The 72089-nt window shown below is 37.0% G+C and overlaps 1 protein-coding gene and 2 long non-coding RNA genes across 16 annotated transcripts; 2 read left to right on the top strand and 1 right to left on the bottom strand.

Moving 5' to 3' along the window:
* Positions 1–31366: 31366 nt before the first annotated feature.
* LOC130988921 (uncharacterized) lies at positions 31367–34708 on the top strand. 4 transcript variants are annotated; one of them, XR_009090252.1, is made up of 6 exons: positions 31367–32128; positions 32539–32651; positions 32736–32905; positions 33478–33566; positions 34132–34235; positions 34490–34708. It is a non-coding gene; the product is annotated as an uncharacterized LOC130988921 (long non-coding RNA). The 4 variants fall into 4 exon arrangements; XR_009090251.1 differs by having other exon boundaries at positions 32532–32651; XR_009090250.1 differs by having other exon boundaries at positions 31373–32651.
* Positions 34709–56115: 21407 nt separating this feature from the next.
* LOC130988920 (geranylfarnesyl diphosphate synthase, chloroplastic-like) lies at positions 56116–57679 on the top strand. Its single transcript, XM_057912905.1, has 2 exons — positions 56116–56943; positions 57048–57679. The coding sequence occupies exons 1-2, from the start codon at positions 56468–56470 to the stop codon at positions 57598–57600; spliced, it is 1029 nt and encodes a 342-aa protein (XP_057768888.1). The 5' UTR covers positions 56116–56467; the 3' UTR covers positions 57601–57679.
* A 9399-nt stretch (positions 57680–67078) lies between these two features.
* On the bottom strand, positions 67079–71352 carry LOC130988919 (uncharacterized). Of its 11 annotated transcripts, none has more exons than XR_009090240.1 (8): positions 70790–71352; positions 70494–70610; positions 70154–70393; positions 69904–69984; positions 69727–69790; positions 68526–68636; positions 67735–68190; positions 67079–67595 (listed from the first exon to the last, which is right to left on the bottom strand). It is a non-coding gene; the product is annotated as an uncharacterized LOC130988919 (long non-coding RNA). The 11 variants fall into 11 exon arrangements; XR_009090241.1 differs by lacking the exon at positions 67079–67595 and adding an exon at positions 68333–68397 and having other exon boundaries at positions 67703–68190; positions 70790–71348; XR_009090247.1 differs by lacking the exon at positions 67079–67595 and having other exon boundaries at positions 67704–68190; positions 70154–70208; positions 70286–70393; positions 70499–70610; positions 70790–71345.
* Positions 71353–72089: the final 737 nt, after the last annotated feature.

Below are 72089 nucleotides of genomic sequence, written 5' to 3'. Positions count from 1 at the left end.
TTTTTGAGTCCTACTTGACCTAGGGCATATAAATACTCCCCAAGAACTTATTCTAAAAACCTTTATCATCTTTATCATATTTTTACTTTTCCTGAGAGCTGAGAGAGACGGAGAACGGAGCGAGAGCAAGAACTGAAGATTCTCAACTATACTACGGTTTTATTGTTGAATGATTATTTATATTTTTTAGAATTGTATTCTAGTTCATGTGTCTATGTGTGGCTAGAATTCCTTTTTCCCAGGGTTTAGGGAGTAGACATGATTTGAATTTCTGACTGTTTGATTCAATTAATTGAGATTGTTTTTCCTTTTTATGTTTTTGTTACAATTGTTTGCTTTATTGATTGGCCACCAATTTAGCATAATCATAGGTTTTAATTTGAGATCGGGAGATGATAATTATTACCTGAACTAAGAACATAGAACACATATATTTAATTCTAAAGGGAATTGATATTTGTGAGGGCGTTAATCCTAGGAACTTTTAGGAGTTGCATGTTAGAAGTGCGATCCGGGGACGGTAGCCTTGCATGTAATCAACGGTTTGTATGCCACGGGAGTGGGTATGAACTAGCTTTGAGATTGCCTTAGGAATCATCTTATTAATTGAATTGAACATGTTAGTTAGGAGAATCTGTTGAAACCTTTGCCTTGAGAAATCTTCTCTTATCTGTTTCTCTGTTTCACAGCTTGATTTATTTTGTTTCCAGTATTTATTTATTTTTTTAGTTTTAAAAACAAAACTCTTAATTTCGTTTGTCCAGATAGAGTAGAATAATTTAGGATAAGAATTGGTTAAATCAGTCTCTGTGGAATACGACCTTGCTTGCTACTGTACACAATTGCACCCGTACACTTGCGGCGTGTTAAATAAATTAGCGAACAGCTGACTATGCTTGGCAGAGCTGGATTTCATGCACCAAACTCAACAAAAACAACACTCATCATACTCTGCAACTCAAAAAAAAAAAAAAAACTACTCATGCTTGTATCTCGATCTAACACTCCTCAAAACCTTATACTTAACTTATCATGCTCAACCTCAACTTAGAACACAAAACTCAAGAAAACCCTAACATGCATTTCTAAGTTCACGCACAGTGCATTCATTCTACAACCTACTACTTAACATGCTTGGTAAAAACAAAGTTAAACAACAAAGAACAAACCTAGCATGCTCCTAAAACACAAACACAAGTTACATCGATTAACAAAAATCGAAGAACAAGTGACGACGACGAAGAACATAGCCGGGCTGCCCTCTTGGGTTCCCTTACTATGGTTCGAACCAACCTTAACTCCTTCATTAAACATGCTAATCATCTACCCAAGAACAACATACTAAAAACTCACGACGATCCGTCGTCGTTTCAAAATAAAGTCGAGAATCGACGTTTTTCGACGTCGACGAAAATCGAAAAGAAAACCATCAAAACGTAGGTTGAGATGTTACCTACGTAGATACGTGCTCGAAAAGATGATCGGCGCTCGTCTCGGTGCTCGAAACGGAGCTCAAAAGCTTGAAGCTAGAAGCTTCAATGGGGTGGTGTGTGTTCTTGGTGTTGTGTGTGTGTTTGGCGTGAAAGTGATGGTTGTGGGGCTGACCCACAGCCGCCTTTTATAGAAGGGGGAAAGCCTTTGGGCGGTTGGGGAGGGGGGGTGGTCTAGGTAGGGTAGTCCTAGATATTTAGGATATTAATCCCACTTAGTCGTTAAATATCTCGTTTTAACGACTAATTATTCGTACTCTTCGTTACTCGCCCTCTCGTCTCCCACTCACTTTCATCACACTCGTAATTCCATATAAATATAGAAAACGTATGTTCGTTCCCGAAATTCTGACAAACGAGCTCGGTTCGTTTATCGAGAAATTCTGGTTTACTATTCACTCGTCGTCCAAAAATAAAAACTTTCGTCGTTGGACTCGTATCGAAAAACTAAGATTATTTCTCGACGACGTGCACGTAAGATTTTTGAAAATCGACAAAAAGACGAAATAGCAGTATTTACTATTCATCGTCAAAAGTCTAAAATTTCAAAAACGTTTAAACGGACTCAGATTTAAATTTCGAGTTCATCGTTCTCATTCAAATAATTATCTCTAATTATTCAAACACTCGAACTCAATTACGGATATAAAATCCCACATCATTCTCACATCAATAAAAGAACATCTCAACATCACTTCATCAAAAACTAGAACTTTATATAACACATCGCATCATTACACGAAATAAATCAAACAAGGGATCGAATCCTTAAATACTCAAACTTAAGCAAATAAACATGTCATCGGAACCCTGAGTATCACAAGAGTGAAGCCGAGAGGAAAGCTTGAAGACATCTTTGTGAAGGTTGACAAGCTCGTCTTCCCTACGTATTTCTTGGTCCTCGATATTCCTGAAGATGCAAATCCGTCGTTGATTCTTGGTCGATCATTCTTAGCTACGGGACGAGCTATGATAGATGTGCCGAATGGAAGCGTTATCTTTCACGCAGCTGATGCGCATGAGTCCTCTGTCTATGTTCGTATTAGGTGGTCTGTCACGCCCGCTGCGTTTGATGTTCATTGAGGCCATGAGGTATCGTCGAGCTCTAGACGTTAAATTAAGCACTTGTTGGGAGGTAACCCAACTGTTTTTTTATTTGTTTTCCGTTCGTTTAGTTTCTTTTTGTTTCTTTGTTTTCTTCGTTTCAGGGTATTAGTGCAGCGTTGAACTTGAAAGATGCGGGAACTCGCGCCTTGTTCATACCACCACCATGGAGCATGTGTTTCTGTGAGTAGTGACACACATATCATCATCCTTCCAAACTTATTTTCGAACTTATGTTCTGTAATAAGTTTGGGGGAGGGGGGTGAGAGTAGATATGTGTCTCACTTTTATCTTTTTGTTGGGTTTATTGTTTTATCCTGCTTGGTTGGTGATGTGTGTTTGTTTTGTTTTTGAGTTGATTATTGCTCCATTAGATTTCTGGTGAGATGCCAATGATGATTTATGTGAAAAAAAAATGAATTTGATTTTCTTTGATGATTTGAGCATAATTGGAACTAATTTGCATAATTCTAGAGTGATTTTAACCTTGACTTTTGGACGTTGAATAAACCTGTGAGATTTTGAGCCATAACTGTTTATCATACATAGTTTATTTTTTTGTTGTGAGTTTTGTCATGCATGTCGTGATCTTCTAGAACTTGCCATGGTTTCTGTGTCGAGGTTGCTGTTGTTCCCAGGATTAGGAGATGATTTTAGGCCATCTTTTGTTAGCCACATTATTATCCCAAACACTATCCTTGACGAAAAAATTAACCTTTGTTCTCCACTTTGAGCTTATTTAGCTTTTATTCTCTAGCCGGATGATAGGGGGTGATGAAGTTTATGGGGGTCCTTGTGTGGTGATTTGTAGTGGGTTGATTGAAAAGAATGGATGCTATTGTGTTACTATTTATTCTTATAAGCTCTAGAAAAGTTGTGAAAAAAGAAAAGAAAAAAAAAGTATAAAGTCGAGTGTTTATTGAGAAATTTGTTAGAAAATCGACTTTGTGTGTTGGAAATAAATGGAGAGCATAAAAGAGTGTTTAGTTCTATTTTGTGATGATTAAATCCCTTGAGTTGTGTGATTATGGTGGCATAGTTGGGAGGAAGATGAAATTTATTCCATACTTAATTTGTGAAGTTATAAGGTTGGTGTTCTTAATCTATTTGAGTCACTTAGCCTATATTTTCCTACCTTAACCAATGTCCCTACATTATAACCCAAGAAAAAAGACTTTTTTGATCTTAGTCCTGACACACTTTTAGCGATGGAGATTGTAGACGATTGGCAAGCTTATGGTAAGTGATCTATATTGCATTAAATTCGATGAGAGCATACACGTCCTATATATTCCATCAAATTGAGAGTTGAGTGATACACATACCTTGTGAGATTCAATTGTTTGGAATGTCAAGGTTGATTTTGCTATAGGTTGTGTTTATTGGTGAATTTTGTGCTTAATTATTGAGGATTTGAGAATTATATCATTCTTTATCTTTCGGAGGCATCGATGAGCTAGATTTCTTACCCATTCGTGTTATTGATTGTGTTCTTCTCATTATTCGAGGATAAATAATGGCTTAAGTTTGGGGGAGTTGATAACACTCATGTTTCCATGGTTTTTAGTGTTCATATGATGTCAATTTTAAAGGGAATTGATTGTTGGATGATTGTTTTGTGCTTAATTTGCTTTAGCTTGTGAAACATGATTCTTACTCGAATTTTGAAGGAAATTGCAGGTTTATTGAGTTCGAATTTGGAAAACTTGTCTGAAATATAAGTTGTAGATCGTCTCGATACGAGTTCGTGAGCGCAAACGGATCATAAATTGGAGTTCAGACGAAAACGTTATGACCAAAATAAGAAAGTCGCGTGCAGTAGCGAAACGGTGGCGACCTCGCGGCAACCGCCGTCTGTAGAAGAAAATTTGTGAAGACGGCGGCGACCGGGCGGCGACCGCTGGGCAGCCCATCGAGTTTTCGGTGCTAGCGGCGACCGCGCGGTGAGCGCCGTCCGATCGCCGCCAGACCGCCGCGCCTCCGTATTTTTACGTTTTTATGCGTTTTTCAAGTTTTTTTCGAGCTCAAACTCTGTATTTTACCCTGGTACTATAAATAGGTCTTCTTTTGACTTATTTTGAGTTCCCAACTTTATTTTTCAGTTCTCAGACTTAATTTTTCAGTTTTATAGCTTTAAAATTTTATTGCTTTCCAGTTTTCAAGGCTTGGATCATAATTGAAGATTCAAGCCGCTACAATTGTTATTATTCGGTTTTTATATAATTCAGTTCTTCCAATTGCATTCTTATTAATTATGTTTATGTTTTATTTCATTATGTCTGGCTAGTTTCGTTTAGCTGATTCTAGGGTTTGTGAATAGTTGATTGAATTTATGTGATTTATTTGTTAATACCTTTGTGCCTTCCAGTTTATGATTCATAATTCTTGGTGCTTGTTTTCTTGTGAATTATCTAATCAATAGTTTGCCTGTGTAGCTATTCGGTTTGAGACCTAGCGGAGATAACTGTTTCGCGGATTCAGGAATATATGATATGATTTTAACCATGAGACCTAGCGGAGATAGGTGGATCATAGAGAGCTATTCTTAGGAGCTATTGGGAGTTAGTAGATTTTCTTGAGACCTAGCAGAGATAGAGAATATACTAATCTACGATCGTTGCTGCTCTAGCGAGAGTGATTGATTAATTAAGTGATCTCTCATCATAACTGGATTAAACTGGTACATAGGATTAATAGATTAATTGCGTAGATTTAGTTAATGAATTTACTGTTGGATTTGTATACTGAAAGCAAGAACGTTTTATGCTTGTATACAATTTTTCCTAAGTTTACTATTTTAATCTCCTATCTGATTGTGTTCATGATTGCATATGTATGTCCTTTGTCTCTATATAAGTAGATTATATGGTGTGTTGTAGATCACAGAAGACCATATAATTGGAATAACCTTAAGAGATATAAACTGATCACAGCCGAGATGACTCTAGGACGAGTCGTTGGTTTAGGCTGTAGTATAGATGGAAGGAGTTTGTCTTGACTACTTGTCTATACTTGTACGTCATAACGTATTGATAGGACTACAGTGAGATGTATTCTTCTCTCTGACTTAAGTGAAGAATCAAGATCTCGGTGACTTAATAGAATCTTAATACTAATAAGATTTCAAATATATATGTTGATTCAATAATAAAGTTTGAGTGGTACTGCTTAAGGATTACAAAGATATTAATTAATTTAAGCTGTCAGAGCTCTAATTAATTAATGGATGTCGGATATTTTAAATACGGAGATTTAATAAGTCTAAATACAAGCCCCGACTCATCACCGGCAATAAAGGGGTAAGTCAGTATTGATTCTCTAGTGGAATGAATTAATACTTATGAATTAATTATGATCTGGGCTGATCATAGAAATTAATTCATTGGAGGCCCATCTTTATCCTTGTATCTGGTCCCTGGACTGGCCCAAAGTCTCCTTGCCCTAGCTGGAGAGAATTCGCCCAACACAGAATTAGGGCCCAGCGCTGTATTTTTCTATTTAAATACAGCTGCCTGCTCTCAGGAAATACACATAAAAATTAGGGTTTTGAGAGCAGTAGAGCGGCACTAGCGTGAAAGGAAGAATTCTCTCTTGGGACTTTCATAGCTCGTTGTCCATCCAACGGTGAAAGCTGAGCGGGATACAGTTCAGAAGATCTGAGCTGGAGTCAGTTTTTCGCAGGAAATCAAGTTCTGGCAGTTTCCAAAGAACGTCCATAACTTCCTCTACAGAACTCGGATTTGGACGAAATAGGTGGCCATCAAAAGGTCTTTCGAAAAGGAAGAAGTCGTATTTCTGGATAAAATATGATTGGAGGACGTTTGAGGCTTCAAACGAAGGCTTGAAGTTGACTGACCTGTTCAACGACGAATTGATGAATTCTTAGGAATTCTTCAGGTATTTCTAACTCCAATGTGGAGCACTTAATTTCATAGGAGCATGTTAGGAATTAATCGTTGTATGGTGAATTAAGATATCCAAGAAACGATCCTATTGGGGCTATAATCCTTCAATTGGTATCAGAGCCTGGATTGCTTTTCTTGGCTCTGTCAGTTAATTTGCGTACGATTAATAATATGCGTTGTTTTTGTTTTTGTTGCTGCTGTTCTTCGTGGTCTGTTGATTCGTAGGATACGTCGTTTTGACGTTGTAATCATTTTTCCACCACGAGAAAATCCGTGGTTAGATTAGAATTTCAATTATTGTAATTGTTTTTCGGATGTAATCTGTAATTCTGGGTCAAACGAGACGCAAACGACGGCGATCAAACCTTGAACGAAGAACAGGTTTTGGAGTTGATGATCAGATTTCCGTCTGCACTGCATTTTGTTCTGGTCGCATTCCACTCTGGTAGGGTGAGCGTGCTCTGCTCTGGCGAGCAGGTTCTGGCGGGTGAGCGTGCTCTGCTCTGCTAGGCGAGCTCTGCTCTGCTAGACGAGCTCTGCTCTGCCTTGCGGGCTCTGCTCTGTTAGGCGAGCTCTGCTCTGCCAGGCGGGCTCTGCTCTGCTAGGCGAGCTCTGCTCTGCCAGGTGAGCTCTGCTCTGCCTTCGAGCTCTGCTCTGGCTTCGAGCTCTGCTCTGCCCTATGGGCTCTGCTCTGCTAGGCGGGTTCTGCTCTGCGGAGTGGTCTCTGCTCTGCGGGGCGGTCTCTGCTCTGCTGGGCGGTCTTTACTCTGGCTCCGGAAGCGGTCTCTGCTCTGGTGCCGAGTTGTTTTCTGGGCTGCGGAGCAGGCGGTGCAGTTTTCTCGAGGTAAACCTAAGGGGTTCCCAAACCCTAGTTTCAAAGACGAGCCTGATGGACCTGCTTCGGGCCGAGTTTGACGTTTTTGAGCTTTTCTTTTCCGTTTTAAATGTAATAGATTAGAATTGGGATTCCACGAATGGGTCACGAAGAACTTTATTTCTTTTATTCTGTTCTTTGTATGTCGTGGTGTTATTCCTTTATGCTCTTTGCATGCTGTTTTTGTCTTTGCTGGTTAATATGTGTTTATTAACTGCGCTTAGACAAGCATGCTAGGTTTATCGTTTTCTTAAGCATGTTTTAGAATTCTGCGAGTATGTTTTACGTGTTGCGTTCTAGAAAAGCATGTTTAGGATTATGTGTTTAAGCATAATCAAAACCTTTTGAAAGAAAAAGACTAAGCTGTATTAATAATTTTATAGATGATTAAAAATTATTTAGATTTCCACAAACGATCTCTAGACAAAGTGATTGGCGATGTGAGTAAACGTCCACCCTCGTGGCCTACTTCATGTTTGTTCTTTCATACGTTTGTCAGATGAGGTTTCTATATAAATATTTAACTCCATTAGAGTAGTGGGAGTTATGCAGTAAACGTCCACACGCGTGGCTTACTTGTATAATTTTTCACGAGTACTTTAGAGGATGGAATTAAATAAGATAACTAAAAAATTAAATTGAATGCGGCATGGTCCTAGTGAGTATGTCAAATGCGAGAATTTAATTTCAAAGTTAGATTGTGGTTATTACTTAATAATTTTTATTCTTAAAATTATGTAGACCTCCACAAGCGGTCTCTAGACAAAGTGATTGGCGATGTGAGTAAACGTCCACCCGCGTGGCTTACTTCATATTTGTTCTTTCATAAGTTTGTCAGATGAGATTTCTATAAAAAATATTTATATCCATTAAAGTAGTGGGAGTTATGCAGTAAACGTCCACCCGCGTGGCTTACTTGTATGATTTTCACGAGTACTTTGGAGAATGGAATTAAATAAGATAACCAAGAAATTAAATTGAAAGCGGCATGGTCCGAGTCAATTTCGAGAATTTAATTATCAAGGTTAAATTGTGGTCATTGCTTAGATATCATATCAAGTACAAAGTACAACTCCCCGCAGAGTCCCTTCTTGATTATGATATGGTCTAGTTAAGGTCCAACTATTAATTTCCTTTGTCAAAAGGCTAAGTTGACATGGATGGAAATTAAACAACTAGGTAAATAGTATGGTTGAGGAGTTTATGTGTAAACGTCCACACGCGTGGCTTGCATATAAGATTCTTTGGGCAGTTGGAGGTTTCAATCAATATTATTTTATCAAAAGGTTACAATATTATTGTTACGAATTATGTGTTTCATGTTCTTACATGTTTAATTGTTTACTTTCAGATATGTCTATGTCTCCTATCATCTTTATTCTTGTACAAAGTCTTTAACCGGTCTATATATATATATATATATGGAAACGCTTTTTGGAATTTATCTTCATCACAAACTAGCACAATTTTTTTGTTGCTTACTACTCCACATTCTATTAGTTCGAACGATGAGACAACTGATGGGAAAAATGAACTGCATAAAAGGTGGCATGTGACGAATAATGTGGCTAAATGCTATATTATGAGAATAATGTCACAAATCTTGCAACTCTAACATCAGGGCATGGACGATGCTCTTAGCATCATGCTGAATCTCAAGAAAATGTTCGGAGAGTTGGACTGGGCTACTCGTTTAAATTTGATGAGAGCAATCTTGTTATTTTTATGAGCGAGCATAGCTCAGTGCACGAGCATGTCATACACATGGCAAACGTGTTTGATGGACTTGACTTGCTCAGTGGGAGTATCGACAGTGAGGCAAAAGTCGATATTATCCTGAACTATCTTCCTGAGTCTTTTAATTAAGAACTTTCGCCTCAACGCTGTTATGAGCCAGAAGGATAATACTCTTTTTGAGTTATTGAATGCTCTAGTTACGGCTAAGGAAATTGTGGGAAAGAGATGTGCAAGCACTTGTTATTGCCAAAGAAGAGCCATCTTCTTCGTCGAAAGACAGGAAGAAGAAGGGTCCAAGGGGCAAGAAAGACAAGGGAAATAGTGGGAGTAGCGGTGTGATAAGATTGAGTATTGGAGAATTTTTTCTTTCAATACTCAAGGCAAGGGGTTAAGGTACTTCACTTGCTGCAGTAACTGAGACATGTCAGCTTGTTTTATACTCAGTTGTGAGTAGTAGATAACGAGAGAAACTGATAATGATTGTTACACCTTGCATGGCTTTTTATAAGCTGACAATGAAGCTGAGAAGTGATGAGATGATTGTCTTCATAGGCAACGTGACTAGAGTCGCAGTTGTTGCAATTGGAGACTTGTCTTCAAGTCCTAAAGACATAGTTTAGTTTTTTGAGAGTTCCTTATCATGTTCCAAAATTTTGAATAGATGGATCTTATGTCATTTTTGATAGTGGTGTTTCTATCATAAGAAATGATAAAGTTGTCTATTCTGCTATTTTGAACATCTCTCTTCATACTATAACTTGTCTACAAAATACCTTTATATTGCATTTAAATCATCGAACAAAAGAAAGAGAAAAGTTAAGGCTAATCTCTCATGAGGATCTTACACATATATTGATACCCTAGATTAGGTCACATCTATCTTAATAGGATCCAAAGGCTCGTGTCTAAATAGTACATTGGATTCAATCCAGGTTGTATCATTTGGAACCTGCGAATCTTGTATAGAGGAAAAGATGGAGACCGGGTCATTCATGGCAAAGGGGATAAAGGGCCAATAATGTGTTAGGAATGATATTTTCTGATTCATTGTCAGTGTTTGGGATTCCAACCCAGTTTACTACATCGTGTAATCCTTATATAAGATGGTGTGGTGGAGAGAAGAAATAGGTCACTCTTGGAAAAATATGTTCGATGATGAGTTATGCATCTTTGCAATTAGTCCTAAAGAATCAGAAGATGGTTATTAGCAATGATAAACGATTCTTAGAAGTGGACTATGTGAATAATAATTCATCCAAGTCAGATATTGTGCTTCAAGAAATTGAAGGCAATAGACAGACGATTCCATAACCCAAGCCAAGTGTGCAAGAGCTTGTACCACAAGACACTACACACACTGTTGACATATACGTGCCACCACAACTCCATCGTAGTGGGAGGGTTGTCGGACAACCCGATCGATTTATGTTCTTGGGAGAATCTTTAGATTCGATCCCTGGTAGTGAATATAAGAAAATCGACCCAGATATCTACTTCGAATTAGTGGGAGACGAGAATGTAAATTTCTGGCACACCTCAATGGAGCAATCCATTAATACTATGGGTTGTATACTAGAAAAATCTTGCTACCAAAATGCTGTAAAGTCATAGGTTGCAAGTGAGTATACAAGAGAATGGTAAGTCCGAATGAGCAAGGTCGTAGCTTTTAAAGTTAGACTGGTGGCGAAAGGTTATATCCAGTATGAGGGTATAGATTATGATGATGATCTTTCGCCAGTTTCTATGCTCAGGAATTCAGACCATTTTACTCATAGCAGCTCACTTAAACCATCAAGGTCTGGCAAATGGATGTCAAATTTGTTTTTCTAAAACTATTACCTTGGAGAAGGTAGGGCATCTATGTGCAGCAGCCTCAAGGTTACGTGGGGGAGGAAGAGAAGTATCTCGTGTCATCGGTGACGTGGTTTACCTTGCATTTTATGTAGATAGTACCCTCCGAATTGGCGCAATATGGAGTTATTATCAGACATAAAGTAGTGGTTATCCGAACAGTTTCAGATGAAAGACTAAGGAGGTATAGTATACATCTTTGTGATCAAGGTTATAAGGGATCACTAGAAAAGGATGTTGGGCTTATCTCGAGTGTCTTACATTGATACTGAGAATACTCGTTTTAGTATGCATACCGCCAAGAAAGGATTGCAACCTTTGAGCTATGGCGTTCGTTTATCTAAAGACATATGTCTTAAGATGCCTATTAAGGTTGAGGAAATGAAGGCAGTATTCTACGTTTACACAGTAGATAGCTTCATGTATGGATTGCTATGTACGAGATCTTATATTTGCTATGCAGTTAGCATGGTTGTAAGATATCTGTATAGTCCTAGTTAAGGATACTGAACTGTGGTAAATTATATTTTCAAGTCCCTGACTAGAGAATAAGGATAGTTTACCAGTTAGACAGTTTAGTTCATTTTTGGATTATACGATTTCGGATTTCCAAGCTGACCGGAACAAAGAATAATGACCTCGATCTATGTGTTTTCCTTGGGAGGTAAAACCTTTTGGTTTGACCACTACCTCCAAGATCTAAGAGTGATTTCTAGTTTGCGTGAGAGGATCACCTTCGTGATAACTCAAGTGCAGTTGCAAACTCTAAGGAATCCATGAACCACAAGGGGTCAAACACATGGAGAGTAAGTACCAAATTATACGATTATTCGTAAATCGAGGTTTTGTGCTCATAGAATAAATTCTCACATATTGGAGAAACCTACTAATCTTTTCACAAAAGGCTTATCGCAAATGGTCATTGAAAGATGGGAATGCGATTGATGCCACCCACTTAGGAAACTTTAAGTATAAGTGGGAGAAGTGTTAGGTGATTGGTAAATAGACGCATTGTATGCTAAAAGTTTGCTTTAGTATAAGTGGGAGATTGTTGGATTTGTATACTGAAAGCAAGAACGTTTTATGCTTGTATGCAATGTTTCCTAAGTTCACTAGTTTAATCTCCTATCTGATTGTGTTCATGATTGCATATGTATGTCCTTTGTCTTATATAAGTAGATTATATGGTGTGTTGTAGATCACAGAAGACCATATAATTGGAATAACCTTAAGAGATATAAACTGATCACAGTCGAGATGACTCTAGGACGAGTCGTTGGTTTAGGCTGCAGTATAGATGGAAGAAGTTTGTCTTGACTACTTGTCTATACTGGTACGTCATAACGTATTGATAGGACCACAGTGAGATGTATTCTTCTCTCTGACTTAAGTGAAGAATCAAGATCTCGGTGACTTAATAGAATCTTAATACTAATAAGATTTCAAATATATATGTTGATTCGTATATCACTTTGACTTACTATGGGTGAGAGTTATATAGTAACTTGAGTACTCTGTATCTTGGGTGATAGCGGTTAATATATGATATTTGATTATCTGTATTATTACCCGTATCCGGTATAGGATAATGACATCCCCTTAAGGAGCTCAATAAGGTTTATTGCGTTAAACCCTGCAGGTTGATTAAGTTCAGACGCAATAATAAAGTTTGAGTGGTACTGCTTAAGGATTACAAAGATATCAATTAATTTAAGCTGTCAGAGCTCTAATTAATTAATGGATGTCGGATATTTTAAATACGGAGATTTAATAAGTCTAAATACAAGCCCCGACTCATCACCGGCAATAAAGGGGTAAGTCAGTATTGATTCTCTAGTGGAATGAATTAATACTTATGAATTAATTATGATCTAGGCTGATCATAGAAATTAATTCATTGGAGGCCCATCTTTATTCCTTGTATCTGGTCTCTGGACTGGCCCAAAGTCTCCTTGCCCTAGCTGGAGAGAATTCGCCCAACACAGAATTAGGGCCCCAGCGCTGTATTTTTCTATTTAAATACAGCTGCCTGCTCTCAGAAAATACACACAAAAATTAGGGTTTTGAGAGCAGTAGAGCGGCGCTAGTGAAAGGCAGAATTCTCTCTTGGGACTTTCATAGCTCGTTGTCCATCCAACGGTGAAAGCTGAGCGGGATACAGTTCAGAAGATCTGAGCTGGAGTCAGTTTTTCGCAGGAAATCAAGTTCTGGCAGTTTCCAAAGAACGTCCATAACTTCCTCTACAGAACTCGGATTTGGACGAAATTGGTGGCCACGGAAAGGTCTTTTGAAAAGGAAGAAGTCGTATTTCTGGACAAAATACAATTGGAGGACGTTTGAGGCTTCAAATGAAGGCTTGAAGTTGACTGACCTGTTCAGCGACGAATTGATGAATTCTTAGGAATTCTTCATGTATTTCTAACTCCAATGTGCAGCACTTAATTTCATAGGAGCATGTTAGGAATTAATCGTTGTATGGTGAATTAAGATATCCAAGAAACGATCCTATTGGGGCTATAATCCTTCATTTACTACCCTAGGATCAGTTGTCTTTAATATTTGATTTTTCTACGTGCTTTTATTTGTTGCTATTTGAGTTTATTGTTAATCAAACCTTCTTTTTATTCGTTTGCCTGTCTACTGTTATAGTCTGGTTAGGGGATAGTGTTGGGAAACTTGTGGAATATCCTAACCCTTGTTTTGATGATACCAAAATTCATAGGACTTAATTGTAATAGACTAGAATTGCTTTGAACTCAAGTGTTAGAGTTCGGTTCTAGTTTAGCTTGCGGTGTCGAAGACTGAAGACTGAAGACTGAAGAACGAAGGACTGAAGACTGAAGACTGCAGATACCAACTGAAGTATCAGTTGAAGAATCAGTTGAAGACTGATTACTTAATGCGCGCAATGGACTGATACTAAAGTCAAGTATCAGTTGAACATTCCTCCTAGGACTGATCTTCCAACGTTCAGAGGAAGCCACGTACTCACAAAGTACAGCCGCATTAAATGCATAGATCTCAGGATATCTTTATCTCTGCAGAGGTCATTCCTATCTGGTGGTTACTTTTCAGAGACGTCACATCTCCTGTCCATCAAGAGAGTCGTTTCCACCCAGACAAGGAACCTCGAAGATTGAAGCCTCAGCCCAAATTCGAATTTCTCTCCAACGGAAGAAATCTTGATGACGTTCCACGCCAACGGATCTATTCAAGAGTTCTCCTACAAATAGCGCTCGAGGATCACTTCAACCTTCACCGATTCAACGACATAAGCTGAAGCTCTGCCGAAATTGCTACTCAGCCTAAAGCTTAATCTCCCAAAGCTTGAATCGAAGAAGAGAATTCCAAAGCCAAAATCAGTCACTGCTGATTACACATATTCTCTTAGACCTTAGGCAAATCTCTGTTTACCCAGAAGCCAAAGGTCAAACTTGCTTCAAAGAACTTGTTCTTTGTAGTGAAGTTGGCACTCGTTCAAACCTCCCCCCCAAAAGAGTGTTTGAGTGATTCGGAGTTCAGGAAGGTACTCTGACTCTGAGTGAGAAGTCTTAGCACGGGTTGTGCTGAGCAGAGAAATCCGACGCGAGTGAAGCGTGGGTCCTGAAGAAGGGTTTTCTTCAGTGGTACGGTAATTGATATCTCATCTCCACAATCATCTGACTCTGATGCCCCTGATTCACCTCCATCAAATCCTACTGCTCGCACGAATGTGCCCCGCCGATTCCGTTCCATCCTCCCTCAAAAACCCTCCAAAAGACCAAATGAGATGCCTTGGAAATCTTCTCCAAAATCCAAAGGCAAAGCAGTCTTGGAAGCTGTCCCAGAACCAGCTCCCATCTTTCTTTCAAAAGGAACTCAGGAAGCAGTTAAACTTCAGTCTGAAGCTCAACGAAATGCTACAAGTCACCTCCGTCGTTTACTTGGTGATTTCGATACGACATTAGAAGTCTACCGGAACCTTCAAAGACTTCTCACGTATACCTTCCTGAAGACGGCACCCTACCCACAAATCAAGAGTCTTCATAGCTCTGAAGCCGAAGACTCATTCGAGATGGAAGAGGCATCGCTGATCAGCCTCTTTCAAATTGAAAAAGTTTGGGATGTAATTCATAGCTTTGACAGTTTCGCCATGAATTATATGTATTCTTCCAAACAGTTCAGACATCTCATCTCACTCAACAACGATGCTGGAACTTCGAAGGCATCTGAAGAGCCCTTCATCTCCGAACAAGTAACTGATGTACTCAACTCTCCAGTATGCGACACTGCTCCACCGGCGGAATCCGTAGCTGATCCTGCCGCCTCTGAACAACCAATGACTGATCCAATCAGTCAGTTGAACTTGCCATCAACTCCTCCAACAATCTCTGCTGAAGTTGACCAGGCTAGCGTCACTGAAATTGATGCACCATTGCCAGACACAGAACAGAGATTAACTGACATTGCTGATCCCCCAGTTTCTGAAGGACGAGTCGAGGACATCGTCAAGTCTCCTCAGCCTTCATCTTCACCCCTCTTGAATACTGATGAGCCTACTCCTCTTGAAGGCGTCACCATTAGTCAAGAGCAGTCGATTTCTCAGCCTCCTGCTGAAGATAGAGCGGAATGTTCTGCTCCACCGAGCACAACAGAGGCATCCACTTCAAAAGCTCCATCTGCCGATCAGGAAATACCAATAGAACAAGTTGAGCTTTCTCGCCCAACGGGACCAGTTCTATTTGATTCAGATGCAGAAATTGACGAGCTTCTTACCATCTGGAAACACAATCGGCCGCACAAGAATCTATTACGGATTTCTGACGATGTAGAAGATCCGATGGCTGTACTACTTGAGCAGCTCTCCGATCAACAGCTTGAAATCGACTCACTCCATCATGAGCTCAAACGACAGAATATTTATGGAGAAAAGTTTGTGAAGAAACTCAAAGAAGTCCAGAAACAGGCAACGGCAGACATGATTTATCATTCCGAGTTGATCCATAAGCTTCAACAACAGTTGGGGGCAGAAGAAGTTGCTCTTCTCAAATTCAAGACGGAAATCCTTGATCTTAACAACGGAATTCCCAAAATCAAGAAGGATCACAATAACTTGTGCAATCTTTTTCTTGAAACAGAAATTCAAACGAAGACGTAACTTCTTGAGCTCTCAGAGAAGATCAGGAAAATGCATCTTGAATTCCTGAAGACGTTCATGCCTGAAACTGCAGTCAGACACCTCGTTGCAGAAACAGTGAAACCTATCCTAGAACGACTTGCGAACGTGGAACTGCAAATCCAACAACCTCAAGAGTCCCCTGACTCTGCTCTCCTTCAGAAGATGTTTAGTGATCTTCAAGAGCTAAAAAGCCGAATTCCTCCCGATGATGCCAAAAAGGGGGAAGAGGATATACTGAAGTGCATCCGAAGGGAAGAGGAAATCATCCCTTCATACTTCAACAGGGCTGAAGAGATTATCTCAAAGGTTGCTCCTACCATTTCCTCAGTCGAACTCAACAGGAAGAAAGACAGAGAAAGCTCTTCAAATGAGCCAGAGCTGAAGAAGACGAAACTCGATTTCGTATCAACTCTAAAGGAATGTCAAAAGCCCGAACACTACTTCAGTAAAGGACTGATAGTATCATATTTGGAAAAGTTTGAGCGACCAGACAAATGGATACCGTCTGAGTTGAACGACTGGTGGGAAAAAACTAATGAATGCTACACCAAATGGATGGTTTTTGCAAACATCCAAGGTGACAGGGATTACAGGAATGATGCCTGGAAGTATTTCCTGTTGCAGCTGCAAGAACGAGATTTGGTCTTACAAATGCAAGATGCTCAAAGAAAATTCGGAAAAAGTAATCCTGACCCTCAGAAGAAAATTGTGACTCCACCAAGGATTAAGAATGGAGTCAACAGAGACAGAATCAAGACAGAATTCAGAGTCATATGCAAGATTTGGAATTTGCATCCAGACTCCAGTGAAGCCAGAAAGATCTGGGAAGCAATCTTCAAGCTATACAATCAGAAACCGTGAGTCTCTTGGTTGTCTTCTGTATTGTTCTTTTCCGATGCCAAATTGTAATTTAGACTGATGGCTTATCAGTCTTTTATTAATGAAAAGAACTTCTTTTTGATCTCAACCTGAAGACAATGACTCTTTGTCCAGGCTCTGATTATGTTTTTCTGTCTTCTCCTTGTTCTATTTTTTAGAACTGTTTCGTTCTTAACTCTAAGTACAAGTTTTTAGGTTCTATTGTTAAGGGGGAACTGTTTTCACCCCAGGTTTAGAACTTGTACTGTGAGTTCAGTCTTTTAGTTGTCTAGAACTGCTGTGTGGTTTTGGCATCATCAAAAAGGGGGAAATTGTTGGGAACCTTGTGGAATATCCTAACCCTTGTTTTGATGATACCAAAATTCATAGGACTTAATTGTAATAGACTAGAATTGCTTTGAACTCAAGTGTTAGAGTTCGGTTCTAGTTTAGCTTGCGGTGTCGATGACTGAAGACTGAAGACTGAAGAACGAAGGACTGAAGACTGAAGACTGCAGATACCAACTGAAGTATCAGTTGAAGACTGATTACTTAATGCGCGCAATGGACTGATACTAAAGTCAAGTATCAGTTGAACATTCCTCCTATGACTGATCTTCCAACGTTCAGAGGAAGCCACGTACTCACAAAGTACAGCCGCATTAAATGCATAGATCTCAGGATATCTTTATCTCTACAGAGGTCATTCCTATCTGGTGGTTACTTTTCAGAGACGTCACATCTCCTGTCCATCAAGAGAGTCGTTTCCACCCAGACAAGGAACCTCGAAGATTGAAGCCTCAGCCCAAATTCGAATTGCTCTCCAACGGAAGAAATCTTGATGACGTTCCACGCCAACGGATCTATTCAAGAGTTCTCCTACAAATAGCGCTCGAGGATCACTTCAACCTTCACCGATTCAACGACATAAGCTGAAGCTCTGCCGAAATTGCTACTCAGCCTAAAGCTTAATCTCCCAAAGCTTGAATCGAAGAAGAGAATTCCAAAGCCAAAATCAGTCACTGCTGATTACACATATTCTCTTAGACCTTAGGCAAATCTCTGTTTACCCAGAAGCCAAAGGTCAAACTTGCTTCAAAGAACTTGTTCTTTGTAGTGAAGTTGGCACTCGTTCAAACCTCCCCCCTAAAAGAGTGTTTGAGTGATTCGGAGTTCAGGAAGGTACTCTGACTCTGAGTGAGAAGTCTTAGCACGGGTTGTGCTGAGCAGAGAAATCCAACGCGAGTGAAGCGTGGGTCCTGAAGAAGGGTTTTCTTCAGTGGTACGGTTGTGTGCACCCGGCAAGCACACGGTTTGGTTTGCAGTGCACCTGTTAAGCACTTGCGGAGTGGATTGTTGGTCTGATCAACCAACCGTGGATGTAGGAAAGGGTTTTTCCGAACCACGTAAAAGTCTCTGTGTTGTTTACAGCTTTCAGTTTTACATTCTTACTTGTGTTATTTCAATTGATAAACTGAACACTGATTAACTGCAAAGAGTAACCTAACAACCAACAACGTGCTCCACCAAGGCTATTGCGAAACTGAGTTTAATTTCCGCTGCGTATGATATCAGTCCGACTGATCTATCTTTTGATAGTCAAGAAGAGTGTTATCATCTCTGTCTTAGCAAACACGACTGAAGCCTTACGTGCATCAGTTAAGTTCCAACAACTTAACTGATAACTCTTTACTGAAGAGCTTTCAGTATCAGTCGTCAATCCTGTTTGGTCAAAACTGTTTTCAGTAAAACAGGAGTTTGTGTTTGCATGCAAAGTTTCGTTTCGATCTCTGACTGAGATCGCTCTGATTGAGGATTTGAAAAATAGCCCATAGGTTTATTCCCCCCCCCCCCCCCATACACCTATTCGAGACCCTCTGGACCTAACAGATAGCTAAAGTTATTTCATTTATCTGTCCCTGTGGATACGATACTCGGTTACCAATTTTTGCTACAATTGCACCGTGTTAGTTGCGGTATTTTGTTGCTAATAAATTAGTGATCAGAAGGAAAGCGAGATTTTTTTTGAACACTTAGACAACCCTCTTGTAGGATCTAGTTCAGTAAGAACTAGGTTAGAACAGTTTGTTCTTGCGAACAACCTGCTCTGATACCAATTGTTGGGGTCCCGGAGGGTTGACTGACAGGTGTATGGAGGAAGGGGGATACACATGTGGGCTATTTTTCGCAAACAAAACAAACATAGCCAAATTTCAATTCAAAATAGGTTGTAGACTAATACTGAAAATACTTCAGTAAATTGACATCAATCGAGCTGTTTAGTTTGCTGGTGCCAAGGGACCGAACTGTTTAGTTTGCTGGTACTAAACAACAACCACTTGGCTTAACTGGTGCCAAGGAACCATCTGTTTAGTTTCTTGGTACTAAACAACCACTCAAACACACTTTTCTCTTGTTTGAAAAGAGGTTTGGACTCTTCCAACTAAGACTACTGAGAACAGGCTCTCGCTCAAGATAAAACAAGAAGTTCCTAGTCTATTAAGAGAATTTAGGTAATAAGCTAGACTGATTTTACAACGATGATTACTCTTTTCTTCAATTTGAAATCTATCTATCTATGAAAATGTTGGCTCTTTAATTTGACAGAGCTTCAGTGTATGTCTTCGAATCGGTTCTCCCTAGATTGAAGGTTTTCCTCAAGCTCTATTTATAGGCGAAGTCTTGAATAGATCCGTTGGAGAGATGGTCTTCAGGATTTCTGCCATTGTGAGATATTCCGTGCTTTGGGTTGAGGCTTCAATCTGCTTGACTCCTGATTGGTTAAGAGTTTGAATCCTCTTTGTCCTAGGAGCATGGTGCGATAGTACTTTGGCACCAAAAAGGAAAGTTGGCGTACTGGAAAGGACGATCTTCAAATCTGACGCATTTAATGCCGTTGCAGGAGCATTTAATGCGAATATCTGAGCTTCAATCCGTAGAAGAAAGTTGACTAATAAAGCTTCAATAATCAGTTGTGTTTTTATCTTTTACTTGACCAGTCGTTGACTTCAGTAAAGTTGTCCTTTGTATCTCCAGTATCTTTCCTCAGTTGATCAGTCTTTAGTCGAGCTTTGATGTTCAAAGTCTTCAGTTTCTTCGGTCTTTGTCATCGAGAAACTACAACAATCAGTTACCTTCATTCTAGTCAAACGATTGGACTCTAACAGTTGAGTTCACGCAAGAAGTCTAGTATAAGGAAAATAAATCTAAGGGTTTTGGGATCATCAAAACTGGAATCGGATAATTCTTCTATTTTCCAACAATTTCCCTCTTTTGATGATGCCAAAACCTTACAAAAGTTATGAAGATAAAGAGACTGAAACAGGTTTCTAAGGAAGTTATATTAGTTCCCCCTGAACATTATAATCCTATAACCTATAGTCAAAGCAACCTAAGTGACTGAACAAATTACAACTCAAACAAACACACAACTCATCAACAAGCATCAGATCATATGTATGCAAATGATTAGGGAAAATAAAACTGGACAAGGAATTGTTGTCATCAGGTTGATGAAGCAATTCTTTTCTTATATAGTCTTTGATAAATTGACTAGATATCAATTTCAAAAGAGCGTACACTGCACAGAGCAGATACAAAAAAGCTAAAACATAAGGACAAACACAAACTAAGGTTTGTGCTCTTGCTCTCCATCAGCCTGATTGTTTGATGTTGTCATTCATCTTCATCTTCTTGTTCATGTGCTCGTTTCTTCCGTACTTTCTCTCCATTTACTCGAGGTTTTCCTGGTTTGTCTTTCTCCTGGTCTTCTGGTGATCCTATGGCTTCACCAGTTTCAGTCTCTAAAGGCTTTTTCTTTACCTTTTTCTATTTTCCCCTTTTTGTTATCATCAAAAGGGGATATGACTGGTGCTGGAAGCTGTGATCAATCGATACCCAACTCCGTTACTCTAGCTATCAGAAGCCCGTGAGAAGATTCGAGAGGAGGTTGAGCAGAGTAACTTTGACAGAGGGAGGAGGAAGAGGCTGAGGGAGATGATGAGGGATGTGGAAGTGGAAAAGAAAGAGCGAGAGATGAAGGGGGCATGTGGGAGTGAGTATGCAGAGCCTAAGGTGAAAAAAGTGTCGCAAATTGTGGCTCTGCATACGGACGTGAAGAAGTCTCAGGACCAGTTGCCTTCGACTTCTTTGCCCGTGGGAAGGGTGTGAGAAGGAAAGATCGAATCAGTGGTAGTCGTGAGGACTAACACTGTCGATTCGCGCATCAGGTCTATCTTGAGACGACCATGTACGGCGATGGGTCCTAGCGGACGACGAGGATGCACTCGCCGTAGCCGATGTTGGAGGTGGTGTGCAAGAAGTACGACGTGTATATGTGGACCGCTTAAAGCAACTTTTAGTTTTAGTTACTTCAAGTTCTCTTATCCAGAAGCATGTTAGCTTCTTAATGCCGTGCATTGCGATGGAAGACACCCGATTCTTTGGATGCAAGTGAGAGAAAAATTGAGCTTAACTTTTCTTCTCAGTTGGAGTTTGGAGGGAGGCGTCATTCCAGTTGAATGACCCTGTGTAGATCAGAGAGTCTATCATCATTTTCCTACTGCATAAAGTCTTTGTCATTGGTTTTCCCATAGCCGGAGCAAGATTTTTCTGTAAAGAGAATATTTTCTCATAGAGAAGTCTATGGAAGATGTTAAGTTGTGATAAAGAGAAATTGCAAGGCTAAGGCATTTAAATACAAGAAAATTAGGAGACGACGAGATGTTCGGTTCTTGTGACTTAAGACATTGTAAAGAAAAATTCACGTCCGCCGTCACTGCAGGAGTGACGTGTGCCACAAAAGTAGAAAGAATATAATCATTATTTCTAATCACATTAGTGAGATTTGCAAGATTTACTAGAGAGGCAAGTGATCTAAACAGGAATAAGAACTAGTTTGGCTAAGGAAATTCTTCTAATTTTACAATAATGCCAAAATAGGTGACTCGAGAATATAGAGCATTTAAAACAGTCGAAAGTTAAAAATCATGAGAAGAAACTGATAAAAGTGACTGATTCAACAGTTGATCAGATAACTTAGCAGACAATTTATAACAGTTGAGCGCGTAAAAACTTACTGGTCAACTTAACATCGCAGTCAGTCGATACCTCGTAGTGGTGAACTTAATACTATAATTCCCACTCAACTGTAGCTCAATTCTTAGGTGGATTCACCTTTTGAATTTGAAATAATGACAGAGAGTATATGAAAGAGGAACTGATGAGTTATCAGTCAGAGAGATCTTGAAAATAGAATATTCATTTCAAAGTTACTGATGAGATATCAGTTTTTGATACAGAGAGAATCTTGGTCAAAATAGGAGAAGAAAAATATATGATCCTAAGTGAGCTTTAGTAGGTAGATGCCATAAATTGCTTTCTTGATGGCTTCGTAATCCTTAGGATGTTTATTTTCCGTGAGTTCCCAGAATCTTCGCAGCGCTGCAACTTCTTTTCTGACCTTTTCTCTGTTGATGTTCCCCTTGTGTTTCGGAGGAGTCACATAAGCTTTTACAGGACATGGAATACCTGACATCCTTGCTCTTTCTTTTACTTCAAGCACTCTGTTCACCATCTTCTGCTCTGTCCAGTTTTCTAGAAAATATACCCAGGCTTGTCTTTGGGTTACCGAATCTTGATTAAGATTGGCAAAGACTACCCATTTGATATAGATTTCTTTCAGTCTTTCCCACCAGTCATTTATGTCTTCAGGTATCCAATTGTCTTTACGATCACACATCTCCAAATAGGATACTAGAAGTCCTACCTTGATATAATACTCCAGCGGTTATCGCTCTAGGAGTATGAAGTCGGGTGGAGGAGGTACTGGTTCAGCGAGCTGTAATGCCTTCTTTGCACGCGGCATATGTTCTCTGGTCTCTTGCTCTTCAGTTCTGGACCTCTTCATGTATTCCCTGGACATAGACGGAGCAGGTGGTAATTCTAGGTTGACACCGATAGATCCAATAGATTGCTCAGGACCCCAAAACTCTGCCTCCTTTCTATCGACATCATCCATGCGAAGCTTAAGATCTTGAATGTCATTGAACATCTGCTGGATGAGTGAGGAGTTGTAAGAGTCACGAACTGCACGAAGTTGTACTTCCAGTTGAGCAATCCGTGCATTGATGGGTCCGAGTTCCGTTGTGATTAGCATTTTTACATCCACTTCAGTTAGGAATTATCGCATGAGCTCAGTGTGAAGCTTGTTGAGATTGAATTGGGCATCCATCTGCATCTATTTGACTTGGAGATTCGCAAGTGTCAATTGATCTGTGATGACCTTAATTCTCTCCTGAATGTTGGGAACAAAAGCTGCCGTAGGTAGAGTTTGCTGACCATTTTCCATAACGGTACCCTTGAGAATGGTGATTTGGGTTTGTAGGTTGGATATCAGAAAATGATGGTTGATCATATCACCCATGAAAGTGTTCTCAACACTTTTGAGTTTTCGGATATGTTTGGGCTGCTAGGATATCTCTGCGCTCAAGTGCATGCTTGAGTTTCTCAATTTTATTTTGTTGGTCAGATACCAACGTCAGCAGCAACTTATTTTGCTCTTCAGGATCTTCTGGGAGATCGAAGGAGACTCTTTTAGGTGTACTGTATTTCCATGCGGTGAGGCGAGTATCTGTTTCTTCATCAGAATCATAGACAAATTATAGATGCCTTGGAATTTCAATTTCTTCTATTGGCAGCACAGGAGGAGTATGCACTCTCTTGCCTTTTGATGAAGGTGGTGCACTTGGATTGGAAGATGATGGAGTAGCTTTAGTTTTCTTTGACTGAATTGAAGGTTCAGTGGGAGCTTCAGTTGATTTCTCATCAATTAGATCAGCAGCCTTCTTCGGTGAGTCTTCTAGGGCAGAATTAGAAGACATTGATATAGGTGCAGCTTCACATGTTTCTTCTGATTGAACTGAGGTTTCAGAGGAGACACCTTCAGTAGGCTTCTTGGGAGAAGAATCAGGAGACATCACAGTGGTGTCATCCTTGGAAGATTTAGTTGAGGGTTGGCCAATTGTTCCATCAGTTGATTTAGATTGATCAACTGGAACATCAATAGTTGACTAAAAAATTGCCACTTTCACAGGCGGAGAGGAGATTTCTTTAGTTGTAGTTGTGACTACTGGTGCTTTAGAAATTTCTTGAGCACTGGCTTCTCCAGCTGGAACAACCTGTACATCATCAGTGGGAGAGACTTGGAGGTTTGTGTTTTATCCTTTTTTGTGATGATTAGATGGGTGTTTAGGTGAGCTATGATTTTATACTTTTGGTCTCGTTAACTCAGTAATTGATTGATTTGAGCTTATATGCTTATTTTGTTGTCTCATGATTGGATGCTCTAGTTGATTAATTAGTGGAAAAATATGCAGTTCGAATTTGGCTAATTGGTCTTCACAAGAATCATAGCTCGTCTTGATAGGAGTTTGTAGTCAAAAACGGATCCAAAATTGGGCTTGTAACAAGGGAGAACAGGCCAAAATAAAAATATTGCGCAGTGCAGTCCGCAAGTGAGCGACCCAGCGGGCGCTAGTCTTTTCCCATGACCGAACTGTGCGATTTTCAGCGCCCGATGGCCATTCCTCACCCGCTGGCTTCTCCCCCTCGCCCGCGCACATTCCCAGCGCCCGAGCGCCCCTTCTCCTCACCCGCGCAACTTCATTCTCTCACCCAATGGCGCAATCCCGCGCCCGAGGGGCCTCTTTACCCCATCGCCCGAGCGGCGCGCCTAGCGGCCGAGCTCCTCGCTCCTCGCCCGAGCTCCAGCATGCCCCAACGCCCGATGCCACAACTCCCTCGCCCGCTCACTCAAGCCGCGCTCGTGCTTTTAAGCTCCAATCCATTTATGCCACGTGTCCCAGTTTAGCCGTGGAGAGAAAAATCGTATTTCACATTCCGGAGTATAAAATGAGGAAATTCTCATTTGCTTGGGCACGCTGACACTTACATTTTCTTAGAGGCAGTTCTAGCCATCGTTCCAGACGCTGAATTCTTAGTTAGGGTTTATTCATTTTCTTATTTCATTCTTACTCCTAGAATAATTAGTAGTCAGAGATTCTTTTCCAGTGATCATCAATTACTGTAAGTTTCTATTTATTGTCTAGATAAACTTTGAGAATTATGCTTTCAGTACAGTTTCTATTATTTCTTTCTATATGCTCTTTAGTTTTATTCTAGTTAATAATTTGATTCCCTGTCTAGATAATTGTTATTTATATTGCGCAATAAGTTTAATGAATTATTGTTTTTCCTCAAGAACCCTAGCATAGATTTCCATGCTTTTTATTCCTGCGTATTATTTTAGTTCTTGCCTAGATAATTTTACTTGCTTTATTTCTTGCCTAGACAATTTACATGCTTTATTTTAATTACGCGTTAGATAAAGAGAGAGAGAGAGAGAGAGAGTAAGCCCCTAAAATCTTGATTAGAGTGTTTAGGTTTATTTTTTGTTATCTGTGTGCAACATGAGAGAACACCTTGTTTAGCCTTCCTTGAGAAAGGAATTGGGTTAGCTTATTCCACTGCAATTGACCTCGTACAATTGTGAGCCAATTCAATAGGTGTTTTGAGTTGAGTCAAATTTTGGCGCCGTTGCCGGGGAAGGCTTTAGGCGTTTAATTGTGTTGCTTTGTTTTATGTGTTTATTTTATTTCTTTCTTTTGATTCAGTTATTTTCTCCCTCCGATGCGTTTGATCCGTTTGTTAGTGTTGTGCACGTAGGGTAGCCGAAGTCTAAATAGGAAATTGGTGCTTCCCTTAGACAACATTAATCACACCCGTGGTGTGTTTAGAAATTGCAGCAAGGATTTATTTCCAAACCGTGGTGAAATAGAAGAAAACTTTTATTCAGATACTAATCTGGAGGATACTGCAGAATCTGACTCTGACCGTTCTGAAGAGTCTGTAGCAAAAGAAGAAGAAGAGATGGCTGCAGGAAATCTGCAGTACATGGGAGATTTTGCCCGGCCTGTCATTGAGGCCACAAGTTCAGCTATAGTTCTTCCTACTGCAGTTAGGAATTATAGCCTGAAACCCCAGGATTCAAACTTGTTGCCCCTCTTCTACGAGCTACCTAGTGAAGACGCCCTGAAGTTTATCCGAGATTTCTGTACCCAAGTGCAGACCTTCCCGCTGCTGGATATCATAGAAGATCAACTAAAGCTTAAATGCTTCCAGTATGCATTAAAGGATAGGACAAGGACCTGGCTGTTATCCCTGCCGCCAAATTCCATCAAAACTTGGGGAGAGGCATGCGATAAATTCATGCTGAAATTTTATCCCGATCACAATGTCGCAGCCCGACCCCCGACGCTAGTGATAGCGTGGACCGAGTATCGATACGACTATTTTAAAAGAATAAAAGACAAGAATAATAGATTGAATCATCAAGCAGAAGCTCGCATCAAGATATGCTAAGGAAAATCATCATAAATTAACTCAAGGGTAAAAACATCAACGTCATCATAACTTCATAAATATCAGGAATTTCACGAACAAAAACAAAACGGGTATAGCTCATTTTTCATAAGGAAGAATAATATTCAGAGTATTGCAGCAAAAGGCGAACCGATTATATGTATGAAGACACATAACCGTGAGTAAATTGCTTGATTTCTAAAGAAAGCAAAGTATCTCAATTGTCATGACTCTATTAACATAAAAGCAATACGGAAATATAAACACGTCGATTGAAACTTTCCCCCACCAGCACCTGACCAATCTCGCTCCTTGCTTAGCTTGCACATTTAGAAATATATGCAGGGCGTGAGTACATAATACTCAATGGGCAAATGCCGAAAAACAAGAAAGGTGCTCTTAGAGCTATAGGTTTGAAACTTGCCACATCTCAGCAATACACAAGAATAAAGTTAGCGTAAATGAATCTGTGCATGCAGTTTTAATAATAAACATCATAAATAAGTGTCTGCAGACAAGTAAACGACATGTATGTACCGCATCTACAACTAATCATCATAATCAAGGTACTGAGAAGTAGGCCTCCTTCTCAAGCATCGTGACCTGCCGACCCGAAGACGGCTCACGGTCACCTCTGTGTACACAACCCTGCTTGTGGCAGGATCCGAATTCGTCTCATCTCATCAGTAGAGGGTAACATACAAGCTCAACATCAAAAATTGGCAAGTCAAACAGTTCTCAAACATCATTTATCTCAAAGCATTTGATAAACTCATAACATCATCAAATCATTTTAGAAAGCTCATATGATATATGTATACTCAAAATATTGCCCACCTGAAGTCCTTCACTCAACTTAGAAAGGTGTTGTTATTTGTTTTGCTTAAAGGAAAGAGAAATTGTGTTTGAGCATTTAAAAGGACAATCATACTTTTATGCGGAAGGACTCATCTGCAATTTTGAAATGCGGAGGGATTTAGTAGCAGTTTTAGTTTTAAGCTGATGGCTAATCTTGACCATTTATTTTTGATCTTGCGGCTGAGTTTTGTTGAAGGGCTGAGTTAGTTATAACTAACTCAACAGAGGTCGTCTTCTTCATTGAGACGAAAATTCGCAGAGTGTGAGCAGAAAAACAGAGAGGAGAGATTTGCATTTCTTTCTTGTTCTAAGTCTGTGAGAGAGAGATAGAAGTTCTCAATTTGTAATCTATGTATTCAAAGTTTGAGGTGAATAAAAGAAGTTCTCGTTTCTTGTCCCGTGGAGTAGGGTTTAACCCGAACCACGTAATTTTGGTGTTTGCATTTATCTTTCTCACGTCGATTTCTTTACAAATTGGCGCCGTCTGTGGGAATTGGGCTCAAGATCGATGAAGAAGATGTCTATGTCAAGAATCGAGACCGAGAAATTCACGGGGAAGAACGATTTTGGTTTATGGTGCATAAAGATGCGTGCATTACTCACGCAACAAGGGCTTTCGGCAGCTCTAAAGGAAGATGATGAAAGTTCGTCATCAGTTAGCAAGAGATAGAGTTAGAAGGAACATAACTCCACCACAAAGGTTCAGCCATGCAGATATGGTATATTTTGCTCTCAGTGTGGCTGAGGAATTGGAGTATCAAGAGCCCAGAAGTTATGCAGAAGCTATGAAAAGTCCTGAAAGAGAGCATTGGTTGTTGGCCATGAAAGAAGAGATGAACTCTCTTGAGAGAAATGGGACTTGGATTCTGGTATCAAAACCTATGAACTAGAAACTTGTCAGTTGTAAATGGATTTACAAGAAGAAGGTTGAGTTCATTGGCAAAGAACAGATAAGGTACAAAGCAAGGTTAGTTGCTAGGGGTTTTACACAGAAAGAAGGGATAGACTACAATGAGGTATTCTCACCTGTGGTAAAACATACCTCAATCAGAATCATGCTAGCTGTAGTTGCTCAGTTTGACATGGAATTGGAACAAATGGATGTTAAAACAGCTTTCCTTCATGGAGAGCTAAATGAAAAGATACATATGGTACAGCCTGAGGGTTTTGCTCATCCAAATTCAAGGGACAAGGTATGTTTACTACAGAAAAGTCTATATGGTCTCAAGCAAAGCTCGAGACAATGGTATAGAAGGTTTGATTAACACATGAGTAGAATGGGGTTCTCAAAATCTGGTTATGATAGCTGTGTATACCTAAAGAAAAGAAAAGGAATAACTATTGCTTATCTATTGCTTTATGTTGATGATATGTTGATAGCAAGCAAGGATAAGAATGAAATCAAGATCATCAAAGATGGATTGAACCAAGAATTTGAAATGAAGGATCTGGGGGAGGCCAAAAGGATTTTAGGAATGGATATAATCAGGGACAGAAAGGCAGGGAAGTTGTGGCTCAGTCAAAGGGATTATGTTCATAAGATGTTGAAGAAGTTCAACATGCATGAATCTAAAGCAGTATCAGTTCCACTTGCTGTTCATTTAAAGTTATCAAATGATCAGAAGCCCAATAATGATGAAGAAAGTGACCATATGAGGAACATTCCTTATTCAAACTTGGTGGGAAGTCTTATGTATACTATGGTCTGTACTAGATCAGATATAGCTCAGGCAGTAAGTGTTGTCAGTAGATACATGACAGAGCCAGGAAGGGATCATTGGGAGGCACTGAAGAAAGTATTAAGATACTTAAAGGGCAGTGCAAACAAAGCCATTCTGTTTCAAAGGAATGAGAAAAGCTGTGAACCTCAGTTGGTAGGATACACTGACTCAAATTATGCAGCAAATATAGACAATAGGAGATCTCAATCCGGATATATATTCACCCTATTTGGTTCAGCAGTAAGCTGGAAGTCATCACTTCAATCTGTAGTAGCTCTATCTACCACTGAAGCAGAATATATGGCTGCAACAGAAGCAGTCAAAGAGGCTATGTGGCTGAGAGGTTTGATTGCAGATTTTGGTGTTGAACAAGAATCTGTGGTTTTAAGATGTGATAGTCAAAGTGCATTGTATCTCATGAAGCACCAAACTTTTCATGTGAGATCAAAGCACATTGACATAAGGATGCATTTTATAAGAGATATCATAGAGAAAGGAGTTGTGAAGATGGAGAAAGTGAAGACTGAGGATAATGCAGTTGATGCACTAACGAAGGCTTTGCCAGTAGCTAAGTTCGAGCATTGCTTGAGGTTAGTGAATCTGCTGTCTCTTTAGTTTGTTTTGGAGGTTTATATTTTGGAGTTGGATTCGTGGAGCTTTGATCTGTTCTGCTCGATTTTGATTCTTCAAGCAAAACAGGTGGAGATTTGTTGTTATCTGTTTTGCTTAGAGGAAAGAGAAATCGTGTTTGAGCATTTAAAAGGAGAATCACACTTTTATGCGGAAGGACTCATCTGCAATTTTGAAATGCGGAGGGATTTAGTAGCAGTTTTAGTTTTAAGCTGATGGCTAATCTTGACCGTTTGTTTTTGATCTTGCGGCTGAGTTTTGTTGAAGGGCTGAGTTAGTTATAACTAACTCAACAGAGGTCGTCTTCTTCATTGAGACGAAAATTCGCAGAGTGTGAGCAGAAAAACAGAGAGGAGAGATTTGCATTTCTTTCTTGTTCTAAGTCTGTGAGAGAGAGATAGAAGTTCTCAATTTGTAATCTCTGTATTCAAAGTTTGAGGTGAATAAAAGAAGTTCTCGTTTCTTGTCCCGTGGAGTAGGGTTTAACCCGAACCACGTAATTTTGGTGTTTGCATTTATCTTTCTCACGTCGATTTCTTTACAAAAGGAAAACAGGCGACTTACTTCTTCATCTCGCTCGGGCCTTCATATATCATCATCACCGTCATCGAAGGTTCATGTGATAAAACAAACCTTAGTCAGGCTCATTTACTAAAACCAATCTCGTCTCAAACTATAACTTCTCACTCAACGTCTATTTACCCAAGAAAACTCAATCCCTAGGTATACTTAACTTCTAAGGATTTACACGTCCTTCTCTCGACTTAACACTCAACTCGGATCAAACTCATAGCAATCAAGCACATAAGCAAGCATAAACACATAAGCATATAAAAACACACATAAACAAGTCAAAAACAAACTTCACTCTGCACTGACTCGATTTCAAAACCTCACGAGACTCGGTACAGAACTCCACTGGAGTCGTGGCCTATAGTAAATGAAACCTCTTTGAGTCTAGTTTCATTTTAAAAAAAAGTCGGATTAAAAACCCCAAGTAATTTAGAAGATATGACTGTTTTACTACAGTCTACCATATTCAGCAGTTTTTAGCAATCGAAAGCCTTGATTTTTGAAAAATAGTAAACGTTGTCAAAAAGGTCTGAAATTTGGTGGTTACATATCTAAGATACTTATGTATTAACAATAAAAATTTGGATTCCAAAACGTTAGGGAAAGATATTGGAAAAGGTGACTCTATTGGCTACTCACCGAACATTTCGGCAGAATAGCAGTTTTGGTTTTACATTTTATAAAAATAGTAAACAAAGTCCAAATGACTTGAAATTTTACCGCCATGCTTAAAACTCTAAACTATACTTACCATAAACTTTTCATAGTGTTTGGGTAACAATAACCCCTCGAAAACAGTAGGTCAGTGCGTCTCAAAAAATGACTCCGAACTCAATCACACAAGCAAACATGCTCAACTCAACATTCCTTCAAAGAGAACTCATCAAAGCTCATCTCACTACTACAAAAATGCACATACATAACGCTTCATAGATAACGGATATTTAAAATTTCCGTTATGTATGTGCGCCCTTTTTGCATAGATAACGAATATTTCAAAAATCCGTTATGAAAAAACTGTTATCTATGATTATTTGTAACATTTTTTAGTCTGCCGTTATCTATGAGTGTTATGTATGTTTATTTTTAATAACGCATATTTATTACTGTTATGCTTTGTGTTATGTAAGGGTATATTTAATAACAGTAAATATTACCGTTATTAATTTATGTTATGTATTAGATTTTAATATGATTACAAAATTCAAAACCCTAAAGTTCCAAATGATCTCTGTCTCTCTCTCGTTAGCCTACACCGCCCCCAGTCTGCCTCGCTGCCTCCCCGGTCTGGAAATCCTCCACCCCGCCCTCCTTCTCTTCTCCGGCGTCGTTGGCCGCGGTGCCTGGATCAAGCGAAGTCCTGCCTCCATTTCTCGTCATATCTCAACAGATTCTCACCTCTCTCTTTCTCATCCCTCAATTTCTCAGTTCATGCCCTAGATCTTCTTCGAAAATGTTGTCACCTCATGGATCTCCGCCGCGATTAGCTCCGGCGGGGCTGGCTGTCGCCCCCTCTGAAATTGGCGAGGTAATCGCCGTCCTATGTTCTCACCTACTCATTCACACGCACATGACGAAGACAAGGGTTGAGCCCTGACCTCTCGGCTCGACTGTTGTCGCTCTGTCTCACGAGCGCCTTCGCCGTCAGCGTTGGGTTCTGAAATTGGCAAGGCTGTCGTGCTCTCCTCCCTGTGTTCATCCGGCGGGTAAAGTAAGAAGAAGAAGAAGAGGCTTAAGTTCAAGATTAAGGTCTCTAATCCCTATTTGAGGAGGTTAATCAGCGGGGGGATCGCGGGGGCGTTTCTAGGACTGCAGTGGCGCCGTTGGAGACGATTAGGACTCATTTGATGGTTGGGAGCAGTGGGAATTCGAGCACTGAGGTGTGGAAGGGGTTGTTTAGGGGCAATTTTGTCAATGTGATTCGCGTTGAGCCTAGCAAAACCATGGAGGTATATGATTTAGAGGGATTTTTTTGTCTATATATATATTGTTTTCTAGTGTTGATTGTGTATAATTTGATGTAGTTTTTGCTTTGAGTTTATTGCAATGTGATTGCTAGTGAATGCTTTGTCCTTTCTATTGTGTTGTTGTGAGGGATGAAAAGGGTTGTTTAGGTGCAATTTGGCTATATATATTGCTTTCTATTGTTGATTGTGTGTTTATGTAGTTTTGTTGAAAGGCAAAGTACCATTACTCATTCTTCCTGCTGCTCTGGTAATTTATCGTGTTTGATGTTCTACTTATGTTATGCACTCCAGCTGTGTGAATATGTAGTCATATCCCCCTCCAAAAAAGAAGTAGTCATATTCTTTGTAGATTGAAAGAGATTAAGATTTTGTTTGTATTTAAGAGATATCAGGGCCCCATGGAGTCCAATCAAATGGAGACTTAAATCGAGCCTAATCTCCCAACTCTCTGCAATCGACCGTGGTCTGAGCATCCACCCATGCTGCAATCGACCGCTCGCTGAAGGTTAAGTCTTGTGAGAAATCAATGTTTAATTGATTAGCTACTATCAATTTATGGTTTCCCTTGCTGATTTTTGAAGTCTTGCAGCAACAATTAACTCATCTTCTCTTGCTGATTTCTGCGTATATGGGTAAGAATTAGGAGTTTTATTGGCTGAGCTTTAAGGAGTAGAGTTAGTGGCTTGGAGCATCCACCTATGACAGATTTCAATTTCCTGTGAATCACTTCATCATACCTCAATGGCATATCCTTTCCAGGTTTATAGTTGATTACTATACTTCCTCCGTGTCTTTGTTTTGAATCTTTTGATCAGTTCTTAGATTGTTGTTTGTTCTATATCTTGATACTATTCACTTATAATCTTCGCTTCATGGAATCAGAAATTTTACGATGTTTAGAAGCAGATGGACTAGTCAAGATTTTATGAATATTTAGCTTTTATAATGGTTTAGATTAACTATATCTAATAGTGTTAGTAATTGTGTAGTCTTACATGATTGTTGAAGCTTATTCAATACTTGAAGTATCTCGAGATGATTTTGATGTTTCTTAAACTTGTAAAATGTTGGATTTAGTTCAAAGTTTAAATGATGGAGCTTATGGAATGCCAGAATGGTTGAATTATAACTTACTTGGAGAATAGAAAAGTTGATTAAAATAGAAGCACAATAAGTTAACAAAATACCTGCTGAATCGATTCAAGTTCGTTTAAGGGTTTTGGAAGCTATTCAAGGTTGTAAACTATTTATTTAAGTTTTTTCACAGATTTTTTTCCCATTACAAATGATAATATGTTGAAGAAATGCCAATAACGTTTTTCTGCTCATAGGTCTTTTCAGGGCCAACTGACTTGAATCTCTGAAATAGATGCTGAAGAACTTAGATTCTCCAATCAGAGTTGTTGAGGCTGCAGAGAAGGTTCGGTCTATTCCATAGTTTTTCTTTCCTGGTCTTCTGGTTACATTTCTTTTTACTATGAGAATGCCAACCTGATGGTATATGATATGTTGGTATTGTTTTGTCATATATGCTCTGGGGACTTATTGTTTTGTGGTATTGTTGAGTCTCATCTTTTTTTTTAATGCGATGCGGTTACTGCTTGATTGCTTGCTTATAGTTCTCAGTCGAAAATTTTCTCATTCTGTTAATTGTTTGGAAGATATGGATGAGTGAGTGATTTATTGCCCATTGGTTGAATTGGATGGTTGTGTGACTGGCCTGTTTAGTGTCTTCCTTGATGTGAGGGGAATTGTGATTATGAGGATTACTCAGCTTGCCGTCTAATTTGTAGAAATTTGTACATGGTTTTGTGTTCACTGCCTTTCTTGCGTGTATCTCTAGTCTGTGGATAATGAAGTAGAAAATGAGCTGTAATGATGATGAAAATGGGCTTTTAGTTTGGTTGATGCATTTGGTTTCTATTGTGATTTAAGGCGTTTCGAGCACTGCTTGCATTTAACATAATGATGCTATACTGTGATAGGGATACACACATATGTTTGAGATTGCAGAGACATGTTTTGGAGAGATGGGGAGCCATGTAGGATAGTTGGAGGAGACTTGCATTATTTTCGAGTGCATCCTGAGGTATGTAAGGTCACTATTATATTGGTATTTTTTTTATACCTTGGACCAAAAATCATATGCTTGTTCTTGCATCAATTTTGGGTATTTTTGGTGCTTAGTAATATTTCCTAAAATGTGAAAGTTCAAAGTTTTTAGTGCTTAGTAACTTGATGGTTTTGTCCATTTTACCAATCACTTTAATATGCTTTTTAAGTGTTTATCATGATGCTCTACATTGTGATTCGTGGTTGGCTCTTTGTATGATTTTGTGGCAGGTTTGTGGTGGATTAAATGAGCCGTACGTTGAGCTGAAGAGTCTTGTGAATTAACAAGAAAAGTTGTACCGGATGGCTAGCTAGTTGCATATTTAATATGTTTAGTATTTTTGTAAGGAATAATAGTATAGATAAAGCAGTTGTTGAATTTTGACTATATTCAAATCTTGTATGAATTCTTTTTTATGATAATAATATAAAATTAAATATTTTGGATGATGTATAATATTATTATTGTTGGTTTTATCATTTATACCGTTATGTATAAATTAATAGATAACGGAGAAATAGAAATCTAATTACGGTCAAAAACGTTATACATAACGGATTACCAAACGTTATTAATATCAAAAAACCGTTATGTATAGGTGTGTACATGACAGTGAATATTAAACTTTCATGACGGTTTGAAACGTTATGTATAATACTATAGATAACGGATATAATCCGTTACGTATATATAAACAATCGTTATGTATAATAGAATAGATAACGGATATAATACTATAGATAACGGATATAATCTGTTATGTATAATAGAATAGATAACGCTTAAATCTCCGTTATGTATGAAATCCACATACATTACACCATTATATATTACGGATGTTTTCGCACATAGATAACGGATAAAATCCGTTATCTATGAGCGAATCTGGCGTAGTGTCTTAAACACTTATAACACTCAAAAACATTCAAGCCCATCATAATACTTATCATAACTCAAATTGACTCTCCTCTTACATCTTAAACTCAAATCTCAAAGAAAACGTTTCAATACTCATCTCATTTTTATGCTCAAAATTTCTCAAATACTCATATATGACCTCAAACATCATATAACTCATTACACATACATAGATTCTCTTATATCATGCAAACTAAACTCGAATAAAAACTCACGTATCAACGTAGACTCTTAATAAAAGCATGACAAACGCTCACATAATGATCATAAAGCAATTAGACCTCATTATACCAATCATCGACTTCTCAAAATATGAAAACTCAAAAACTCATATAAACTAAACTAAGTCAAAATTTTATTTAGCCAACAATTGACCTAACCAAACATAATTAGACACTAATATCATGCTCAATTACATATATCCTAAGCCAATTCACTTATTAAACACATAAGCAAGAAAGTCCAAATTTCATTAAACTAAACTCTTTGAAATTCTACAAACACACATGAAACTTTAATCCAATCATGGATCTATCAATTTTAACCATTTAATCTCACATATAAACCATCAATTGACAACTTAGGGCATAGATACACATATCCCCAATTTTTATCAAACTAACTCACATCAAATTCATCAATTGATATCATATCTTCAATCTAATCCATCCATCATCATCATAGACATCTCATAGACTCATTCTCATCATTAATTCATCATTTAAAACATCAACTCACAAATTCCCAATTTTGGGCAAACTAAACTCAACCAAACTTTGCATCTTAAGACATAGCTTTAAAAAACACACATCAATCATCACCAATCATATCATAGATCACATATCTCACCCCAATTTAAGGAAAGAAAAAGAAAATTTTTTGAAGGGTAGAAACCCAAATTTTTGAAAACTTCAAGAAAAATGGAGGGGGTGATTTCATGCTTCAATCTTCCAAAAATATTCACATATAACATCATACAAGTTAGATCTATGAATATAAAGATCACTTACCCAAGCTTACACCCAAAATCAAACTTTCTCTTTCTAGCTTTGAAATCAAACTCCAAGGATCTTCTTGAATTCTAGGAGTTAGAAGGTGTTTAAGTGAGATTTAGGGGTGGATTTGTGTGTTTGGTATGATTTTAGGAAGCTCCGAAGGTGATCACTAATTTCTTAGCAACAAAAACTGCAACTAACACAGGCAATTGTAGCAAATAATAAGCAATCGAGTATCGTATCTGTCACAGCCCAAAACCATTTATTTTCTTTACAAATTTTATTTGAAAATTAGTGAACTTTTAAGTTATAAAGTGCTTGAAAAATATTTTATTTATTGAATTAATGTTAGTCTAGTCGTGCCCCTAATTAGAAAATAATTTTATAAAAATAAAATAAAATAAATTTACATATATAAACAATTTTTTTTATATAGTGATAAATGTTTATCTATATAATTATTTATAATAAGAAATCTACATACTTAAATGTATATATTTAAATTTAGTACTGCACATGAGTTTAAAACTAATAAGTGAATAATATATTTGATTAATGTATATCCACACGAATTAAATAATATATATACATGTACATGGTTATTCAAAAAGTTATATATATATAAATATTGCATGTATGCTAACGTGGATTATTTCTAAGCTAATGAAAGCAAGCCTATAAGCTACCCTATAAAGCTCATTCATCAAACCTATACATTTTTATATTTATATTTTAACACTATAAATAGAGAAGCATTTAGGTGATATTTTCGACCATCAACTTAAGAGCAAGCTTGGATACAGTAAGGTATATTTACCTTATTTATTTTGTTTTAAATTATATATACATATATTAGTAAATTATGTAGTAATTATTTTTAGTTATTATTAAATTATATTTAATTTTATGTGATTAGGTGCGGCACGACTAAGATGTTGACATTGATTTGAATTACTCAAGTTAATTTTCAAAGCTCAAGTTCCAGGTGTGGGATTTATTTCATTACATGCTGTGGTTAATCTTTGTCCATTTTAATATTATGTGTTTACCATATGTGAGTTGCATTAAATTATATCGCTAGGAGCCCGTTGAATGGGTCCAGGACGTCACAGTCCTTGGTATGCAATGCGATTTACATGTTAAAGTTATGGTTGCAACCAGTCGCCAGGGGCCGGCTGAATCGGTCTAGGACGGAAAGGTCCTTGGTATGCCACAGTGCGACTTTCAGTTACGAATGTATTGATCATATGTGATTCCCATTTTATTAACGTGGACAATGATTGCATGTTCCCACACTGAGTGTACCCTGTATGCTCATCCCATACTTAACATTTTCAGGTTTTAAAGGCCGGAGGCGCGTGGAAGGTCGAATGGCGAATCAAATATTTTGTATTTAGCTTTAACTAAAGATGTTATTTTGAGTAAAATATTGTAAATAAGATATTTATTTCTTTATTTTCGCATTAAATATTTATTTATAGTCATGTTTTTCCGCGTGCGTTTTCATTTAAAATTAAATTGGATTTGGGTGTCACAGTATCCACAGAGACTGATAAACGAAATTACTCTAACTATTCCCTAAACAGACACTGACAGTAGACAGGCAAAGCAAATAAGACGGTGAATCAAATACTCAACTTAATAAAATAAAATCTAAACAGCAGAAAAACAATGATAAATAAATCAAATATTAAAAGACTCTGACCCTAGGAATGTACTTTTACTAATTAACTACATGCATTTAATCTATTGATTCAATTACCAATTTAATCCAACCCTGATGAGAGATCACAGAACTATTCACAAGCTTCTCTAACGAACACCTATGAAAGTAGATTAATTTACCCCCTTCACATTCAAGACTCCAAGGAATAAATTAACTCTCAAGCGTACACAAAGAATAGCTCCCTTAGCTTCACCTGTCGCATTCAAGACTCAAGGCTAACACTATATCATGCATTCCTGAATCGGCTGAACAATTATCGCATTCAAGACTCAAACTGAACAGCTAAACATGTAAATTATTGGCCAAATAATTCACAAGAAATTAAGCACCAGGAATCATGAATCACAAGTTGGAAGACAAATTGATATCAATAAATCATAAACACATAATTAATCAGCTATGTACAAACCCTAGGTTCAGATTAACGAACTAGCCAGATATCGTAAAATAAAACATAAACATAAATAAAAAGAAAGCAATAATAATAATAAATGAAATAGATAAAACCCGGAAGAAATTCTGGATGAACAGCTTGAATCTGCAGAAATAAATCTAATCTATGAAAGCTGAATGTAAAACTGAAAAAAAGAAAAAGAAAAAGAAAGGAGGTGAAGAGATGTGAAAAGATGTGTCTAATAGGTCAGGGAAAGGACCTATATATAGGCACAGGAGATAAATACAGTGTAGAACTCGAAAATACTGAGAAAATATAAAAAAACCGAAATTCCCGAAAATTCCGAAATTTCCACTGCTGTGCGCGACTTTCTTGTTTTGGCCATAACTTTTCCGTCCGAACTCCGATTTATGATCGGTTTGCGCTCACAAACTCCCCTTGAGATGATCTACAACTTCTATTTCAGACAATATTTCCAAATTCCATCTCTAAAATCCTGTAAAATCCATCAAAGTTTGAGCAAGTAACATAGTTTACAAGATAAAGCAATAAAAGCACAAAACAATCATCCAACACCCAATTCCTTATAAAAATGACATTATACGAATACTAAAAACCATGGAAAAATGAGTGTTATCAGAAGGTCTCCAACAATGGTTGTCAATGGAGGAAAAGTGAGAGATGAGGGAGAGAGAGAGTGATCGAAATGGGTGGAGTGAGGAGAGAGAGAAACTTTGCAAGATATGAAATGGATTTGGTTAATCTTTGAGAGATTTGGCAATCTTAGAAAATATTTGGCATTAAATGCCTTGATCTCCCAATCTCTACACTCTTTAATTAAAATAATACTCTAATCCACTTGGCAATTTGGTATTTAAGCACATGCTTGAGAAATTAAAATAATAATGTGAGAGGAGTAGTAAATGAATAATAACAATAACAATAATAATCATGGAAATGTTACTCAATAATAAAATGTCATAGCATAATTATTCATGTGCCCAATTAAAAATAAATATGGCACTGATATTAGTGCGCTCACTCAATTATAAAATTCCTCATTGTAGGAAAAATAATTTAAAAATATTATGCTTGGAAAAATTTCCATAAACCGGCATTCTTTGATTTCTCGGTAAAAATAAACCGCACTTACTTTGGAAACTTAATTAAAATTCCAAGTGCTAAAGTCCTCAAATAAAAATCATAATAACTTGCTCATAAAAGCTCACGTAACAAAAATCACATAATCAATCAGTCACGTAAATTCACATATCATCACGTCAAAGCAATCGGTAAAACACGGACGACTAAACGTCTCTCAGACCGACTCTTTTCATCAAGGGTTTTCACTCCTTCTTTCTCGACTCTATTTCCAACTCATTATTCCTATTTTCTTAATAGGACAGTCAATCTCTGATAACTCGGTATCCGGTAACTCCATTCTCGGTAGTTGGAAATAAAATAAAATCTCAGCTCAATTTAATCAGCATCTCTAACTCAACTCATTTCTCAAATCTCGTCACTCTAACTCCATCATTGGTTTGTCCACTCGTAACTCTATTTAAAAGACAATCTGTCTTATCTGCTCATAAAAAAAAGGTAGTCTCGCATCTCGACATCTCAGTACTCTCAATAGTGTTAAGACACTATCTCACAACATAAGGAAAAGTACGGGGTGTTACATCCTACCCCCCTTAAAAAAATTCATCCCGAAATTTGAGTCATTCACCTTCGGGAAAAAGCTCAGGATACTTCTCTTTCATCTTCTCTTCAAGTCCCCATGTTGATTCTTCTTGACCGTGATGTTTCCATTGGATTTTCACCAAATGAATCGACTTGTTCCTCAATTGTTGGATCTTCCGGTCCAGATTTGCATCAGGTCTCTCTCTTCGTAGCTCAAATCTGGTACCAGGGACATTTCTTCTTGGTGGATGACGTGTTTTGGATCAAACACGTACTTTCTCAGTTGAAAAACATGGAAAACGTCATGGACGTTCGCGAAGCTCGGAGGCAACGCTAATTTATAGGCTACAGGGCCTATTTCCTCTAATACATCATAAGGTCCTATATATCTCGGTTTGAGTTTTTCTTTAACTCGAAAAAGACACATTCCCCGAAATGGGGAAAACTTACAGAAACATTGTCTCTGACGTCAAAAGAATCTATCGACGATTACTCAATTGTTGGGTTTCCTTTTTTCGATTTTGCCAATCGATGCCATAGTTCATGGCTATGTGGTCCCACTTCTATTGTGGAAGTCTCTAATAGGTGCAATTTGTATAAGGTTGCCAAAGTGGCGCCTTCACGTGTTAACACGTCAAACATCTTTCTACGAAAGATGCCATCTCTCGCCTCTTATTCTCCTGTCAAAGCATCGTTTCAGTCTTGGCACATTTTCATACTTTCCGCATGTGCGGTGTAAGGGGTGTCATGAGCTTCGCTCGTGATTTCATTCTTCAGCTCTTCTTTATCAGGCACACACAGTCTCCCTTAAGATAAAATGGCATTATCTGCCGCCTCTTGATAATTCTCCATTTTCTCGATTCAAATCTTCATTCGCAACCTTTCCATTTTTTTATCCTTTCTTTGAACTGTGACTATTCTCAACCGTAAGTCAGGTGTAATGCTCAGTGCAGAAATTACTATTTCTGTCGTTTGTGGTGGTATTACTACCTCCAAATTCATCTTTTCGAATTCCTTGATTAGGTTCTCTTCTCGAGTAAGGAGAAATCCCAACTCTCCTTGATTCTTTCTGCTCAACGCGTCAGCTACTATGTTAGCCTTTCCGGGATGATAGTTTATCCCACAATCGTAATCCTTCACTAATTCTAGCCATCTTCTTTGTCGTATATTCAGATCTTTTTGCTCAAAGAAGTATTTGAGATTTTTATGATCGGTGTATATCTCGCACCGTGCTCCGTAGAGATGGTGTCTCCAGATCTTCAAAGCATGCACTACGGCTGCTAATTCTAAATCATGCGTTGGATAATTCATCTCATGCGGTCTCAGTTGTCGCGAAGCATACACTATAACTTTTCCCTCTTGCATCAGCACACAACCTAGACCATTCTTTGATGCATCAGTGTAAACTGCATACTCTTTATCCGCTTTCGGAACAGCTAAAACTGGGGTAATAGTAAGTCTCTTCTTTAACTCTTGAAAACTTCGCTCGCATTCGTTCATCCAAACGGACTTGACTTCTTTCTTTAGCAGGTGTGTCAATGGCTTAGCAATTTTCGAAAAGCCCTCAATAAAGCGTCGATAATACCCTGCTAATCCCAGAAAACTGTGAATCTCGTGCGGTGTGGTTGGCGATTTCCACTCCTGTACCGCTTGAACTTTCGCTGAGTCTACTTCAATCCCTCTCGTGGAAACGATATGGCCAAGAAAATTGATTTCTTTAAGCCAAAACTCGTATTTGATAAACTTCGCATAAAGCTTTTCAGCTCGCAATCTCTCCAACACAATCCTCAAATGCTCTTCGTGTTCTCGTTTACTCTTCGAGTAAATCAGGATATCGTCTATGAAGACTAACACGAACTTATCTAAGTATTCATGAAAAACGCGATTCATGAGATCCATGAATACTGCCGGGGCATTTGTCAAACCGAAAGGCATCACTATAAACTCATAGAGTCCGTATCTCGTATGAAATGCCGTCTTCGAAATATCTTCCGATCGTATCTTCAGCTGATGGTATCCCGTTCTCAAGTTAATCTTTGAAAAAGTGCTCGCTCTTTGTAGTTGATCGAACAGATCATCGATTCGAGGTAACGGATACTTATTCTTTAACGTCACTTTGTTAAACTCTCGATAATCGATACACAACCTCAAGCTTCCATCCTTTTTTTTAACAAAAAGAACTGGTGCTCCCCACGGGGAAATACTAGGTCGAATGAAACCCATATCTAGAAGTTCTTGGAGTTGCAGCTTTAACTCTTGCAACTCTGCAGGGGCCATTCTGTACGGCGCTTTCGACGTCGGTGCTGCGCCGAGCTCTAAATCGATCGTAAACTCAAGCTGTCGATCTGGGGATAATCCCGGTAAAGTCTCAGGAAAAACGTCTTTGTACTCTCGCACGACTGGCACGTCATCAACGTTTGCCTTGGATTCCTCTCTCTGGTTCAGATATACAACGTACGCGGTTGTATCCTTTCTCCGCAAGAGCTTTCTTGCTTGCAGTGCCGAGATGATCGGCGTCTTCTTCCATTTTCCTCAATACCAATGAAGGAAGTTGGTTCTTGGCCAGGTGGCTGAAAAGATATCCGTCTTTCCTTGCATTGTATCTTCGCACAATTCTCCTCTAACCAATCCATTCCCAAAATTATATCCAAGTGCCACATAGGCATCAATCTCAGGTTTCTAGCCTCGAGCTTAATCGACTCTAACTTAAATTCTAAGTTAGGGCACACGTGCGAAACCGTAGTAGTTCTGCCTACTAAGTTAGGGCACAATCCTAGGGCAAATCGAGTATTAATTAAATTTAATATTCATTCAGTCAGAACACTGGTCAGAACTCCACTCTACTCAAACACTTTTTTTACTCAGTTGAAAGGAGGTTCGAAATACCAACTAGATCACAGAGAACAGGCTCTCTGTAATTGGAACTTAGGCTTTAGATATTACAACGATTTGCCTAAGGATCTAAGAGACTATAGGTAATCAATAGTCAAATTTTGACTTTGTGTATTCTCTTCTTCGATTCAAACTTTGATGGCTTTGAATGACTGAGTTGCAATTTCGGCAGCGCTTCTGCTTGTGCTTTTGAATCGGTGAAGATTGAAGTGATCCTCGAACTCTATTTATAGGAGAGGTCTTGAATAGATCCGTTGGCGGACATGGTCTTCAAGAATTCATCCGTTGTGAGAGTGATTTGAATTTGGGCTGAGGTTTCAATCTTCGAGGTTCCTTGTTTGGTGAAAAATGGCGTCTCATGTATAGGAGGTAAGGCGCCTCTGAAAAGTAATCACCAAAAAATAATGCACTGCAGAGAAAGGACGATCCTCTGTATCTCTGAATTTAATGCGGTTGTACTTGGAGTGTGTGGCTTCCTTTAAACTTATAGAGATTTAGTCCGAGGAAGAATGTCAACTAATACTTGACTTTAGTATCAGTCCGCTAAATCCACGTAGCCAGCATTGATGAATCAGTTATGATAGATTCTTCAGTTGAGAAACTCATTCAGTCAAACATCCGTCTTTGACTTTGCCTTTAATTGCAAACATCAGTTGAGTTCTTCAGTCTTCAGTCCATCGGTCTTCAATCTTCAGTCTTCAGAACACTAAACAAACTAGAAGGAGAACTCCAACACTTGAGTTCGAAAGATTCTAGTCTATTACAAAGAAAACCTAAGGATTTTGGTATCATCAAAACTAACGCTAGGATATTTCATTAAGTTCCCAATAATTTCTCCCTTTTTGATGATGCCATAACCATACAATTAGTTCTAAGACAAGAAGCGACTGAAAGCAAAAGGCAAGTTACTAAACAGGGTGAATACTACTCCCCCTTAACAGATTATCCTAAAAATTTACACTTAGAGGAAAAACAGAACAGTTAAAGAACGTAACGAAGACAAAACTGAAATTAGTAATCAGAGCATGGACAAAAAGGCATTGTCTTCAAGTTGAGATCAAAAGGAGTAGTATTTTCATTTCAAGAAGGTAACTGATGAGAAATCAGTTTTGGTACAGAGTAAAGCATAAGAAAAGAAAATACATACAAACAAACATAAAATCGAATTTGTGTTGCACTTCATCTTGATCTTGATCTTCATCTTCATCTTCGTCTTGTTGTTCCTTTGCTTGTTTTTTCTACACTCGTTCTCCAATTACTCGAGGTCTTTCTGGTTCGTCTCCTTTTTGAACTTCTGGTGATCCTTTTTTTTTACTACCTTCAGTCTCTGAAGGTTTTTCTTTGCCTTCTTTCCTCCTTTTTGGCAACATAAAAAAGGAAGGAGGACTGACGTTGGAAGCAGTGATCAGATGATACCCCTCTGTTTCACAGAATCTCGTGAGAAGATTCAAGAAGAGTTTGAGCATAACTGACTCAGAAAAGGAAGACACCAGTGGGTGAGGGAGAAGGGAAAGAGGAGTGTTTGGTGGAGATGAAGGTAGGGGATATCAGTGGGTATGCATAGCTCTTGTGAAAAGAACTAAGAAAAGCGGCTATGCATACGGACCTTAAAGGGTGGGAAGAGGGTTTAAGATGGAGAAAGAGGGAGAGTATGTGGGATGGGTGTGAGAAGGGAATATCAAATCAGTGACAGTCGTGAGGACTAACACTGTCGATTTGCCTGCATTAGGTCTATGTTGAGAAGACCGTGTGCGGCAAGGGATGCTGGCGGACAGCGAGAGAGAGCTCGTTGTTGTTTCCATTATGGGAGGTGTGCAAGATACACGAGATAAGCTTGATAACCAGTTGAAGTAACTAAACGAAGCTGTTACTTCAACTTTTATCCTCCCGAAGCTTAGAAGCTTCTTTGCACCTGGCATTATGATGGTAGACACTCGAATCTCCGGATACAAGTGAGAGAAGAAAGGAGATTGACTTCGGGGAAGGATCACAATCCAGTTGAATGGTCCTGTGTAGACAAGGTAGGCGAGCATCATTTTCCCACTCCATGACTTCTTTGTCATTGGTCTCTCCATGGTCGGAACAAGAGTTGTTTGTAGAAAGAAAGTATTCTCACAGAGTAGTCTGTGGAAGATGTTATGTTGTGATGAAGAAAAGTATCAAGGCTTAAGGTATTTAAAATACTAAAATTGTGAAGGTTTTTCGATTTTGGTGCCTTAAACCAATTTGAAAAGACAACTTCACGTCCGCCGTCTCTGTAGGAGACGTGTGCCTCAAAAGTAGAGAAAATCAAATCAAGGTTTCTTGTCAAATTAGCGAAATTTGCAAGATTTGTAGCAGAGGCAAGGGAAAAGGCGGGACAAATTATGATATTTTTAAAGATAACTTATAAGATTTGTCCAGCAAGGATAACAGTTAAAGTTTCCAACAATCATTTTAAAGAATTTTAAAAACGTACTTATCAGTTGGAAAGTTGATTATATAAAAGTGAAAGTTCATAACTGATATACTGCGTAAATCAAATTACTTACTGGTCGAGTGATCATTGTAGACAGTCGATACCACGTCTTTAGTTGAACAGTTGAGATCAGTTCTCCCTCAAGAAGATACATCTTCCTAGGTTGCCACATCATCAGTTGATAGGCTTTAGTTGACTGATCATTAGTTGTTGAGACTTTAGTTGAAATCTTCGAAATCAGCATCATTCTTCGGGATTTACTAGTCCGATCCTTCCACATAGATCATTGAATCTATCTTCCAAAAGAGCTTTGGTCAGCAGGTCGACTCGTTGAATGCTTGTATGGATCTTCACAAATGCTACATCTTTCTTTTCCACATGATCACGGATTAAGTGATGACGTACTTCGACATGTTTACATCTGGTGTGATGCACTGGATTATGTGAAATCACAATAGCACTGGAGCTATCGCAGTAGATGGGAACTTGATAAACATACATTTTTACCTCTTGGCGTGTCATATTTGATGTTTAGTTATGAGGATTTTGTGTGTTTGACGGTTTATTTGAGCTTATATTGGTTTATGGTCAAGAACTTGTCACTTGCTTGTTGTTTGAACGAATTTTCAGAAATGATGAAGCAGATTTTGGAAGCATTGGCTGAAATACAAGTTGTATATCGTCTCAAGAGGAGTTCGTGAGCGTAAACGGATCGTAAATCGGAGTTCGGACCAGGGAGAACGAGCAAAAACAAAATTGCTGCGCAAAGCTGTCAGAACCTCGTGGCGCCTCATGCGGGCTGGGCGCGCGGCCGCGCCTCGGGCCGCGTGACAGCACAGATTTTGCGCGATTTTTCTATTATTTCAGCTATTTTTCGATCCTACACGGTTTTGACCTACATTTTGAGACCTAGGACATATAAATACTCCCCAGAAACATATTGAAAAAACTTTTATCACTTTATATCATATTTTACTTTTTCTGAGAGGAGAGAGACGGAGAACGAAGCCAGAGCAAGAACTGAAGAATCTCCGTTCTTGCGCCGGACAAGAAGCCGACGTCCTGATCTTAGGGCGAAATTTTCTTGATAAATATCTACCATGGTCAAGAAGATGAGGAGGAATGGAGATCACAATCGGCGAGAAAAGGCTGTTGATCGGATGACAAGTCCATTCTCGATTTACATCTCTGTAGGGATGTTATACGAGAAATACAAGGCATAATATTTTGCTGCCTACATTGATTCAGGAGCAGAAATCTGCATAGCAAAATGAGGAGTCTTTCCAACAGACGTTGAAGAAGAACTGCATCGAATTGCAGGAAGGGATTTCTCCAAGAAGATCTTGCTCTTATCAAAAGGAGTAAAATAGACGAAAATTCTGATCGGCGGAGCAGGACAAACACCTTGGTACAAGGTCAAGACTCCACCAATCTATTTCCATGATACAGGAGCGGATATATTGTTTGGAAACAATTTTCTGCTAACATTCAAGCGTTATACACAAGACAATGAGGCCAGGAGGCTAGTGTTCACAACCAACTACGACCACAAAATCATTGTGCAGCGACTCGAATGAGCATTCAATCGAGCCATGCCAGTCAGCTTTCGCAGCAAGCATGGTGATGATGAAGGCAGACTTTGGCGTCCACAAATGAAGGACCAGCGGAGGTTCAAAGATGTTCTGCTCAAAGCAGAGCCGAGGGATTTCCAGATCTCTTCAGGGAAAAAACTCAGATCCTCAAAGTTTCCTTAAATATCATACAAAGATATTAGGAAAGATAAACATGTGTCCATAGCCGACGTCAAAAGGAGAATCCAAAAGTGTTATCACGAAGATCCTTTGGCATGGTGGGACAAGAACCAACTCAAAGCTACCTTGAAAGTTAAAACTGGAAATAAGCATGAGTTCGTAAGGTTCAGGCCAATCCTGATGAATACTCAAGATCAGCAGGATATGAGGAGCATAATCAAATAACATCTTGATTTACGGTTGATCGAACCAGGTAACTCGCCATATAGCAGTCCTGGATTTCTGGTGAGGAATCATGGGGAGATCAAAAGAGGAAAACCAAGATTGGTTATTAATTACAAAGGAATTAATGACATTCTTGAGTTTGACGGATACTTCATCCCAAGTAGAGAACATCTTATCAATTGCATCAGATGTGCAAAGGTATTCTCAAAGTTCGATTGCAAATCAGGGTTTTACCAGATTCGCATAGAGGAATGGAGTAAGAAATTCACAGCCTTCTCAACTTCACAGGGACACAATGTCTGGAATGTCATGCCAATGGAGCTAGCCAATGCACCCCAGATATTCCAAAGGAAATGGATAATCTTTTTAAAGATTATTCTTCATTCATGTTTGCTTATATTGATGATATCCTCATTGCATCAAAGAACATTCATGAACATGTCACGCATCTGGAGATCTTTGCGGATGTTTGTCAACAAGAAGGATTGGTACTATCTGAAAATAAGGCAGTAGTGGCAACCCATAAGATGGAGATTCTGGAAATCGAGATCGATGAGACTGGGATAATTCTTCAAGACCATATTGTGAAAAAAGTCCAGAAGTTCCCAGAAGATCTGAAATAGAATAAGCAGCTCCAAAGTTTTCTAGGCGTTGTTAATTTTGCAGGAATGTTCATTAAGAACCTTGCAGAATATAGGAAAATCTTTAGTCACTTACTAAAGAAAGATGTTCCATTTATCTGGAAGGAGAAAAATCGCGAGGGTCTGAAGAAGCTTAAAAAGATTTGCAAAAATCTCCCAAAGCTTTCAATACCACAAGATGAGGACGGACTAGTCCTATACACCGATGCGAGTGATTTTTGGTGGGTAGTTGTTCTCATTAAGATCACCCCTTATGGAGAGGAACCATGCAGATACTGTAGTGATCTTTTTTCCGACAGTGAGGCTGTGCGATGGCACATCAATGAGAAAGAATTCTATGCAGTCAGAAAGGCGTTCAAGAAATGGCCGCTGTTTCTACTTGCAAAGAAATTTATTTTAAAAGTTGATAACAATAATGTTAAGGCTTTTTTAACTAAGAAAATAAAATCTAAACCTCAAAGGCTAGATTACTTAGATGGCAAGCTGAATGTCAATATTATGATTTTGATATTGTCGTTCTAAAATCTGATGATAATGTTCTTGCAGTTTTCTTAACAAGAGATGGAGCCAACTTAGGTTGACACCATCACAACATGCCAAACGCAACTCCAGGATAACATGGAGAAGCTGCATGAGGAATGGCAAGAGTGTGTACTCCATGCCAAGCAAGCGGGCAGACTACAAACGACTGATGAGGCCATAGTATCTGATCGCATACGAGAATGCCTCAAGAAGATGATAAATCTTCATGATGCACTTACAGGACCACTCCTGCGCGGAATCAGGGAACCCTTGATTAAAGCAGGCATTACCGTACCGGCCGAATTTCCGGTAGCAGGGGATTCAAGTACCCCTAGCACAGGTCCTGAGGCTAAGGATTCAACGCCGGATCCTCAAGGAAAAAATGTTTCTAAGGATTCACCTCCTGAACCAACATGTCAACCCTCCACCTCTGGGGTAAAAGAGGGAGAGATCAGCCTTAGGCTAATGACAGGAAATTCTAAGGTTGATACTAATATTATTTAAGTATCTCATTCTTGGCAGCTATACCAATCCAGGTGGGAGAAACTCAACACCAGGAATGGTATTAATCCGGGATACTGCTGAGTTGATGTTGGAGGCAAATACCCTCGCGTATGGATGACCACCGGAGCCAATCCACAAGAGGTCAAAAAATGGTATGAATTCGGGGCGCTAGCCTCAATTTATACTATTTCCCCAGCCTTTAGCGAGATCAAGGGTATACCAACGTGGATCCAAGAGACCGTTTATGAAGCCTGATTGAACAACAAGTCCCTCAACCGAGGAGATGTTTTGGAGCTGTACTTTTTCAATGCGGCACCAGAACCAGTAGGGAAGGGTAACCATAAGGCTTTTCATTTTATAAAGCTTCAGAGACCCGACATGGAAGCCTTGAACCGAATCAAGGCACTAGATCATCAAGTCTCAATCGTCGCCACATTCCCGAAGGATCAAATCTCCACAAGGCGAGCATGGGGACTATGGGTCTATCTCACAGAGATGGACAAAGTCAAGTACAAGTTCAAGTTCTCTTAGAATGCGAATCTAGGATCATTCCTGTTGAATACCATGACGGGAAATACCACCAGTTTTGCCGAGAAGGCCTTTGAAGAAAAAAGGCTAACATTATGGCAAAACAAGATTGCGGGAAGCAAAGAAACTCACCGCAAGCTTTGTAACATGGCTCACTTGGGCCATTGGAACAAGCACGTCTGCGCGGAATGTCCTACGCAGAAGGAACCGGAATTTGAAAAAGGTTTCCTCCCAAAGCCTAACAAAAAGAAGTTCTGATCAGACAAGTACGAGGAGCACAGGACTCCACGTGGGACTCCACGTGGACGAGTACCTCGGGCACCAAAAAAGTAAAAAGCCCGATAAAGAAAAGGGAGTCATGTGACTCGGGACAGGAGGACCACCCACTAAATGAAAAACGATAAAAATGGGTGGATGCAGACTAATTACCCACAAGCAGACGAAAATGGGTAATTCCACAAAAGATCCACTCACCGAAAGGCAGAAGACAAAGTTGGGTGGACAAGCAGCCGGCCCCTACCACATCATTATCAGCTGAATAATGGAGTGAGGGACCACGGGTACATGTGAAGGCACTAGCTGGTGTTGGCAATTATTTTCGACAAAAGAAGGTGGCAGTCACCATCCAAGTTAGCTGGCAACGATGATGGGAATCTGAGGCCAACTACCAAGCAATTATAGAGGGCATCAAACCTCTATATAAACTCAAACTCTAGAGAAAAGAGGGCATCTGAAAATTTCACACATCTTCACACAACACACTATCTTTCTAGAATTTATTTTAGTAATTTTTTAATTTCTGTTTTCAAAATTTTCAATTTTCGTTTTTGTTCTATGTATACAAGTATTGGCTACTAATGAGTAGCTAAACAAGTTTGTCTCCTCCTAAAGGAGATATTATGAAATAAATTAAGTATCTTATAATTCCTCTATAAACGCTTAGTTCTGCCCAACTTTCAGAGTTTTGAAAGGATTTTCATTCATTTTTCGACAAAGTATTATACGTCGAGCCTTAGAATTTCCAGAAGAAATCATCTCTTAACCATCTCTTGCGAGTGCGTGGTTGGATTTATCCGTAAAACGAGGGTGATAGATTCTGGATGATTCAAAAGGTACTGCTAAAGGAGGAGGGTCGCGACCATCTCTTGCAAGTGCGTGGTTGGATGGAGCCTGGGAGTGGCAAGCGGTCCGTATAAACGCGGCAGGACTGACTCCAGAAGCAGTTTTCGGCTAAAGGTATAATGTTGGTCTATGTTTAGATTATTTTGAAGTGTATACGGAAGCATGTTGGGCCGTTATCTGAGAATTTATAATAATAAGGAATTCAACAGGGTATTTCTATCTTGAAATTTTATTTTGGGGGATTTGTGAACACCTGCGTTAACGGAGGGGTTGATTTTTAATTATTCAAAAATTGGCATGTTAAAATTGCTACAATCAAAGAATTCATGTATTTATAACTAGATTTCAAAGTTCATGTTAAAAATCAAAATAGGCCCAAAGTTGGTGTATTTAGGCACCAATAACCCATTTAAATTTAATGAAAGTTTTGATTTTAAAATTTAATATTTATTTTAATTTTGAAATGCATTATTTTTACAAAATGAAATTAAATTTTATAGAGCCCTTATAAAGTCCTCATTGTTCCGGGGTAAGGGTGTCTATCCGGGGTGCGGGTATCGAGTATACCCGTCCCGTACCCGATACCCGCAAGAGACGGGAACCGGGTCAGGGTCAGGATTATGCCGTGCAAATTTCACGGGTATCGGGTATACCCGCATACCCGCTAATATTAGATATTTAATATAAATTTTATACTTTTTTATTAATTTTTATTTTTTAATAATTGTAATTGTAAGCCCTAAACTAATCAGACTCAGACGAACCAGACGTGAATTCTTTCTTTCTCTCCCTATGCGCGATGATGGCTGTTAAAGGGCTCCAGATTTCTCATGTCAATAGCCATCTACAGGTAACTAATTAATTGTTAATTTTGTTTCAACTCAAAATATTAGTATTATTATTATTATTATTATTATTTTACAACCAACTACTGCATGCTGGTAGATTCATCGAAATATCAATTGACTTAAAAGATATTAGTGGAATGCAAAATTAACATAACATTTATGGAATCGTAGTAATTATATGATTAATAAATAACCGAATTATTAGGATAATTTAATTATATATATATATATATATATATATGGAGAGGTTCTAATAAAAACCTCTATTAAAATGAGAACTAGGAACTAATCTTGGCCTTTTAAATTTTAGATCTAGTGGTTAGAATTTATTCCATTTAAAAAGACGTCTAATTAGTAGTTTTAGTTTGATTGTGCCGTTTTTTTTTCTCTTTTTAATTATTAGGGGGTTAGTTAAGTCTTTTCTTATTTTATACTTTAATTAAAGACTAAAAAATAGTAATCAAATTTGTTAGTGTCGTTTTTTAATTAAAGACTCCGTAATAGTTTCACATAGTCAATTTTTGTTTCTTCAGTTGCACAATGAATAATATTTAATGCACACATATGGTAAAGCATACAACTGCATAGGTGTGTGTCGAAAATACACAGATGATTTTATAATTATATATAGATTTCAGTCGCACAGTAATTATGAAGTAATGCACATTTTTAAAATTTACATTTTTTATCTCATTAATTAACGTCATAATTTAGTCCAACCTAACCTTGGAGAAAATATAACATATATTTTTGAAACATGTATAATCAATTGTCATATAAAAGATCAAGAGAAAATTAATGTAAAAGTTAATAAAATTGTTTAAGAACAACTTATCATACGTAATCATAATTTTAAACATAATTTGTTTAGACACAGTGTACTATTTAAACCCAAAAGACATCCAAATATCTTTTCCATCATCTTTGACGTAGTTATGTGACCATCCTAGCATAGTTGCACAGTATCTTGTATGAAGTCCAACCAAATGCTTTTTTGGATTTGTGGGAAGTCCACATACCCAGCTGCACAGAGTCTAGCCAAATGCTTTTCTCAATTAACCATTTTAATTAGCATCTGCTTGCTTTACGCGAGTCATATTTAACTGTGCAACAACAAAAACATATTAACTTTTATGTTATTTAACAATAAAAGCATAGTGACATTAATGTGATTTTAGATCTAAGTGTGCAACACATTCAAATAATTATGCAAAAACAATTTTTAATGAGCAACAATATCAAACGGCCTTCTATGCAACAAATACAAATTCAGGGGCAATGAGAATAACTTAATCTATGCATTTACATTTTTATCTATGCAACACATCGCACCAACTCATGCAATTTCAGATCCAAGTGTGCAACATATTCAAGCAACCATGCAAATAAAATTTTTAATAAGCAGCAATATCAAACTGCCTTTTATGCAATACATACACATTGAGGGGCAATGAGAATAACTTAATCTATGCATTTATATTTCCACCTGTGCAACACACAACACCAACTCATGCAATTTCAGATCCAAGCGTGCAACACATTCAAGCAACTATGCAAATAAAACTTTAAACGATCAAACGACCTTCTATGCAACACATACAAATTGAGGGGCAGTGAGAATAACTTAGTCTATGCATTTATATTTTCACCTATGCAACACAACATAACAACTATGCAAACATGTAATATGAATATAGGCAAACAGAAAACAAAGAACAAAATGAAATAATGCATTATGGATAAATTTATGTGTAAAACTCAAAATGAGTGAAATCAAATTTTATTGTGTGTCATAAATGAGGAACACCATTAACAATCTCTAAACTATGAGCAACACGCTAGCAATAACTATGCAATTCCAATCTCAACTGTGCAACATAATCAATTCCACAAGACTTCGAATGAAAATTTCACTAGAGCCATCAATCTCAAGTGTGCAAGATAATCAAACAACTATGCAATTTAAATTTTTGCTGTGGGATAATATCAAATTACGAAGAAATAGGGGCCATTCAATATATCTTCCTGCGCCGGATTCAGAAAGTAACCTCCGCCACTGCCGCCTTCAGAAATTCCTGCTGTCGCCGCCTTGAGAAATTTCTGATGCCGCCGCTTTAAAAAATTCGCAGCCTTCAGAGTTTCACCGGATGTTGAATTCTCGTCCACCTCCGACGCAACGCCGCCGCCGCCTTCAGAAATTTCTGCAGCCGCCGACTTGAGAAAGTCGCCGATACATTCACAAAAAACATGCCTCCGCCACCGGATCTTACAGAGTTTCACCGGATGTTGAATTATCTTCCACCCCCAACGCAATAATATTCAGATTCTCCGATTTTTTTCCTTGCACAAAGCGCCTCTTGCACAGAATTCGTCTGCCCCTTTTTAAAAAACCCTAGGTGAAAGTGAAAGTGAGAGTGAAAGTGGAGAACCGTGAAGTAATTTAATTTCTGTTTTACATTCCTACCCTTTTAATTTTAATTAAATGTGCAACAGTAGTTTGATCTCAACCATCTATATCCTTTTAATCAATGGTTGTTATTAGTTCCTAGTTTTCATCTTAGGGGGGGTTTCTATGTTAACCCCACCCTATATATATATATATATATGCTGCGGTTATAGTGAGAACCACAATTATCGTGAGAACATAAGAACCAATAAAATTACTGCATCTGCTATACAAATTAATGCATATGCTATTAAATTTAATGCATCCGAAAAAAATAATTTTTTTGCTCCCTTCAGGATTCGAACCCAGCACCTGCATCCATCCACCAAGATGATGCATCCACCGTAGATCTTGATGATCGAATGGCTTAAAATGGTTCTCCGTTCTTATTTTATTAGTGGTTCTTATTTGAACCTCTCCCTATATATATATATATATATATATATATATATAGGGGGCCGCTCCAATGAGACCCCCTAATTTTAGTGAGATCTAGGGCACAATCTGGTGCGTTTATTTTATCAATCTTATGGCTGATATTGTATCTGGAGGGTGATTTTTTTTCGCAGGGTTCGAATCCTGGAGGGAGCAGAATATTTTAAATTTTGTTATTCATCAGTATATACGGCCATGTTCATCAGTATATATGTCTTATTCATTACGATTTTTTTAAATTTTATTTTTCATCAGTATATACATCTTGTTCATTAGATATACGTTTTGTTCATTAGTATTATATGTCTTATTTATTGTACTCATGTTACACGAAAAATAGGGGGTCTCACTGGAGCGCGCCCCTATATATATATATATATATATATATATATATATATATATATATATGTTGCAAATTTAATTTATTGTTTTGTTTAGTCCCTATGAGATGAGCGGATACTACAAAATATGTATGATATGATAAAACACAATATATATGGGAGAAAAAATAAAAATAGATTATATATTTATGTCCTAGTATATATATCAATATATAAATATAAAAAGTTTCAAAGCTTTAATAAGTAGTATAATAATTAGATTTTGATCCCATTCCATATTGATATATATACTGTATATGAGAGAATCAATACTTCAATAGCCTCTGCATATAATTAATCGGAAAAAAAAAATTAAAAATAGGCGGGTATGCGGGTACCTTAATATCCGCGCCGGGTACCCGCGTCGAGTATTAGGGTACCCGACGATAGAGGTGGGACGGGTATCAGGTGGGAGTTTCGCCAAAAAGTCGGGGTCGGGTACCCGAAATTTTCAGATAGGGTCTCTGACCCGCACGAGACACCCCTAAGCGGGGGTGACTGTAAGATGAGGCCCACCTCTATTGGGGGGCTCTCCATTATGCATACTCTGAGGTTGTGTTTGGTATCTGTGTGTGAAAATGGTGAACTTAATAAAATCAAGAAAATGGAGTATTGAAAATCTGGTGTTTGACCTTATACAAAATTTAAATAAATAAACTAAAAAATATATATCACCTATGTCTAGAACCACCGTTATCCCCTCCTTCCGGCATCCTAAGGGCCGCCTGTTTCCCCAAATAAGAAGACAGAATCTTACACAGAACCACCCCTCCCCGACCTCCAAAAAATTGAAACAAAAGTTATTGGAGCAAAACTTGAAGTTTTCGGGTGAGCGCCCCCCTCCCCGGAGTTCTTGTAGAGATCAACCGCACGAACCTCCACTACCTCGGAGGCAAATAGAATCACCCAATCGCAAAACATGATGCCCCCTCCCCCCACGGCCAGGGCAAATTCTTGGCACAACACACTGCTAGAACGCAACCCTCTCTCTTTCCCCCAACTCCCTTCCCAAAAAAAAAAGTAGAATACGAAATCACCAGAACACGAGACGTCTTCCCCCCTCCCCCAGCCAAACGGAACAAGAAAGGGAACTCAGCCCCACCTCCCCAAACCCAAAATCTTGTTCAACCAATTGAGGGGTATATTGGAGAAAGAATTTTGTAGTGTGGCCCGAGTTAAATACTCCCTCCGTCCCACTAGACTTGGCACACTTACATTTTTTGTTTGTTCCACTAGAATTGGCACTTTCCTAAAATAGTATGTGGTCCCTACTTTCTCTACTCACATAAAATAAGTGGACCCTACCTACTTTACACTCTTAACCCTTTATTCTTAATCTCCGTGCCCAACTCAAAAGTGCCAAGTCTAGTGGGACGGAGGGAGTAATTTGAAGAGGTAGGATATATTTATTAGTTGTCAAAGTGGAATAGAAGAATAAGATTAGACTTTTTTTCTAGCACGGGCAATCCTATTGAATAATATGGATGGCTTATCAAATATTCATATAAACTAAAAGTATTTATTTATCTTGGATTATATAGGCTATCAAAGACTTCTTTAACATGTTTGGAGGAGGGGACGTTCTCCAACCATTGTAGCAGGCACGAATTCTGGTTTGGATTGGGTTGGACCAATTAAATTTTGGCTAATCCTAAAAGAAATGTCCTTTTGACCCATCCCAGCCCAGGTCTTCGATTTCTACAAATAATTCAAACAAAGTTTTGTCCAAAAAGCAACAGAATGAATCTTTGCCCCAATTTTTTCCGCAAGTTTAGATGGATTCACTCTTGCAGATGGCTTCCTCCTCCACTAACTCACAAGCTTCACACACCAATCCGATTCACTTCAAATCAAACTCACCACCAAAACCAAAAACTAGTCTTCGATTTCAAGGCATACATGCTCGAAAAGATAGCCGCCGTGAACGCGGCGCTCGACGCCGCGCTCCCGCTGCGCCACCCGGCCAAGCTCCACGAAGCGATGCGCTACTCCCTCCTCTCCGGCGGCAAGCGCGTCTGCCCCATCGTCTGCCTGGCGGCGTGCCGCCTCGTCGGCGGCGAAGACGCGGCGGCCATGCCATCGGCCTGCGCGCTGGAGATGATCCACGCCATGTCCCTGATCCACGACGACCTCCCTTGCATGGACGACGACGACCTCCGCCGCGGCCGCCCCTCTAACCACAAGGTCTTCGGGGAGCCAGCAGCGGTCCTCGCTGGGTAAGCAAAATAAAATTCACTATTAATTTGATGATTTTATAGATTTAAATAAATAAATAAATAAAATCCCCTCCCCTCCCCTCCCCTCGTGTCCGTCATTGCAGGTACGCGCTCATTGCGAGCGCGTTCGAGCATATCGCCACCGCCACCGAAGGCGTGCCGGCGGAGAGAACCCTCCGCGTCATCGGCGAGGTGGCGCGGCTGATTGGCGCCGAGGGGGTGGTGGCGGGGCAGGTCGTAGATCTGCGAAGCGGCGGCGGCGGAGATGACGTAGGATTGGAGAAATTGGAGTACATCCACGTGCACAAGACGGCGGCGGCGGTGGAGGCGGCGGCGGTTGCGGGGGCGGTGCTAGGCGGCGCGTGCGAGGAGGAGATCGGGAATGTGAGGATATACGCGAGGCGCGCGGGGCTGATGTTTCAGGTGGTGGATGATGTACTGGATGTGACGAAATCGACGGAGGAGCTGGGGAAGACAGCGGGGAAGGACGTCGCCACCGGTAAGGCGACCTATCCGAAACTCATCGGAGTGGAGAAGTCCAGGGAGGTGGCGGAGAATTTGAAGAGGGAAGCGCAGGAGCAGCTGCTTGGATTTGAAAGGGGGAGGGCGGCGCCATTGATGGCGCTGCTTGATTTTATTGCTTACAGAGATAAATGAATAATATAGTACAAGATGTTGGATCACTTTGTTTTAATAATATGGGCAGAGCAGAGGCAATCGAGATAAGTTGTTGACAGCCAATTTGTTGTGTATTGCTAGTACTGTTATGTTTTATTTTCAATTCAAATTTCTAATTTTCACTTCTTCTAGTTATGTTTGACTAGTGGTGCACCCGTGCTTCGCACGGCATGTAAATTTCATACATTTTAATATTTAAGTTTTTTATATTACAGTTAAGCTCAACCACCCGTGCGTACCACCTGTACTTCGCACAGTATGTGAATTTATACATTTTAGCATTTAAGTTTTCTATATTACAGCTGAGCTCAACCAAATACCCTATAAATATTAAACAATTTATAAGTTATTCAGGGGCTTATAAGGTCTTTCAAAGTGTTTGGCAAAATAAACTCTTAAAGAGCTTATAAGCTGTAAAATTAAGCAGGTTATAAGCTTCTAAAAAATAAGTCCCTCTACGACAGTTTTTTTTTTCTTGTAACTAATAATCATTATTATAAAATAACTCAATTATGATTTATTTTTTTCATTTGATTTCATTCTAATTCATTTCTTTTCGATTTTCTCTCTCTAATATTTCAGCTGCACTCTAAACTCTAAATCCTAAATCTGGGCCTATATTTCTATTCAATCACATTAATGTCATATTAACGATTAAAATTCTTCAGCTATACTCTGAACCCCGACGCTATATCCCATTTGAATTCATCACTGCAAATGATAGTTAGGAAAATAATTTTAATACACTATCACATCATTAATTAACTTCTTTACAATTTATATTGGAGTTAAAGTCAATAACTATATTGAAACTAATTTATGATAGTGAACAGTTCCCTTTGCCTTTTTTAAATGTTTCAACCCGTCGAAATATATATATAAAAAAAATGGATCATTTTTATCTTTCTACTTATAATTATTATATTGAAAATTAAAATATATAAAAAAATTAATATTAGTAGAAGGGTAAAATATATAAATTATGCATTATTTTGCTATAGGTTTCCGAAATAGAACATATATTTTAGAAACAAAATTAATTTCTTAACATGAAGTGTAGAAAATTGATATCTTTATAATTAGTAGATTGGGGTGAAGTGAGAACAGAAAGACAGCTACTGCTATGTTTGTGAAAAGGTTACCTGCAACTCATATACTCTGTCTGACGCTGTCGTAGGTTTTTTTTTTATCTTATTATAAATATACATATAAATTTGATTTTGTTTTGTTACTTTGTTTTCATATTTTCCTTGTAAGCTTGTATATGTTACTCTGTCCCTTTAAAATATCTAGTGTCGCACCTGTGCTACGCACAGTATGTAAATTTTATACATTTTAGCATTTAAGTTTTTTATATTACAGCTAAGCTCAACGAAACACCCTCTAAATACTAAACAACTTATAAGTTATTTAAGGGCTTATAAGGTCTTTCAAAGTGTTTGACAAAATAAACTCTTAAAAAGCTTATAAGCTATAAAATTAGGCAAGTTATAAGCTTAAAAAAATAATAAGTTCCTCTACGTCATGTTTTTTTTTTCTTATTTTCTTATAAGTAATACTCATTATTATAAAATAACTCAATTATGATTTTTTTTTTTCATTTTATTTCATTCTAATTCATCTCTTTTCGATTTTCTCTCTCTAATATTTCAGTTGCACTCTAAACTCTAAATCCTAAAACTGGACCTATATTTCTATTCTATCACATTAATGTCATAATAACGATTAAAATTCTTCAGCTACACCATGAACTTCGACGCTATATCCCATTTGAATGCATCTCTGCAAATGATAGTTAGGAAAATAATTTTAATACATTATCACATTATTAATTAACTTCTTTACAATTTATATTGGATTTAAAGTCAATAACTATATTGAAACTAATTTATGATAGCAAACGGTCCCTTTGGCTTTTAAAAATCTTCCAACCCGTCGAAATATATATATATATATATATATATATATATATATATATATATATATATATATAAATGATCATTTTTTTTCTACTTATAATTATTATATTGAAAATTCAAACATATAAAAATATCAATATTAGTAGAAGCGTAAAATATATAAATTATGCATTATTTTGCTATAGGTTTTCGAAATAGAACATATATTTAGAAACAAAATTAATTTATTAACAGGAAGTGTAAAAAATTGAGCGACTTATTATTGTAATTAGGTTAATTAAGGATTGATATCTTTATAATTAGTAGATTGGGGTGAAGTGAGAACAGAAAGACGGCTACTGCTATGTTTGTGAAAAGGCTGCCTGCAACTCATGTACTATGTCTAATGCTGCCGTAGGTTTCCTTTTTTATCTTATTATAAATATAAATACAAATTTGATATAAACATTACAAATCTAAATCGCAATGGATACCCTCTTGTAATAAAATAAAATAAAATAAAGCTAAATAATATAGAAAAAATAAGATTAGTTATCTACCTAACCTATCTAAATACAAAATTATGAATACGCGCTAACACACACGCATTCACATTTAAAATATTAGAGTTATAATTTTTGTATATTCTCTAAATAGAAATATTCATTGACTTCATCTTTTTCCCAATATTCATTAAAATCCTTATATATTTATACGACAAAATAAATGTTGTTTTGATACAATTTATTATCAACATTATGGTGGCATGAATCACCTAATCAAATTACACTAAAATGTTAAATTTATTTAAGTATGAGGACATATTTGATCATAATTAGTACTTGGCCCTGCAATATTATTATCAAATAGATACTCAAATACCACTAAAATGTTTAATCTATTTTAAGGAAGTTGAGTACATAGTTGATCATAATTAGTATTTGCTCTTGAGATATTATTATCAAATAGAAACTCAAATACCTATATTTAGATAATTTTTCTTTCAGACCTAAAAGATAGATATGGATCGATATTTCTAATTTGCAGAAAATAATAGTTTTTCATTGCTAAAACTCCAACCGAAACAACTTTTTACTAAAACTGTAACTTACATCCTAGACAATACATATCATATTTAAATATTCAGCCTTTGCTATAGAGATCCTCAAGACATTTGTTCTCAAAAAAAGCTTAATGATGACATTTTCCAAAGTCTTCAGCAACCACATAACTCTCAAAAATTTACAAAGTTTATAAAACTAAGGATCTAAATATAAGAAACACCAAACTTGAGATATTTCTGAGATATATGACAAAGGCTAAAATCACACCACATAAATATAACTAAATGAATTTTGATTTATATTACTACTTTCTTAAAACCCTCTAAAAAAACTATTTTCTCAATACATATATTCTTATTAGGTGTCTCCAGCCCCGTTCCTGACATTTTAGGGGTCCTAGGCAAAATAAGATAAAAGGCCATTTATATAATAAATATATACAAAAATGTCAATATCATAAAAAGTGTTTTCTTCAAGCTTTTGCGATGTAAAATCATTAATAATTACATCAATGTTAATATGTTCTAACATATCTTTCTCAATAGCCAAAATTACCAAACCATTCAACCTTTCTTGTGACATTCATGACCTCAGATAGGTTTTTATTAATTTAAGCTTTGAAAAGCTTCTTTCGGCAGATGCTACGGTCACAAGAACAGTTAATAAAATTCTATAAGCAATCGAGACATTCGGATAGCAATCTGCAGATTTGACAAATGTAAGAATCTCAATGGCAGATAATAAATTAGTAGGCAAAGTCAATTGCAACGTTTTCAATTCTGAGTAAAGATCATCTAAATCAATATCAGATAAATTCTCATAAGAAAAGGTAGAGTGAAAATTAACACAAGAATCTCTTATATCTTTATCATCTTTATAATTAGTAGATTGGGGTGAAGTGAGAACAGAAAGACAGCTACTGCTATGCTTGTGAAAAGGTTACCTGCAACTCATATGATATGTCTGACGCTGTCGTAGGTTTTTTTTTTATCTTATTATAAATATACATATAAATTTGATTTTGTTTTGTTACTTTGTTTTCATATTTTCCTTGTAAGCTTGTATATGTTACTCTGTCCCTTTAAAATATCTAGTGTCACACCTGTGCTACGCACAGTATGTAAATTTTATACATTTTAGCATTTAAGTTTTTTATATTACAGCTAAGCTCAACGAAACACCCTCTAAATACTAAACAACTTATAAGTTATTCAAGGGCTTATAAGGTCTTTCAAAGTGTTTGACAAAATAAACTCTTAAAAAGCTTATAAGCTATAAAATTAGGCAAGTTATAAGCTTAAAAAAATAATAAGTTCATCTACGTCATGTTTTTTTTTTTCTTATTTTCTTATAAGTAATACTCATTATTATAAAATAACTCAATTATGATTGTTTTTTTCATTTTATTTCATTCTAATTCATCTCTTTTCGATTTTCTCTCTCTAATATTTCAGTTGCACTCTAAACTCTAAATCCTAAAACTGGGCCTATATTTCTATTCTATCACATTAATGTCATAATAACGATTAAAATTCTTCAGCTACACCATGAATTTCGACGCTATATCCCATTTGAATGCATCTCTGCAAATGATAGTTAGGAAAATAATTTTAATACATTATCACATTATTAATTAACTTCTTTACAATTTATATTGGATTTAAAGTCAATAACTATATTGAAACTAATTTATGATAGCGAACGGTCCCTTTGGCTTTTTAAAATCTTCCAACCCGTCGAAATATATATATATATATATAAAAATGATCATTTTTTTTCTACTTATAATTATTATATTGAAAATTCAAACATATAAAAATATCAATATTCGTAGAAGCGTAAAATATATAAATTATGCATTATTTTGCTATAGGTTTTCGAAATAGAACATATATTTAGAAACAAAATTAATTTATTAACAGGAAGTGTAACAAATTGAGCGACTTATTATTGTAATTAGGTTAATTAAGGATTGATATCTTTATAATTAGTAGATTGGGGTGAAGTGAGAACAGAAAGACGGCTACTGCGATTTTTGTGAAAAGGCTGCCTGCAACTCATGTACTATGTCTGATGCTGCCGTAGGTTTCCTTTGTTATCTTATTATAAATATAAATATAAATACAAATTTGATTTTGGTTTGTTACTTTGTTTTCATATTTTACTTGTAAGCTTATATATGTAATTAATCATACTATTATTATCATATTGCACTATTCATTTCCCATAAATATTTGTAAAACTCGGTGTGTGAATTTTATAAACATTACAAATCTAAATCGCAATGGATACCCTCTTGTAATAAAATAAAATAAAATAAAGCTAAATAATATAGAAAAAATAAGATTAGTTATCTACCTAACCTATCTAAATACAAAATTATGAATACGCGCTAACACACACGCATTCACATTTAAAATATTAGAGTTATAATTTTTGTATATTCTCTAAATAGAAATATTCATTGACTTCATCTTTTTCCCAATATTCATTAAAATCCTTATATATTTATACGACAAAATAAATGTTGTTTTGATGCAATTTATTATCAACATTATGGTGGCATGAATCACCTAATCAAATTACACTAAAATGTTAAATTTATTTAAGTATGAGGACATATTTGATCATAATTAGTACTTGGCCCTGCAATATTATTATCAAATAGATACTCAAATACCACTAAAATGTTTAATCTATTTTAAGGAAGTTGAGTACATAGTTGATCATAATTAGTATTTGCTCTTGAGATATTATTATCAAATAGAAACTCAAATACCTATATTTAGATAATTTTTCTTTCAGACCTAAAAGATAGATATGGATCGATATTTCTAATTTGCAGAAAATAATAGTTTTTCATTGCTAAAACTCCAACCGAAACAACTTTTTACTAAAACTGTAACTTACATCCTAGACAATACATATCATATTTAAATATTCAGCCTTTGTTATAGAGATCCTCAAGACATTTGTTCTCAAAAAAAGCTTAATGATGACATTTTCCAAAGTCTTCAGCAACCACATAACTCTCAAAAATTTACAAAGTTTATAAAACTAAGGATCTAAATATAAGAAACACCAAACTTGAGATATTTCTGAGATATATGACAAAGGCTAAAATCACACCACATAAATATAACTAAATGAATTTTGATTTATATTACTACTTTCTTAAAACCCTCTAAAAAAACTATTTTCTCAATACATATATTCTTATTAGGTGTCTCCAGCCCCGTTCCTGACATTTTAGGGGTCCTAGGCAAAATAAGATAAAAGGCCATTTATATAATAAATATATACAAAAATGTCAATATCATAAAAAGTGTTTTCTTCAAGCTTTTGCGATGTAAAATCATTAATAATTACATCAATGTTAATATGTTCTAACATATCTTTCTCAATAGCCAAAATTACCAAACCATTCAACCTTTCTTGTGACATTCATGACCTCAGATAGGTTTTTATTAATTTAAGCTTTGAAAAGCTTCTTTCGGCAGATGCTACGGTCACAAGAACAGTTAATAAAATTCTATAAGCAATCGAGACATTCGGATAGCAATCTGCAGATTTGACAAATGTAAGAATCTCAATGGCAGATAATAAATTAGTAGGCAAAGTCAATTGCAACGTTTTCAATTCTGAGTAAAGATCATCTAAATCAATATCAGATAAATTCTCATAAGAAAAGGTAGAGTGAAAATTAACACAAGAATCTCTTATATCTTTCTCATCTTTATAATTAGTAGATTGGGGTGAAGTGAGAACAGAAAGACAGCTACTGCTATGTTTGTGAAAAGGTTACCTGCAACTCATATGATATGTCTGACGCTGTCGTAGGTTTTTTTTTTTATCTTATTATAAATATACATATAAATTTGATTTTGTTTTGTTACTTTGTTTTCATATTTTCCTTGTAAGCTTGTATATGTTACTCTGTCCCTTTAAAATATCTAGTGTCACACCTGTGCTACGCACAGTATGTAAATTTTATACATTTTAGCATTTAAGTTTTTTATATTACAGCTAAGCTCAACGAAACACCCTCTAAATACTAAACAACTTATAAGTTATTCAAGGGCTTATAAGGTCTTTCAAAGTGTTTGACAAAATAAACTCTTAAAAAGCTTATAAGCTATAAAATTAGGCAAGTTATAAGCTTAAAAAAATAATAAGTTCATCTACGTCATGTTTTTTTTTTCTTATTTTCTTATAAGTAATACTCATTATTATAAAATAACTCAATTATGATTGTTTTTTTCATTTTATTTCATTCTAATTCATCTCTTTTCGATTTTCTCTCTCTAATATTTCAGTTGCACTCTAAACTCTAAATCCTAAAACTGGGCCTATATTTCTATTCTATCACATTAATGTCATAATAACGATTAAAATTCTTCAGCTACACCATGAATTTCGACGCTATATCCCATTTGAATGCATCTCTGCAAATGATAGTTAGGAAAATAATTTTAATACATTATCACATTATTAATTAACTTCTTTACAATTTATATTGGATTTAAAGTCAATAACTATATTGAAACTAATTTATGATAGCGAACGGTCCCTTTGGCTTTTTAAAATCTTCCAACCCGTCGAAATATATATATATATATATATAAAAATGATCATTTTTTTTCTACTTATAATTATTATATTGAAAATTCAAACATATAAAAATATCAATATTCGTAGAAGCGTAAAATATATAAATTATGCATTATTTTGCTATAGGTTTTCGAAATAGAACATATATTTAGAAACAAAATTAATTTATTAACAGGAAGTGTAACAAATTGAGCGACTTATTATTGTAATTAGGTTAATTAAGGATTGATATCTTTATAATTAGTAGATTGGGGTGAAGTGAGAACAGAAAGACGGCTACTGCGATTTTTGTGAAAAGGCTGCCTGCAACTCATGTACTATGTCTGATGCTGCCGTAGGTTTCCTTTGTTATCTTATTATAAATATAAATATAAATACAAATTTGATTTTGGTTTGTTACTTTGTTTTCATATTTTACTTGTAAGCTTATATATGTAATTAATCATACTATTATTATCATATTGCACTATTCATTTCCCATAAATATTTGTAAAACTCGGTGTGTGAATTTTATAAACATTACAAATCTAAATCGCAATGGATACCCTCTTGTAATAAAATAAAATAAAATAAAGCTAAATAATATAGAAAAAATAAGATTAGTTATCTACCTAACCTATCTAAATACAAAATTATGAATACGCGCTAACACACACGCATTCACATTTAAAATATTAGAGTTATAATTTTTGTATATTCTCTAAATAGAAATATTCATTGACTTCATCTTTTTCCCAATATTCATTAAAATCCTTATATATTTATACGACAAAATAAATGTTGTTTTGATGCAATTTATTATCAACATTATGGTGGCATGAATCACCTAATCAAATTACACTAAAATGTTAAATTTATTTAAGTATGAGGACATATTTGATCATAATTAGTACTTGGCCCTGCAATATTATTATCAAATAGATACTCAAATACCACTAAAATGTTTAATCTATTTTAAGGAAGTTGAGTACATAGTTGATCATAATTAGTATTTGCTCTTGAGATATTATTATCAAATAGAAACTCAAATACCTATATTTAGATAATTTTTCTTTCAGACCTAAAAGATAGATATGGATCGATATTTCTAATTTGCAGAAAATAATAGTTTTTCATTGCTAAAACTCCAACCGAAACAACTTTTTACTAAAACTGTAACTTACATCCTAGACAATACATATCATATTTAAATATTCAGCCTTTGTTATAGAGATCCTCAAGACATTTGTTCTCAAAAAAAGCTTAATGATGACATTTTCCAAAGTCTTCAGCAACCACATAACTCTCAAAAATTTACAAAGTTTATAAAACTAAGGATCTAAATATAAGAAACACCAAACTTGAGATATTTCTGAGATATATGACAAAAGCTAAAATCACACCACATAAATATAACTAAATGAATTTTGATTTATATTACTACTTTCTTAAAACCCTCTAAAAAAACTATTTTTTCAATACATATATTCTTATTAGGTGTCTCCAGCCCCGTTCCTGACATTTTAGGGGTCCTAGGCAAAATAAGATAAAAGGCCCTTTATATAATAAATATATACAAAAATGTCAATATCATAAAAAGTGTTTTCTTCAAGCTTTTGCGATGTAAAATCATTAATAATTACATCAATGTTAATATGTTCTAGCATATCTTTCTCAATAGCCAAAATTACCAAACCGTTCAACCTTTTTTGTGACATTGATGACCTCAGATAGGTTTTTATTAATTTAAGCTTTGAAAAGCTTCTTTCGGCAGATGCTACGATCACAAGAACAGTTAATAAAATTCTATAAGCAATCGAGACATTCGGATAGCAATCTGCAGATTTGACAAATGTAAGAATCTCAATGGCAGATAATAAATTAGTAGGCAAAGTATTAGGCTGTAACATGAAACAATTTACTGAGTGAAACAAATTAGCTGTTACTCCAAACTCTGTTAAAAGCAACGAATTTGTAAGAAACAAAGCACAATTCCCTCAATGAAGAAAACCCCAAAATTATCAAGAAATTTTAAGCCAAAAAGGTTATAAAAAATGCTAACTTGCAGTAATGAGACACCTCACCAACGCCCTCATCCCCTCATATAACTGAAAGGTTTTACTTCATTATATGGGATACCTATATGTAATTTTATGTACACAATTATAAAGAACCACACACACAGAACCTACTTCCATCAAGCAACAACAAAAGGTTAGCGCACTAATGAATGCATATTAAGGAAAAAGAAGAAGAAAAGTGAAAAATGTAAAGTTAAAATCAAATTTACATGTTATCTCTGTTAAAACAAAAGTGAAGAATGTGAAGTTAAAAGTGAAAAATTTGTTCTTTCACTTGTTCTCTCTGTTCTCCATCCTTGTGTATTTTTAGTTCTGCTCCTTCACCTGTTCTCTGTTCTCAGCTGTTGCAAAAAAAGTAAGAAGAACATACACAAAAAACACACAAAAACACAAAAGTAAGAAGAATATATATATATATATATATATATATATATATATAACAACGCTCGTTGCTCCTCCCTCTCCCTCTCCCCCTACCACCTTTGCCTCTTCGTCGGCACAGTAAGAATTGCTCTTTGCTCGGATCCGGATAGCATATAAAATTCAAAATATAGTAGGTATCATCAGAAAAAATAGAGAAGAAAATGCAGATGCCGACAATTTCTATGATTTTCACAAAAAAGAAAAATCCTAAAAGAACTTTTTGTTCTTCATCGGATCTATAATTTTTCTAATGAATTTGTTCTTCATCGGATCTAATAGCATATAAAGTCACTGTAAGAAAAAGTATACCAAGGTTAGCTTAAAGTCAGAAAATCAACTATTATAAATACATACGCGAAGAAAAATATTATATTACCTGTATTTTGTTCTTCATCGGATCTACCTGGATCTTAGTCTTGATGTTGTCTATGGTGTTAGACGACTCCACCTTTAGGGTGATCGTCTTCCCCATTAAGATTTTCACCAAAAGCGCGGGAGAAATTTTGGGAGGAACTGTGAATATTGAGGGAAAGAATGAAATAATGGGGAGATATTTTTTTTGAAAGGTGAAAGAATGGGGAGATATACAGAGACACATATGTTAAACGTAAAGAAAGAGAAAAATAAAATGAGCAGTAAATAAAGTGATGTATACTGTGTAAGTACTCTTTTGCATGAAAAGGCGGAAACAATTAATGATTTCACGTGATGCCTTCCATGCTGCAAACAAAGTTAAAAAAAAAATACAATGAAATGCAATTTGGCGGGAATCTAGGTGTGGTTTTTGGTGCATTTTTTTTGTGTTTTTATATATAGAGTAGATTGTTCTAACTCTTCAAGACTTGTACCTTTTGCCATCCGCGATCCTGCTGGAACACGATAATGCTACAACCGCCACTACAGGTCAGCCCTCCCCACCATCGTTAACAGCCGGCTGAAGGACCTCCCGTTACCGAGCCCTGAATCATAGAGCAAATCAAAATAAAAATGAAGCAGAGAAAATTGAAGAATTTAATTCGTAAAATCTGTGTCAAATTGATCAAGACAAACAACAGACAGCAACCTCATAAACATGAACTTTCTAAACACTGTATATGTAATAGTTATAGGTTCAACAAATCAAATTAAAATAGTCAAGGAGAAAGAAAGAACTAACAATAATATATATGAAAACTAAAGCATTGCAGATTCAACAAAGCAATAAACAATAAATAAGAAAGCATGCATTAAATAAGTGAGGCCTAAGGCCTGAACTACATTTAAATAGAACTCTATATTTTGTATTCAAGTTTTGGTTCGACAATTTGGACCCCAAATCTCACTTTTGGAGGTTTTCTGTAATATTCTGAGCCCCACAAATGCTCTTACCTTGAGCCCACAAATTCTCTGCACATGATACTTTTGCTGTATGAGATTATAATAACGTTTTGCTTAGTTTTTGCTTTGAAGGGCACATATATATATATATATATATATATATATATATATATATATAAAACTAAAGATATAGTAAAACATAAAGAAACACTTAAAATAGGAAGAAAATAATAGCTGAAGATATAAAAAAGTAAAAAAGAGGTTTAAGAAGCTGTCAAGGAGGCAAAGCATAAAGAATAGATGCAGAAAGACAAAGCAAAAAATGCAAAAATGGAAGCAACCTTATGCAGAAATGAAAAGATGTACAATTGGAAGCAAGAAGCTTGTAGAAAAGAAGCTACAGACATTGAAGCACGAATCTGGCAGCATTGAAGATTGAAAAGAAGCTCCCGAAAAAAAAAAAGAGAGAAAGAGAGGCAGAAAGAGAAATAACTTTGAAATAATCACCAATGCCAAGAATTTCAGCACTTTTACTTCACTCATATAACTGAACAAATCTACTTCATTATATGGAATAACTTTTTGTAATTACGTGCACAATTGTAAAGAACCACACATACAGAACTTATTTCCATCAAGCAACAACAAAAGGTTAGTGCACTAATGGATGCATATCAAGGAAAAGAAGAAGAAAAATAAAGGTGATAAAGGTGAAGTTGCAATCAAATTTACCATCTAGAGGTGATCTTCTCGGAGGCCCAACTGACTTCTTCAATGGAGCTTGGAAATCCCAAAACTGAAAATTCAGAACAAAAGAGTCATACATATTTCACCTCTTACACATGAACTCATATCTTCAATTCATGGAAAAACATATCAATAACCAAAACTCAGCAAATCATGGAGTACCTCTAAAGAGTTAAGCTGCTGCACCCGAGCTTTGAACACCGACTTCACACTTCTAGAAACAGCCTCATTTGAAGCAGATACCTTAGAAAACACAAATTTTCAGTTTCCAGGCACCAAATTTTCAGTTCAGCCTCATTTAAAATAAATAAGAAGGAAATAAGAGCAAATAACATTTTAAAAAAGACAAAAATATAAGCACTTCAAGAGTATTGGATCATAAAGGCATATACAGGAAATAATTTTTTTTTACCTTTCAACAGATTTTCGGAGATCTCTCCAGTTCTTCTCCGAGTTCATCCCAGATTCTGTGAAAACTGAAAAAAATATATGAGAAAAAGTAATAAAAACAAATTAAATGAAAATGTTTGAAGAAAATTGATACCAAAATATAGTGTATATATTGATCTGATTCTTATCTTGTAGATTCTTTTTCTGTACTGAGCTATACATAAAAAAGCAGGAAGACCAAACGAACCCATTTTTTTTCATTCTGCATCCACACAAACAACGCAAAAAATTGAATCAAATACCCTCAATGCCATCAAAGCTAAGGAAACTCACATGATGAAAAAAGTAACAGTGAAAACAACCTAACTGTGCAGCATATCAAACAAAGATCAACAACCACTGTATGCTCATGATTGAAAGCTTGTTGTATAGATCTACTTGCTTAGTAGATGTTTAAAAATTCCTCAAAGAATTGGTCACTGATCAAAAAAATTATAGCAAGATTAGTATAAATTCAGAAAATCAACTACAATAGACACTAAGCAACAATCTTTCAAAATGGAAAACAGAAATTGACAGTTCAAATCCAAATGCAAAAGGGAGAGAACTTCTGAATAAAAAAGCAATAATCTTTCAAAAACAGAAATTGCTCGTTCACCAAGCAAAATGGCGGAGGCAACACGGCGGCGTCTGGCTGAGCGCGGCTGTGAGACAAAACAGGAGAGGAAGGAGAGCGCGATGGTGCTGCTGCTGTCACCGGCGAACGATGGTGACACCGGCAGGAGGCAGTTGCTAGCAAGAAAATGAGAGAATTTAGGGATTTTTGTAGAATTTGATGGGGGTGGCGGTGGTGGCTAGCGGCGGAAGAAGTCGCTGGGTTATAGCTGCTGACTGACATGAGAGAACGAAGATTGAGAGAAATTTTAGATCTTGAGCCCAACAACGCTGACCTAGGTTTGACGTGAGAGAACGAAGGGGAAGAGGAGGGAGAGGGTGGTGCTGGTGCTGGTGCTGCTGTCGCCGGCGGACGGCGGTATCTGTTTGGCATGATACAGCTTCTCGGTAAGAAAGGAGGAGAGAGAGATTTTTTAGAGAATTTCTGAAGAGATTGGAAATGACGATGAGAATTAGAGGGGGAGAAAAAGAGAAAATGCAATAAAGCTGTAAAACAACTGTTGTATGTGATGTAGCAGACACACAAGTCAAATCGCACATGCAGCACACAATATACATCTATACTACTCCCTCCGTCCCAATATTGTTGGCCACATTTGGTTTCGGCACGGGAATTAAGGAGTTGTAGATTAGTATTTTAAGTGTGTGGGTAATATAGTATAAAAGTAATAAAGTAAGAGAGAGAAGGTGATAAAGTATGAGAGAGAAGGTAATAAAATGATAAAGTAGGAGAGAGAATGTGATAAAGTAGGAGAGAGAATGTAATAAAGTGATAAAGTAGGAGAGATAATGTGATAAAGTAAGAGATTGAATGTGATAAATATTTCCATTTTAGGAAAGTGGCCAACAATAGTGGGACAAACTAAAAAGGAAATGTGGCCAACAATATTGGGACGGAGGGAGTATGAAATATGTGATGTAATCGAAATATGCAACAGTAAAAACATTGAATGAAGCATTTATTATACATTAATTGCACTCCCAAACTCATTTTCCCGCCAAAGTGTGTGTGACTGTGTGTATTTTGGTGCATTGATTTTGTGTTTTTAGATATTAAGCAGATTCCTTAGAAGAGGGTGGAATTTAGCAATGGCCACTTCCTTATAAAAATTCTCACTCCGTCCACGAAATATTGTTTTACTTATCCTTTTTTTTTGTCCACAAAATAATGTCCTACTCTGCTTTTTGTATCACTACATCCTTTTTTTCTTTCATTTATTTACCATCAATTGCCACTAATGAACCCACCATACAACAATTTATTTCATTTTTATATTCTACTT

This window comes from Salvia miltiorrhiza, chromosome 6, assembly GCF_028751815.1.
Source record: "Salvia miltiorrhiza cultivar Shanhuang (shh) chromosome 6, IMPLAD_Smil_shh, whole genome shotgun sequence".
Classification (NCBI taxonomy): Eukaryota; Viridiplantae; Streptophyta; class Magnoliopsida; order Lamiales; family Lamiaceae; genus Salvia; species Salvia miltiorrhiza.
The sequence above is the reverse complement of the archived record's forward strand: the minus strand, read 5'-3'. Positions and strand labels throughout refer to the sequence as shown.

Coding starts and splice junctions, on each gene's coding strand:
- LOC130988920 (XM_057912905.1), top strand. CDS start 56,468: ATGAATCTTTGCCCCAATTTTTTCCGCAAGTTTAGATGGATTCACTCT. Junction 56,944..57,047: donor CCAGCAGCGGTCCTCGCTGG/GTAAGCAAAATA, acceptor CCGTCATTGCAG/GTACGCGCTCATTGCGAGCG.